Consider the following 72,089-nt stretch of genomic DNA (forward strand, 5'->3'; position numbering starts at 1 on the left):
AAACATCAACCCTGAAACTGGTTCAAAGCCCATTAAACAACATAAGATGTAACTTACTACGATGTGTTAATAAAGTTCCGTATGTTCCCTTTTGTATCCCTCTCGATGTCAACACATTTATAAATACAGTATTACAAAGTCCACATTATAAAATCTCGTCATCATAGCTGCACGAACCAACACAAAGAGAAACTGAGCACACAGTGAATTCTTCTTTGTGAGGGGGAGATGTGTCGCTTCCTGCTGCGGACTCAAGATACGACGCAGCTCCGTAGGTTTAATAAGGGTCAGTCTGGAAAGGGAAGCTGGAGAAAAGCTCCAAAATGTCAGACACTGCGGCATCATCACTCACAGTAAATGGGCTTCTGCTTTCCCAGCGTCTCCCTTTTGTCTTCCTTGTTGTGATCCTCCTGGGTCCGGCGCACGCCGGCGATGCTGTGAACCGATGTGCAATTATTTCAAAGCAGCTTGTAAAAACGCAAAAAACTTCCAGGTCATCTGACGTAACAACGATCCAAATGTGTGGCTGAATTTTTAATTTATGCAGAGTTCAAGTTATCCTAGTTAAGGCCGAATCGAAACCGTAGTCGACCACGTTGTCAAATACAGCCTGCCGCCATGTTCACACATAAACAAAGTTAATATCAAGCACAGCTCCACGTGGCAAAAGGCCCGGCACGGACAGAAAACAGACTGATGCCACTAGTGCTTTCCCTGCTCCCATACCCACACATGCCCTCAATTACCCTACGAGCGCCACATGTGCAACATCATTAATACGATCCACTAATAATGGCGGCAAGCTTCATTGGCCGTGAGTGAGATTTGACTAATTACTGTAATTGTATCGGAGTCATGCTCATTAAATATGAAAATTGTGTTCTGTGAAATGAATGGGTTTTCATGATCACTCTTGCATGGACGGGGAAGAAATAAATTAGAGAACAGTTTTTTCGTTGCGCAATTAATGACAGCACACACAGCTACCTGCCACACCCCGCGGTCTGGCACGTCTGTGTGTGTGTGTGTGTGTGTATTTTTGTGGGGGTTCGGCATTACTTGTTGCCTATGATTTTCTTTACACGTACAGTATGCATGACCTGCTTACCCGTTTAACGTGGAAATGTTAATATTGCACAGAGCATATAATTACGATTTTAATGATTTTTCTCTTTATCTTTTATACAAAAGTTGTTCAGCTACATTTTTTTTCTTTTTTTTTTCATTTGATTTTATATTATTCACAGCTTAGATTAAAATGTCATTTCTGTTTTTATTATTAATCCACTAAACCGTAATGTGCCATTATCATTGTCATATGTGAAGGAAAGTGACCATGTTTACAAACGTGAACATACAGACCACTAAAATCCATTTCATACCATACACTTCATTCATAATCTTTCTTTGCCACAAGCAATTAGCAGTGAAAAAAAAACTTCTGGTTCATACACAACAAGATGTGCCCGTGACTCTTTACTGTAACTTTTGTTCATACTTGTTTCCATCATCTCTGGGGATTTCAGCAGCTGTCAGGGCTCAGGAGCCTAGACGACAGCGTCTGGGAGCGGCTACGTCCCAAAGGAACAGCCCCCCCCCCCCCACACACTTGTTTCTGCATGCTCAAGTTGTTTGAGAGATCCTGTAATGCAAATGTGGTACTTACCTTTAACCGCCCAGCAACAAAACTGTGTCACTCCCACAGCCTTCTGTGAAAGCCCTGATTTTGCCGAAGGAGATATGGAGGTGAGGAGAGGCAGGTAAACAAAGCACAACGTGGAGGTCAAATGCTAATGAGAAGTCCATTTGTTACGTCTGGCTCCCTCCAAAGGCAAAGTAACAACGTCAGAGGCGCCCAGACTTAATAAATCATCCCAATAAATAATCAACTCTAAGACTCGGGAAAGACTTGATGGTATTCATTGTGTGCGCCGCCTCCAATTAATTTACATCCGAGTCCTGATTTCTCATCGCTTAAGAAAGCAAGCGGATTGCAAGTCCATTTTTTCAGGCCTAAAACGCCCCACCATATAATGTCCATCTGCTCACTGGGTAATAGGGTGATGCCCAAAAAGAACCTCACTTTGAACTGTACCGCAACTTTGCTTTGGTCGAGATACGAGACTCGAACAGATGCACAACCACGAGGGGTTTGCAGCTGTTGCAGAGGCCTCAGAAAACGGACCCGCAGCTGTCCCCCCCCCTCTATCCGTCTGGGTCCCCGAGTGAAAGGAGAGCGAAAGACAGACGTGACTGATGAGGTGATGACCAACCCAGAGAGACACGTGCATCGCAGGTAGCAACGCACGTCTGCTTCTTCCCTGCTCTCCCCCTGCATCAGAGGCGGCGACGCACTCCGCGGGCCGCCTACAGATGGCGCTCAATTCATTTTGGAGGAGACTTTTCTTTTACTCAGGGCTGTCCATCACAAAGAGCCACAGACCGCATGGTGGCTGCAGAGAAAAAGGCACCCTTACCCGTCCGTCCTTGAGCCAGGAGACAAGTGACGAGGAAAAAAAAAAAGAGTAGATTCAGCATGTATGTGTGCTGTAGCCGGGAGCCATAAATCATGACCTTCTTCAATTTACACAGGGAGCATATTGATGGTTTCCTATCTCCTCCACTCACTCTCACCTGGTTACATTGTCAGACACAACACCATGACTGACACTTTACAGCCTATTTTCAGTGGACTCTCACCTCCTGCCGCTGAATAATCCTCGCCCGAGGAAAGGGAAGAGGAGCGCGGCCGTACGGTGGTGGTGGTGGTGGTGAAGGTTGCACTAACGGCGTGATCATGGATTCCCTGAAAGAGGAAGCCGACAAGGTTGTTTGATTAACAGACCGCGGCGGGACAGTGTCAATGCCCCTTCTTAAGCACGGCCCCCCCACCCCCCGGCGGCTGGAGACGATTTAAGGAGAATGAAACACGGTTGACAAGATGGAAAGTCACTGTGGGGACAGCGGGCCGTGCCCTCATTCCTCCTGCATGACTGCAATCCTGCGAGCAGCACAGTGAGACACTCACGGGACAAGTGATTATGGGATTTTTATTTTATTTATTTTTCTTTCAGTTATTTATCAGTGGCCCTTGGGTGTCAGCAGGGGGGGGGGGGGGGCGGCTTTCCACCCACCACACTACTGCAGAACAATCCACAAGTTAATACGCAGTCGTTATTTCCAGCAATAATACGGAGTGGCGGGCGTAGCCGCGCCAAGAGAGTAAATAAAAAATGAAAAAAAGTGACAAGCCCATTTATTTCTTTTAATTCAATCTTCTGTTGAGAGATCTTTTCGCTGGACATCATAGTTGATTTTGTTTAAGGCAATGGTTTGTGGCAGGCTGATTAAACACAGACCCCCCCCCCTCCCCCCGTATTGGCTGAAGTTGAAAGCCCAGTAAATGAAATGACTTCCACAGGATTGCACCACAAAGGAAGGGAGTGTGTCAGATGTGCATTCAGCCAGTGTTGTAGCCAACGCAAGGTCAAACGGGACACCGTGTAGACAGCTAACCAACTGACAGTCGGGACAGGGGGATGCTGTTACACCCCAAGGCACCGCCTTGCTTAAGCACACAAGTGCACACGGACAGATGCACACATGCTAGCCGCCGTTGGACTGCACATTTCATTTGCCACGGCCGTGCCGGAATATAAGTGGATGGAAATTATTAACGTACGCTATTATTTGAAGACACCCATTGAATGTCAATCTCAAGTGGCAAAAAGAAACTGCAAAACATTTCTAGTTACTGTATTACATTTATTTATTATCAATGGGAAAGACAAGACCTTTTCATGTTTATTAAGCTTTTACAGTTTAGACCTTTTTAGGATTGTAAAACAAACTTGAGGAGGGTTTCTAACTTCAGAAATAATCTTTTTTTCTTTCATCCAATAAACATATTCTTCTTGTGAGAAATTCCGATAAAATGCGTAGTTTGCTACATTGTAAAGTGTCAGCATAATTGCAGAGGGAAAAGACTCCAATATGGAATTTAATTGACTTGTTTAAAGCTAAAACCAGCGGTCTAATTCCGTATCCTCGCGTTTATCAAAGAGGTTGTCAAACTGACACTCAAAACGTTTTATAAACCCAAAGATATGGTGTTGGTACGGTAATCCATGGAGGCAGAGCAAGCAACACCCCCAACTTCTCCTTCCGTTATGTTCAAGTGACGCTCGCTTGTTGTTTCCTGATTCCTTGTTGCTTCTCAGCAGCGCACTTGTCCTAGTGGTTAGGATACTTTAAACAGAGAGCCCAAATTGTATATGTACACATGCAAAGAATAAGGTTTATTAACGGAAGTAAAAGTAATATACACATACATAAAGCAACTTGTATAATCCCTCCAAAGAAAGAGTGATATATTGAGTTTGTCTGGTCAGTAAATATCAAGAAACCTTTTTGAAGATTGATTCCTTCCCTTGTTTGTAGATATAATTTGAAGAAATAATTTGCAGGGAATACATAAACCATGTGATTTTATTGTCACTGTACATTCAGTGCACTGTTAGATCGGACTCACTCCAAAAGAAAAAGCATATATTTACACATGGGTACATTAGGCATGAACACAACAAACAAAACACAAGAAGAAAACGCCACACAGTACTGCAGTGAAACCAAGCTGTTGGCTTTTTGCTTCTTCGTCCCAACATTGTCCTTCTCCAAGTTTATAATTCACACGAAGCAACGCGCCCTTTTACCTCGATTCGTACATCACAATTGCTACCACGTTGCTTTTGAGGGGGGTAAACCTCTCGGGTAATCACGTGTCTGCGGTACGTACACCTAGCGGGGTCCTCTGCGCAGGCCGCGGAGGTTCCTCCGTGTTTTATGTAAATCTCGTCATCTCAGAGTGCACGGAGATAACTCTGCAAATGGAACAGCGAATGAGCAGCTTTCTCCTCCGAGGAATGTGATCCCCCCCCATCCCTCCCTCCACTTTCCCCTCCCCCCATTTGCAGCAGGTTCATCTACATCTTTTTTTTTTTTTTTAATACCCAGTCAGTGATGTCACTTTATTTCTGTGCCACTGATTCCCAGGAGGTACCCATGGCCCGTTTCCAAACCCAGCGTGATTTTCAAAACGTGAATTGAGGTATAGGGTCTAGACTGCTTCGCTCGCTTTACGTCCGGCTGTGCTGACGACCAAATCGTTGAGAAAACAAGCGTGTGTGTGTGTTCCAGCCTTGAGGGACGCGGGGAAAAAAGAAAAAGACCAAATATAACAGACTCAAATGACTCAATACAGTGATTAATATTATACCGCTATTCAGGCGAGATGTGGGTTCAAATCATACGAGCTCAGTGGACATCAGCGACAGTATAAGTATGGTGAAAGATGCACAATACATTTGCGACGTACAGCGCTTTACAGCATGGCCGCGTTGGCAACAAAGCACAGCTAAATGTCGAGTCTGATGCTCCTCCACACGAGGAACATCGGTGGCCATATTTGCCTTGCATAGCCCAGTGATCACTCTGTGATGAAACCATTACAGACGCGCATGAAATCGCCTTTTAAAAGGTTTAGACGAACCCTCCCGACCGACAACCCAAATGAAACGTCTCTCGTCCCCAAGGCAGCGCCAAAGCAGAAATTTAATTGCTCCATTTCTATTGAGAATTTCAGCTTAGGAGACAATTAGAATTAATTGGATGTAGTAGAACAGTTTTAGAACTCTGAAAATGAATTAAGCATTTTTCTTTTATTTTCTTATATTAATTTGAGAAGAAGGGAAAGTTGGGACACAATTGGCCGCCACAGTCGTCAAAGGGCAAAGAGGAAGTATGCGAGGAAGAGGAGAGAAGGTCGGTTTCCCATGTTTTTGGTTTTGGGCCAGAACGTGTTGATCAACACTCAAAAGTCTCGCCCGTCCAACCGCGGAAAACAAAAGCATGACTTTCTTATGGGTTTTATCTCTTTAGGCTTCAGGGTAAGAGATCCTTAATCAACGATGGTGAAAATGAAAGAACGCACAGCTGGATGATTAGAAGAGTAAAAGTACAACCAGTGTAAATAACATCACTGGCTGACCCAAAAAATGCATTTTTATCAGTTTTTCATTTGGAAGTATTTCAGTTTTCTACTGTACAGCGGCCCGTCGCTTCAACCAGCTGGTTACACAATTGGAGAAGTGCATCATGGGAATTGTATTCTCTACCGTATTGGGTTATAATTATCTATGCATTACATTACGGGGAATCAATAGCTTCTGCTCCTGTGGGGATCTTTTCAAGTTAGAAACTGGCCTACATCTGTAGTTACTGGTTGCTCGGCTTGGATGGCACTTTAAAACACTCTGAAGACACTGATGTTTCAAAGTGTCCATGAGGGACAACGTCTGTCTCAATAAAATCCTAAGAGCAGCGGATTATTTCATTATTTTGATCTTATATGTTTATAGCTGTATCACATTATTCTGATTGCTTTCCTTGAATAATTTGGCAACTTGTTGAACAACGGAAATAGATTGCCTTAAAAAAAAGTTATATTATCGTTAATGTAATATAAAGATTTACTTAGTTTGCATCAGTATTTTCTGGAAACGAAAATACAGGGCACGTCTGTGATTGGCACCTGCATTAAACATGAGCAAAATAATTATCAAAGACACAGAATATCAGAAAGTTTCATCTATTAATTATCAGTCATTATTGTTGATTCAAATCAGAAAGGAAATCAAGTGAGGCTCAGAAACACAAGTGTCATTATACTGTTGCACCATTTAAACCGGCAGCCATCTGTTAAACGTCCGTCATTTGAGATTTTGACTCATCGAAGAGTTTTCTAGGTCTCAACAATCAAAGATAGAAAGTTTCAAAGTTGGCAAAGTCATAAAAGGGGTCAAATTCCGCCTGAAATACAGCTACAATATTTAATACCCTCAAAATATCACATCAGATTAAAGGATTTGACGCATGAGGCTAGCATGAAGAATTTTGAAACGCACAAGGCTTTGACCAAAAGAAAAAAGAAAGGCTCACATGGAACTATTGCAATGAATATAGTGACACTTGTTTGAACCTAAACAAAGAGGGATCAATACGGGGAAAAAGCAAATCCCATACAATATAATGCAATCTAATACCGCACCATCACAAACTGTGGACAAAAAAAAAAATGACCAGAGTTGAATCGGCACCTGTGTGACACAAACTGAACATTATAAACTTCACAAAGGTAGTATTTATTGCTGGGCTATCAGGTTGCACTACAGAACAGTTTTAGATTGCATTAAATTGCATAGATAGTTCTTGTACCTGTAATTAAATAAAAAAACACATAGCTGAAAATCTTCAGCACTGGATACTAGTCATGGGTATTATTCACAGTAAACTAAAATGCCGATATTTGCGTGTAACAGTGAAGACGCAGAGAAGTGAGGAGTGAGTTTTGTGGCTGTAAATAAAAATAAAAAAACACTTACTGAGACTTAATTTAATACCCATTATTGCCACGTTATTCATCGATGCTTAGTGCAAACACTTTGTCAACTACGATCCAACCCGAGTCCTTCTGTCAGCACCAAGTCGACCACAACCGCTGGGTTGATGAAGCTACTACGAGGTAAATATATTACGAGGAAATCGAGAATCTCACAGACCCCTGGTCGCGTTCTTTGATGACGAATATAAGAATATGTCTAACAACTCTCGCCCCTACCCGCCCAGTGCAATTTCACACAATATACAGTACACATATTATATGTAGACCAGTTAGAGACTATTGCTTTAACAGCTGAGAAACGGGAAAAATAAGAAAGAAAGAAACAAAAGCACATTATGTGGCTGCGTAGCCGTACAGTTCTTCAGGACATTTATATTAACATACCTCCAATTTGAGATGAAAATAAGAAACAAAAATCACAGAAGCTTCAGGTGATATAGAGCAATGGGTCTCTGGCTATAACAAGACCTCGGTTGCCTGATTTTTGTACACAGCATCTTTATACACATCACCATGATCCCATGTCAATCAGGTTGATATTCACCCTTTTTAAAAACCATTCCAAGTCCCTTTCTCTTTTATGTTTATAACCATTTTAAAGTGTTAAAATTAAATCAGTAGTCCAAGCGTCATCCTGTCACTGTGAGTTGGCACACCACCTTTTATTCTTTTCACGGGCTGTCCCTCTCCTCCCATTGAGTGACGCAGCTGTCTGTCAAACATCTGGCCCGGGGGTCAAGCCTTGGCCTCCAACATCTCGAGGAATAGTTTGTGCATGGGGACTTTCCCCTGCATCTTGATGCCGTAGAAGTGCTGGACGGCCTTGGTGGCGGTCTGCCGGAGCAGAGGCAGGGTCATTAGCAACTTGCCTGCCCGTCGAGGGTCCTCTGGGTGCTGGGAGCCCTCAAAGTCCTGCAGGGCCTCGTGGAGGGAATCCTGCAGCCTCTGGACCGCCTCGATGTTCTCTATATGCATGGAGTCTGCAGCAAGAAAGGTGGTGGGAAGGGATGAAGGGAAGAAGATTTTTTTTTTTCTATTAGTTATTTTGAAGCTTCATATTTAATGACAAATGTCTAAAAGAAAGCAAACATCTTCTTTTGATCTCCAGTAGGACAAAAAGATCCACGACAACGAGGTGGTGTTTTGCAGCTGGAATCGGCTGCCTTTAAATTCAGTCTCTGCAAACATGCAATTTTGGAGAGAGGTTTTCTCTTGGTAGTAGTTAATGACGGTCCTTAAATAAATGCCTATGCGTGGCCAGAGCTCTAGGGAGGGAAAAGGAGAGGTACTGTGGGTCTGTATAAATACACCGTGGGACAGGAGAAAAAAAAAAAAAGATTCATTTCTTTTGGTATCATGGACCACATACATCCGCCTGCTAATGAATTCAGATGGCTGCATTACCAGGATATCGTTCAGCTGAATGATGGCGGCAGATGGCCTTCATTTCCATAAGAAAGAGCAGTTGGCCCCCTTATGTATAGCCTCTAAAATAAAACCGGTCGAGACTTATTAAAAAACGCTCTCTATGTATAAGTCTTCAAGTCAGGGAATAAAAAAAACAAAACAGGCTTGTCCTCCAGAGGACAACCTGCCCGAGTTGTATCATCCTAAACACGCTGCGTTACTGACGTTAAACCGAACGCGGGCCGCTGATTGAAGGGAATTAGATCAGCGCCGCTATCTGTCATGAAAGTTGCGGAGTGGAGAAAGGCCGCGTATAAACATGTAAATGAGGCAGAAAAAAAAGGAAAGTACAAGGCTAATTATGTTCCTAACCGACTGATTAAGTCTCTTTTACCAGTCGCCTTCTGTGTAAATTGCGTTTCTATCTTGGGAAATTAACTAGGCTATGTGGACCGCACATGTGTTCCAGCGCTCTTCATTTGAAACCTTCATGTTAATTCTGATCTGATCCTCGTATGGCTGTGGGAGCATATGTGAGAGAAAAAATGTGTGTCAGTGTGTGTGGATGCACAGCGAGAGCGTTTTCATACGTGTGTGTGTGTGTGTGTGTGTTGAGGGATGTTAGGGGCGGAATGCAAAACTAACTTTGAAGCAACAATTTCCATGTAATCCGTCAGCAGCCTGGCTTCAATCCCATCGATACTCCGCTAATTACAAAATCAATGGCCATGAATTTCCACAGCTGTCACACCCGCAGGACCCCTGGAGCCGAAGCGCTCTCCCCGAGACTGCGTTCAAACGAGCCGAAGCTGCCCTTTCGCCCTCCCTGAGCCTCCCTCTCAACCCCCGGCCTTCCTCTCTCACACGTCTCCCTTACCTTTACATCCCTGTCTTTCCATCACCCCCCCACTCCATTTATCCTCCCCTCTCTCCCACGGAGAGTTTGTCATCAGAAGACTAAAGCTCCGGGCTCAGCATTTTTCATTTTCCAGTCAGGCAGGAGAAAAGACTCCTAACAGGCATTGATTAGCGGGGGGGGGAGACACAAGCCCCATGAAAAGCAAACTGTCGATACGGCCGCAGCATCTTCACATTGGAACAAACGAGGCCCGTCGCTCCCCAACGCTCATTCCACTCCACTTAACACATTTTATTGACAGCCCCTGTTTTCCTAATGAAATGCTAAATATATCTCCCTCGGCTGAGGCGCGCTGGCAGCCGCTGTTATGGAGATGGAGAGAAAGAGAGCGCACTGTGACAGTCTCACACACACACACACACGTATGTGTGTGAAGTTAAAATATAGATGTACACACGCTCTCCCACACACGAGCGTTGAATTAAACAACCATGCTCTTGACCCTTTTGTCCCCTCTTATCGGGGGCCCTTCAGCGTGGAGGTGATCGGCTCGCCAGATATAAACAACCACGTGCCGTTTTTTTGGTTCTTTTCTTTGTTTGCTTTAATTGAATGCCAACGAGATCTAGACTTATTTAAGATTTAATATAGAGATACAGCTTGCACTACCAAAATAGAGGATGTTCGGCGACTGTTGACGTTACCTTTTAAAGAATATACATTTAAAAGTCAGTTAGATCTTCCTCATGAACCTCGTATTCCAGGTTTCACCGACTTGATTATGTGCAATTCAGATCCATGACTCCATCAATATATTTTTTTTAATGACGGAGAGGGGGAGAGCGGGGGGTTGAAGTCAACTGTACCCGAGTTGGCGAGGGCGATGGCTTTGAGCGTGACGAACTCCTCCTTCTCTATGCGCAGCTTCTTGTAGCGTCGGACCAGCGGCAGGATGGCGACGTGCAGGTCCAGCAGGCCCGAGATCCGCGCCTGCTCCTCGTCCACCACGTAGTCCTCCGCGTACACGATCTCGTCCTCGCAGGGCAGCGAGCGAAACACGATGCTCAGCACCAGGATCTCCATCCAGGCGCTCTGCAGAAGGCTCATCTGGTCGGCCAGCGAGAGGGTGGAAAAACCTGTGGAAAAGTTGGAAAAAACTAAAATGTGAGAGTTCGGTTCCAGGCGTCGCTGCACTCGCACTGCACAACCGCGCCAGGAAAACACGAGTTCAACCCATTAACCCTCGCCTGCAATGTGACATCGTGGTCCTTCTGGACGTTTTATGGGCCGTGTGTACAACCCGGTGTAATCCCCGCAGAAGTCCAGCTTGAAACAGAGGCCGATGACTGCATGCGGCGGCTTAAGGGGAGAGTATAAATCAGTCGAGTATGGAGGCCTTTGAAACTTGAGCCGAGGGGGCTTCAACCACTGAGGGCTCTGTGCGAGCCACCGCATAAGCACACCGGACACGGCTGTAGGCGAGGGCAAAGCCAGTCCTAAAGCTCACCACATCTTGGAATATTCTTCTTCAAAGCAAGAATTATGGATTCTAAAATTGAACAAATGAAATGGGCTGATAAATGGGGCCTCTGTCGCGTGATTGTTATTTCTGTTGAATGCTGTCCTAATATGAAGCATAATATGAAGTCCTAATATGAAGCATACATCATTGGACTATAATGCCTTCATCACTTGTATAAAGTTAATCAATTAGTAGTGCAAATGAATACGGGGATTAAAGCTAGGTTCATAATACTCGTGAAACCAGAGAGGATTAAACGAGGCGTTTAGGGGATTACGTTTGTTTAATGATGATCTATTGTCCATTTGTTTTGTAAAGTCACAAGAGTAATTCATGACCTTTATAGAAAAAAACCACCGTAATTAAAGACAGATTGCAGAAATCTTTTTGGTAATAAAGCGCAGTTTATTTAAGAAGAGTTGTGTTTGGTCGACATTAATCTGCTCCTTATGTGTGCGTTTTACATCAAAACTTATGTCAAAAAATTGCGGGACTTCTCTTTCGATGTACTGCATTATTATTATTGTTATTATCATCAATACAGAGGAACATATTGTATTGTGATCCAGCAAACCGAAACATTTTGCCCCTGATAGACACCTTCTTGATCCTTTTGTCTCTCAGGTTCAACCTTCGGCACCGGAGGAAACAATCCATCCAAGATCTCGAGGTCGACCCGTCAACCCTCCGCCGCGACATTCACGCCGCCACGTCAAACAGACGGATATCTGAAAGGACCCTCAAGCGCCACAATGCCTTTCACTGCTCCACGGTGAATAGGTGGGTGATTGGGGGCTATTGACCCGCGGGCCTTGAACCCACCACGCTGCTTGCTTGAATCTCAGGGCGGAAACGAGGCGGGTCGACCTAAAGGAGGTCATCCCGACGGTTCTTATCAAGCAAATAGAGAGACGACGGCAGGAGGAAGAGACGGAGAGAGAAAGGAGTACTGGGGGTGTCATTGATTAGTAGATTGTAATCAGTCCACCAAATGCGAAAGGGGGATCGATCCGAGCCTCAGATCTGACAAACAGACAGTTGATGGAGGACATCCGGTACACGTATAGAGGGGGGGGGGGGGGGTGGAGGGACTACGGGATCGCTGAATGCAGATACTGTACGCTGCATCAGGGATTTACTCCCCAGAGGACAAGAAAAGTAATGGGTTCAATCCCGTAGGGTGTATTCAGAATAATGAGAGAGAAACCATGACTAAAAAATATTACGCGTGTGGACAATGTGAGAAATAAAAGAAATCAGAGCAATGATTCAGACAATTGAGGCACCATCCCTTTTTTCTTAAACATTTGATAAAATAAGCATCACCCTCTTTAGCTGTCTCCTCTTTCTACTCAATTTACTGGAGCAATGGAGTGACTTTCTGGCCCCCCGAGGGGGCAGGTGGGAGGTCGCCCCGGAGCGCCTTGCGTGTTGCATGCAAGTGGCTCAGTCAAGTGTCGCTGTGGAAGGCGACTGCCCCTGATGAAATATCAATATCTCACCCGTTTGACCAAACATGACACAATATTGAGCAAACTAGGAGATGTTCAAGTCTCCATCTCTGCAGTTGTGTCCCATCGTGATGAGAAAAGTATGAACTGAGGCTTCTACTGCACTGTGAACTGTGTTAGCATCTACTATGCTGCCCTAAAAACACAAGACCAGTAAAAGAGAAATTAAGGAAAAAACACGCTGGCGCAGAAATGAGACCATGCAAGATACTCAAAATTGCAGATACTGCACATTGTCGTTGGATGAAATCCAACTCTAAATCAATCTGGAGTTTACTGATCCATTTAAAGGCAACACAAACACACCACATTGTGTGGATTTACTGGAGTAAGAAGCTGAAATGAGAGTTTTGGAGACCGCCGAGCTACGCTGGTTACCTCGAGCTAGCTGGGATTATCTGTGGCGAATGCCTTATGTGGTTATGCAGTTTAACAAACTAATAATCCCAAAATTGGTTTCAAAAAAATTTAGAGGTAATAAATAAATGTACCTTCAGCAAAGGCTGCTGTAATTATTAATACTTTACATGCTGCTTTTAAAAAACAGAAATTTTAAATGGGATGAGTCTCTTACTTCTATGGAAGCAGATATTCAAGTAATTAGCTTATAATAAACAAACATAAAATATAGTTTTAAAGATGTTGATGCATTTTTACTATCACTAAAATAATATGTATTGTGGAAATGTTCCGATTATGATTTCTTATATAACTATTCTAATCCTAGTGTAGCACTCGGAGCTCTCGCGTTCATCCAAGAAAAAATCCTGGTAGCTGAAAAGTGAAAATGTCTAAATTAACTTGACTAATGTGCAAACATCAGACCTTAACCAAAGCGTTTTTTATTGCCGAACCCCGACCACAAGAGGCACTCGGTATTGCAAACACGCGTCTCGAGTGTCAAAGTCCATTTCGCCTTGCTAGCACTGAAACTAGCGACGCTGGATCAAGTCTGCTCACTCGGACCGCAGAGTCGCACTGAGCCGCCGCAGCAAAGGATCCAACAGCATGTTGTGCGCCTGTTTCTCTAAAGGGATCAGCTAACCGTGGGACGCTAGTGATCGTTTTCAGAAAAGAAGAGTGCTTTTGGCTCTGCAACATGCACAGTGGAGGTACAGATGCGATAAGTAATTGAATCCCTATTCCGCGCAATGAAGAGGCCGAGCGGTTGGCAGTGAAGCTTGAAGCTGTCATTGAGAGCTAGGTCTAAAACAGACAGCAGTTCACTCTCTATTCATTTAGTATCATTACAGGCCTCCTAAGAGCCCTAATGGGCCTAATAAAAAGACAGAGGTAATAATGAGACTAGAGGGCCCTGTGTGAGCCGGAGGAGCAGGAGGGAGGGGGCAAGGGAACAAGAGAACAAGGAAGCCAGCGAGTGCGCGTGAAAGATATGATAGTAGTGAGAGGGAGAGAATAAAGAGGAAGAAAGCGATCCCGAACCGTCTGAACATTAAATACCGGGGCGCCGAATGCCGTTGCCAGGGATATAAATCGACACATGTTGTGTGCACTTAGATGTGTGAGATTGTGTGTGTGTGTGTGCGTGTGTTAACAGCTGCACAAACGATTGGCCACCTCTGACCTCCTGACAACCGCGGCGCAATTCTGTTTCCATTTTCATGACAGTTTGTGCGACAGCCAATCAAACGCCGGCCTGGTTACGAGTTCAACTCAGAGGAAACCCACGTCTCTTGTGCTTCAAAAGCTTCTGATCTAAGTATTCGCTTTTATATTCCGAGTACTCGTTGCACTGTGAACTAAGTTGCCGTTGACGTCTGACTGTTTGCCACAAATAATTGATATCTACAAAACGACAACATGCACCGGAAAACATGCACATGAAAGGTTGCGTGTTTCCTCTCCACGTTTGGATGTTGAAGGACTTTTACATTAACGGGGCGATTTGCAGTAATGACTCTTATTACCTCGTCGTTAAGGCCATTTGCGCAGTGGGCTATGAGTGTAATGGCGGGAGTGGACTGTTAAACTGTGGGGACCCCTTTTGTCTTAATCGTTACTTGGTGACACTCTGACCCGGTGGCTGCGGGTAAAACGTCCCCAGAGTGTCACGTGCCCCTTTAAGAACTACGCCAGGTGTGGATTTGGATCTACGCGGCATCCAAGATCAATAATTCCGCATTAGAAAATGTAAATGAAAAATATGACGGCTGGATTCACTTCTGCACCTCGGCCGCTGATGTATGTTTAGAATTTGATTGTGAATCATCCTCTGGAGAATAATCGTAATAATTATTGGTTTGAACACATTGGTTCCAGATTCTTAAGAGTGTGAGGATTTTTGTTTATGCTTTTCAGTATAAATTAAAGAATTGGCATTTTTTTGCAACGGTACTACAATGCATTACAGTGTTTAATTGGTTGTTTCTAATTTGAGTGCAACCTGTGCTCGCAATAAACAACCTGGAGCACAAAGTGTCCGTTTCAACAGAGAGAGATAAACGGAAAAGAAGATCCTTCGGACATTTTGCATAACAAGACTTATTTAAGAATTTGTCAACACGGAAGCAGCTAAATCAATCACTATTTCCCTAAATAAATCAATTTTACTGTGTACCCTGCTTAAGTAAGTAAGAGGATTGCCTTCCTTAAGTCTGGGATTGAAATGGAATACATTGACACAGGGGCGGATCTCCCTCCCCCCCCCCCCAGACTCTCACACCCCACCCAGTCAAATCACAGGTTTCAGCTGCTCTTTATTGATTAGATTTTAGAATATGGGACCAACTTCTCCCTTAGGTGCACATGAGTAGCAGATGTTAATTATCTTCTGTTTGTGTGTGTGTGTGTGTGTGTGTGTGTGTGGGGGGGGGGGGGGCAGTCGGTGAACTACTTGAGCATTCGTTCCAGCAAATTAAAGTACAAATGTGTGTTTACTTTCTTACTTTACCAGCAACATATAATCTATGAATCACCATTTAGTGAACGAAAGCTCACTAATCACCACATTCTAAAAACACTTTTTAAGTTTACTTAAACAACTAGTACGATAATCCTCGTTCTACTTATTGTGTCATTCATTTATTTGTCTATAAAAATGAAACACTATTTTGTATTTCGCTTTCATCAATTGATGTTGTCGTCTTGGAGTGCCTGAAATGGTTGAATCGAGAAATGATTATGATCCGAGAAACCCCGTCATTCCTCTACCTGGGATGTGTTTTGCCCAGCCGATGATGACCACCAGCTCGCGGTCGGCCAGGTCGCACAGCGTGGTCAGGGCCTTGATGTCTCCGTCGGGCATGGTGGGGTCCGGCATGGCGTAGATCTTCTCCGGCTCCACCACCAGCAGATGGGAAACGATCTTCGTCACTGAAAAACGGACGCAGGGAGCGAGAGAGAGAGCGAGCGAGAGATGTAACGTTAAGTGCTGTGAGACGGTTTTAGGTGACAGCATATACAGTAAAAAAATAAAAAGGAAGGAATTATACTGGGGCAGAGACATAATAAAAATAGTATGAATAAATAATACATCTAGTGATAGTCTAGTATATCATAATAAACGGTGCAGCTTGGCCTGGTTATCAACACTAGCATGGATGACCACATATTCTGTCCCCATGACAACGAAAAATCAAAATGAATACATTTCTTATTACGGCCCTCAAAGTCCCAACATGTCTACAAACAAAATTGCTGCTTTGACATAAAAGGCAAAGTTTTTTCTGCATTGCTAAACTTCCGGCCAAATGGGCAACAATAAACTGTGTGAGATGTAAAAAAACAAAAAGCACAAACTGTGCGACTCACGTGGCTTTTTGGCCGGAGGGGGGATGCCGAGGCCGAGGTAGGCGCTGTTCTCCGCGTCCAACCTCCGTTTGTACTTCTGTCTCCCACCTCTCACCCGGTCCAGACGCACACCTGCAAAAAAACACACACACACGCACACACACACACAGGCGTGAAGAACATGGCAGCTAAACCAAACCAATTTTAGAGCCAATTTTCTTGCAGTTAAATAATCTACTTTAGCTACAACTACTTCTAATGAAGACACATCGCATATATTTTGCTGAGTCATACATCTCGAGCATCAGCTTCCCACAGCAGCCCACTGCTGCGAAAATCCCTGGAAGGCAGAGATCAGATTTGATCATTTTAACCATCAATACATTCATTATGAAACTGAGAACTACTTCTAGAGTAGCACATACAGCTGCAGCCAGAAATAGTTACAGCTTCAGAATGTATTGCTAACTGGAAAACCAAGCACGTCGAGGAGGACTTTTACTTTAAAATAATGCCGCTACTCCTGTATAACAACACGTTTTGTTCCTTTTTACTGGAATAGTTCAATACCTCCTTGTTGCGGATGAAAGTGCAGAAACCTAATTAATATACAAATGGACCATCTGGGATTATCTCTGCGGCCACCTCAGAGGACACATGTGATGCCTCGTGCGGGGGTTTACACCCTTGTATTAAAAGTTGTTTGGGCATCGAGGGAGAGCAAACACATTTTACGTGGTCAAGCGGAATTGAGTCGTGCGAGATCTCCCAGTGACTCGCAGAAATCCCTTTGACTCCCCTGGAAACAAAAGAATCCGATTAGGATGGTCTTTCAATTTCCTGACACCGACTATCCACTAACCTAATTACCCGCCGTGCCCAGAGGGAGCTCATTCTTCCCAGCAAACACAGTGAGATCATTTTATGCCTGGCAGATTGAAGCTAAATCGAGAGCCCCTCTCCTAACACAGCTTTCCATTTGTACGCCTTAAAGTAATCAATAAGGCTTGCAAATAGACTTCTCGTTCTTTGAACACATGCGGATGTGGTTTTAATTAGCCGGTTAGGATGCTTGGATCTCCGTTTGCGACAGATGGAGCTTCAGCAGTCGTTGCAACCATTACTCTTGGTTAAGGTAAATTTAAAATGATAGATTGTGCTTCAGGGAACAGTGTGCGTGCACTCCTGATATGAAATCAAGTCAATAGCTTCTCTCTATTTAATGACGCGCGCACACCAGGGAGCAGAGTCGCAGTCTTACACACTTCTCTGCGCTTCAATCTGAGCAGTCACTCAGCATAATGAACCCTATAGAGACCTTGTCTGCCCCACGGACACACTTATCTAAGTTAAAGGTAAACAACCGAGGAGTTGTAGTAAATAACTTAATTAAAGTTAAAACTAATAATGCAATAGTGCAACAAAATAGGAGAATTAAAGGGGGTCTTTTGAATATTAGATCTCTGTCATCTAAAGCTGTTTTGGTAAATGAACTAATATCAGATCACCATGTTGATGTATTTTGTCTTACTGAAACGTGGTTGTTGAATGGGGAATATTTCTGTTTAAATGAAGCGACTCCTCCGAGTCATGTTAATACTCATATTCCCCGAGGCACAGGCCGAGGGGGGGGAGTGGCAGCTATTTATGACTCCTGCCTTTTAATAAACTTTAAACCTAAGGTGGATTGTAACTCATTTGAAAGCCTGGTTTTCAGTCTTTCGCAACCGACCTGGAAAATAATCCAGCCGGTTCTCTTTGTAATAGTGTACAGGGCCCCAGGTCCTTATTCAGAATTTCTTTCTGAATTTTCACAGTTCTTAACGAGTTTGGTCCTTAAAACGGACAAGGTAATTATTGTGGGTGACTTTAACATTCATGTGGATGTCGACAACGACAGCCTTAGTACTGCATTTCTTTCATTGTTAGATTCAATTGGTTTCTGTCAGTGTGTAAATAAACCAACTCACTGTTTCAACCACACTCTCGACTTGGTTCTTGTGTATGGGATTGAGATTGAACATTTAACAATTTTTCCACAGAACCCTCTCCTGTCGGACCATTGTCTGATAACCTTTGAATTTCTACTATCAGAACCACCTCCTCCTGCCAAAGGTTTCTACAGTCGACGCTTATCGGATACCGCTGTAGCCTTATTTAAAGAAGCCATTCCTTCTGCTCTAAGTTCAGTGCCCTGCCTCAAGATACAAGAAGACTCCTGTGAAAACCTCAGTCCGTCTCAGATCGATAATTTTGTCGATACTGCTACAGGCTCTTTGAGAGTGGCGCTGGACGCTATTGCTCCTCTGGAAAGAAGAATAGCAACAAGAAGGAAGTCTGCTCCGTGGTATAACCCTCAAACACGGAACCTAAAGCAAACTGTGCGGAAGCTTGAACGATTATGGCGTTCCACCAAATCAGAAGGATCTAGGCTAGTTTGGCAAGACAGCCTTAAAACGTATAAGAAGGCTCTCCGTAACGCAAGAGCATCTTATTACTCATCATTAATAGAAAAAAATAAAAACAACTCCAGGTTTCTCTTCAGCACTGTAGCCCGACTGACAGAGAGTCACAGCTCTGTCGAGCCGTGTATTCCTTTGGACCTCACTAGTAACGACTTCATGAACTTCTTCAATGATAAGATTCTGACTATCAAAGAGAAAATTGATGGTCTCCTGCCTTCAACCAGTGCCGACCTGTCCTCCTTGGATGCAGCAGTGGGCCCTGATGCCTGTTTGGATGCCTTCTCTTCCATCAACCTTGATCAACTGACTTCTTTATTTTCAAAGTCTAAATCTTCTACTTGTCTCTTGGATCCGATTCCGACCAAACTGCTTAAGGAAGTTTTTCCTTTAGTTAGCACATCCTTATTAGATATTATGAATCTGTCTTTGTTAACAGGACATGTACCACAGTCCTTCAAGGTAGCTGTAATTAAACCTCTTCTTAAGAAACCTACTCTTGCTCCAGAGGTGTTGGCTAACTACAGACCTATCTCTAATCTTCCCTTCCTCTCTAAGATCCTTGAGAAATCCGTCGCAAATCAATTATGTGACTTTCTACAAAACAATGCTTTGTTCGAGGATTTCCAGTCAGGATTCCGAGTGCATCACAGTACAGAAACCGCACTGGTGAAAATTACAAATGATCTTCTACTTGCATCGGACCAAGGACTCATCTCTTTTCTTGTCTTGCTGGACCTCAGTGCCGCATTTGATACCATAGACCATTGTATCCTGTTGCAGAGACTAGAACATTTAATTGGTATCAAAGGAACTGCACTCAGCTGGTTTAAATCCTACCTATCGGACCGATCCCAGTTTGTGCTTGTAAACGGTGAATCCTCAAAGACCACCAATGTTGGTCACGGAGTCCCACAAGGTTCTGTACTTGGACCGATTTTATTTACCCTCTATATGCTTCCTTTGGGCGATCTTATCAGGAAACACCGCATAAACTTCCATTGTTATGCAGACGATACTCAACTGTATCTGTCGATCAAGCCAGAAGAGACGGACCAGTTAGTTAGACTCCAAGAATGTCTTGGAGACATCAAAACTTGGATGACTGGCAACTTCCTGATGCTAAACTCAGAAAAAACGGAAGTTATCCTGATAGGCCCAGAGCGCCTTCGAAGCCAGCTGTCGCGTGATACAGTTTTTATGGATGGAATTGCTCTGGTACCCAGCAGCACCGTCAGGAATCTGGGAGTTCTCTTCGACCAGGATATGACCTTCAACTCGCATATAAAGAAGACTTCAAGGACTGCCTATTTTCATCTACGTAACATATCAAAAATCAGGAACTTCCTGTCTCAAAGTGATGCAGAAAAATTAGTTCATGCGTTTGTCACTTCCAGACTGGACTACTGTAATTCTTTGTTATCAGGCTGCTCTTATAAATCTCTTAAGCCTCTCCAGCTGATTCAGAATGCTGCAGCACGTGTATTAACAAGAACTAAGAAAAGGGATCATATCACTCCTGTATTAACTTCTCTGCACTGGCTCCCTGTTAAATCAAGAATAGATTTTAAGGTACTTCTCCTCACCTACAAGGCACTTGCTGGTGAGGCACCGTTGTATCTTCAAGAGCTTGTAACACCGTATTGCCCTACAAGGCAACTGCGCTCCATAGATGCTGGGTTACTTGTTGTTCCTAGGGTTTTAAAAAGTAGGCTGGGGGCCAGAGCCTTCAGTTATCAAGCTCCTCTTTTGTGGAACCAGGTTCCACTTTCAGTCCGGGGGGCAGATTCGGTCAGCTCTTTTAAAGTAAAACTTAAAACGTTCCTCTTTGATTCTGCCTATAGTTAGGGCTGGCTCAGGTTAGTCCGGACCAGCCCTTAGTTAAGCTGCTATAGGCTTAGAATGCCGGGGGAATTCTTAGGACACACCGAGCTCCTCTCTCACGCTCTCGTTCTACCATAATTCAAGTTTTATTAATGCACATGACTAATTCAGCTTCTTTCCGGGAGTTTTTTTTTTGTGCTTTCGCCCCTATCAGGTCCATAGATCGTGGTTCCTTCGGGACCCTGGTCCTGACACCTACCGTGGCCATGCTGACGCCTGCTGCTGCCATCATCATCATCATCATCATCATCATTATTTTAGATATTAATAATATTACTTTACTCATAAACCGACATTACCCTCTCCTAAAATCTCTGTGCTCTCCCTCCCCACAGGATTCTGTGGATGGTGGTTCTATCTGATGGTGGTTGCCTCTGCAGTGGTCCTGCTGTGCGCCTGGCTTACTACTCACAATTACTTGAATCATTTCTGTCATAGGAATTGCATGTATTATACATTGTTCATTCTGTACACATGGCATCCATTGTAGTCTGTCCATCCCGGGAGTGGGATCCCTCCTCTGACGTTCTCCCTAAGGTTTCTTCCCTTTTTTTCCCTCTTGTAAGGGTTTTTTCATTTTTTGGGGAGTTTTTCCTGTGCCGATGGTGGGTTTCGGGGCAGAGGATGTCGTATGTGTACAGACTGTAAAGCCCTCTGAGGCAAATTTGTAATTTGCGATTCTGGGCTATACAAAATAAAATGACTTGACTTGACTTGACACACACACGCACACGCACACACACACACACACACACACACACACACACACACACACAGGCCTAATAAAAAGGGATACGAGTTTCACAACAATCAACTTGTGTGATGCAAAAATCTATTCAAACGGTTTAAACCTCAAATTCATAAACAATAGACTTGTCAGACTAAGTTGTTGCTGCTTTTTGTACTTGACATGTACTACCACCCTCACATGCATGCACACAGAACACACACACGCGGTTTTCCCCGCCGTAGCGTCATGTAGCTGCGACGAGTGACAAGCGACCAAACAGCCGGAGTTAGAATTCCAAAATCCGCGGGGGCCGTTTGAACTGGAACATCCAACCGGCCCATAATTAATAGACGCTGACAAGAATTAAGAGCTCAGCGCTAACCGGTTTCGGGCTACAGCTTAGCGGCGCTGCAGACCCGGGGCAGGAGGTGCAGAGAGGACGGCAGAAAGGAGGAAAAGGGCTGGTGAGGTGGTGTTGAGGAACGGGGGGGGAATAAGACGGAACAAGCGGCTGTTTTTGGCCGAATGTATCGGTTTTCTGCAAGATCACCGTTTTCCTTTCTCTCGCTTTTCCCTTCCGTCTCTTTTCGCCGTCAGGCATCGGGTGTACATCTCCCTCCCTGACATCTAGGCCCGTCCCAGGCCAGAGCCTGATCCAACCGGTGCGGGATTATCTCCTCCCCATGTGATACAGCACAGTACTGAGAATCTGACCACAACAAGACAGCTGGATGAGGCCCCTCGCGGTGGGGGGGGGTCGTCGGCACCACATTCCACACCTCGGGCCCAAAACCACAGCGGCCTCCACGCTCCAAGACAATCAGAAGAAGTCGTGTCTGTTGGAAAGCATCCAGATCTTTTCATTTTTACTTTTTACTCATGCCGGCCTTTAAAAAAATAAAAGAAAGTGTGGCAGCCAAAGTATGGATGCCGGGGCGAGGCTGGAGGGAACGGGAGGTGCTGCGTGCTGAATGTTACGACCTCGGTAAGATCACACGGTGCAGTACACCGCGTCCATAAGAGACGTGCTGAGACACAAAGACACTGGTTGGCAGTCCATCCTTGCTCAACATGTTCATGTGTGTGGAAAGACGCAGAGGCATGTTTGCAAACGAGCAATCTTTACGGCCACCTGACCGCGGCTTCCCTTTCACATTCAATATCTTTATTGACTGGTGCAACCGTAAAGCACGTTCCCGATTGAAGTGCCTGCGTTTTTCCTTTATGTGGCGACCGCCGGGCATGTGGATTTACTTCATTCTTTTAATGTTTTTATCACTCACACACTATTTGGATCTCTACTCTTTCCAACAACGTAGTAACCATGCCTCCATTTATTACCATATAAAAAGTAGAAAATAAATTGAAAAGCATACAAACAAAATTGTAGTGAGCATTTTTGGTATAATTAATTCCATACAAACGGCAAAAGAAAAGTCTAAATATTTTTAAACTGTTTATTTATTCAGTTAATTGTAATTACACTCCCTATAAATCTCATAAAAGTGCACCTTCTCCGCGGTACCAGCAACAAAGTGATTGAGGGCAAGTCATGAATCATTAAAACATTTCTCATGTTGAGATTAAATATACTTAAATTACAGTACAAAATACCCACCATGTGTATGTTTTTTTTTAAATTATAGCACTCCCAACTTCTGCCTTACTGACCAAGAGACGCTGTACAGCACGCTGTATGAAAACTAGAAAATCCAGAACAAATCAAACTAAATTATAAAGGTAATTAATAATAATAATTATGCATCAAATGATGAATGAATAATAAACAGTATAAAAAAATAATAGGGGTCCTGAACCAAATGATTCCTTCGTACTCTGCAGAAGAAGCTGTACGGCCAACAGATTTGTGTGCGTTGTGTACTACATTATACAATGGGAACACGTGCTCGCGCGTTTGTGTGTCTCACGCAACTATTCTCGGACGCTCACCTGTCAGCGGCGCTTCTTTCTAGAGAATGTGTCAGAATTGGCTGGCTGGCTAACGCTGCCAAAGAGAGATTAGGAGCTCCCTATTTTAGCTGGGAAAAATCAGAGGGACGCAGTGTGTGCACCCCCCCCACATGCCCCCGGCGGGGGGGGGGCCTTGCCCTTCCACGGCTACTTCTGAAGACGTCCGGCAGCTTTTGTGCAGCAGGAGAGGGAGGGCCGAGGTGGTAGTTGGTGGAGGGGGGGGGGGTTTGGAGATGGCGTCCCACCTGCTCTAGCCCCCAATGGGCTGACGAGACAAAGCAGGAGTAACCACACACGCACACACACACACACACACACACACACCCCGGCATGGCTCTCTTCATCATGTTTTACACTGTTCATTAATGTGAGCCGGCGCGTCGGCATTGACCACAGGTGGGGGCCCGGGGCCGACTCGGGACCCCGCGCGCTGCAGGTGTTTGCACAACTTGTTGCGTGTCGGAGCGGACAGAGCAGAGAAAAAATACACAGCGAGAGAACGTGGACCTTTAAGGTTCGATCCCGGGTGACATACATGTCGTACTTGACCGCAGGCACTCGGCTAAATCCCCTCCTTCAGAGGAACACGTGTTACCCTCCGTGTTTGATCTATCACCTGCCAGGCGGCGAGGACAGGCCGGCGTGGAGGCCCTGGGTGGGCGCTGACACTCAGCTGAAGCCCCCCCCACCCCCCCATCTGACATGTGTTGTTAGACAGACAAGTTTACGGTACAAGTAGGAAATCAAGGGGTCGGAGGGCCCTCCGTCTTTACAATGGAGCTGCCTTGTATACATGACGGTGAGCAATAAACCTGCAATTTCATCAGTTTTTTCCTCGTCTTGTGTTCAAATGCTCAAAAGGCCCCCACACAGTCTATATCTTTATTTTGATGATGTAATCTTAGTGTATAGATTGGTTTTTGATCCAAGCCTATTGATTGGAAAAGGGACCTGACAGTCCGTGTTATTGGATATGGCTCTACTAATCTTTTGTGTATGGGGCTGGAGGAAAATAAGGCTGTAACGTTATCCTGGTGGCCACGTTCGCTAAGGAAAGACTGCTGATCCCTATCTGTGGTCGGGCGAGGGCGAGACAGCGGTGTCGGTTGCCAAAATAGCCTGGCAGCTTGTATTTATTCACCACATTACAGCGGTGTCAGAAAATCCCCACAAGCAGAGAATACACCGAGCTATCATCACCGAGGCGGCCAAGCAGGGACTTCAGCAAAAATATTCATTCATGGCTGAAAACTCAGTGTCGTGCACTTCCTGTTCAACAGGAGATATATTTTTTTTAAACATGCCAATGGGATTTCTTGAAAAAAAAAGAAGATACCAGGACGGCCTCACACCGCAAAAAACAAAACGGGATTTCAGTCCAGAATATTCTTGCATCATTTAACGGCATACAGTAATGCCACTGGGTCATTAGCTCTGCTATTAGCCGCGGCCGCTGACTCCTGGCAGTAGCGACTGACACCATGCCTTCCGCGGGTTGTAATTATGTGAGAACTTTTTCCATTGGACGTGTGACCTTTTCTCAGCCGCAGCCGGACATTTGGGGGGGGTCAGTGAAATGGACGTTACCTTCCAGCGAGCCCATCCGAGCGCTCTGCTGAGGCGCAGACTTGTCTGTCAAAGCCTAACCGGCATAATGTCCACACACACACACACACACACAGACTTGTTTTGCTCAGTGTGTTGAGCTGCTAACTGCAGGACACTCGAGTTGTTCGGGGCTCCTGAAGCCACCAAACTGGGCTTCGTAGCTCAAGACGGCTGATTAGCGGCAGGTGTTTAGGCTCCCATTGGCCACCAACGGTGCTGGTCTATAACCGTAGCAGCTGGCCCTATAATTCAAGATGGCATGCTTAGAGCAGAGCTTACAGGGTCCTGGTGGAAATATTAAGACACTTTTAGAACGACTGATCTCATAAGTTCTCTCAACATCTTCCCGCGGAGAGAAGCATTTCTCGGGACACTGCATCACGGAGACAAGTACAACTTTGGGACGCCGCGAGGAAGGGAATTTTGTAACGTGAGCAGCAATCATTCACAAGGATACAACACTTGGTCAATATCTGTCTGCTGGTAGCGGCAGAATAGAATATCTCAAAATAGAATGAGAGGTTTACAATAAAACATGTGGTGGTAAGTTTCCTCCTCACATGATGCCTGCATTCATATTACACTGTGTGATTATTCCTTTTCCATGACCAGCCCCCTTGGCCACTTGTTACACGGTGATCTCATTACATGAAGTAGGGCAAGCCGCTGTCCCCCACTGATTCCACGATGAAAGCCCCCCCCCCAACCCCCCCGTCTGTGAGAGGCCACACCACGGCAGTATGCCACAATTAAATGCCCATTTTCCTTTTAATTGAACGCCATCACTTTCAGAGAATCGCCCACTGTGCCGACTTGTCGCGGCGGCTGTGATGCCGCGTCTCAAGAGCAGCAGGCGGCCGAGGCTACAGATTCCCCCGTCTCACGCTCACGCGCACACACACACACACACACACACACACACACACCGTCCACATCAACAGCTTAGCTTGGCCCGCCACAGACGACACCCCACCGTTTTTCACCTAAGCATGCGCTAATAGTTGCAGCTTTATTTCTGAAGCAACTTTGTTGCTTCTGGCTGAGAGTCAAAGCCTCGTGTGTGAGATATTTGGGCCGGGATGAAGACATCAAGAGCGGGGACATTTATAAATAGTGATGTAATGGCAATACAATGGTTGACCCTCCACTGCGAGATGAACGGGCACAGCCACCTCGGTTGTTTCAGTGGAAGTGAAGCGAGAGCCTGACAAATAATCTCCTGCTACCACCTCAGACTGGAGGTGGCTGCTGCCGGCAGAAGGCAACACAACTGTATGACCTGGGTTTATTTAAGGACATTTATGATTTGTTGTGTGTCCAAGTTCAGTCTATGAACAAATGATTAAATAAATACTTGTTAGAGACTTGGTACTTTGGAGGGATATATATGGTTGTATAACATATATATATATAGGTTATACAACCGGGGTGGATGGTCGAGGGATAAAATCAAAAACTTAACCTGGTTAAATCAGTCTTCAAATTGTATTTAATGGAGTCTAATGCTCATTTTCAACTGAATAAGTACTGAAAACAAAAAAAGGATTTAAGAAATAACCAAATATGCTTTGCTTGTATTCGGTTCCTTCATTAGTTTCACAGTTATATTGCCACAATAAAGAGTTCTGCATTGAAAAAGTTATGCAGTAAGCTTCTTTTTTAAGCACGAGTCCAACATTGCAAACGAAGAGTATTTGATCCGTGCTCTTCTTTTGTTTTGCGACTTGACCATCGTTGACGACGCACTGCGGACTAGTTTTTAACATATTCTACGCATCGGTGTGGAACATCTCTTCAAGCCAAACACATAGACGTAAAAAACAAAACAAAAAATTTCTTTAAAAGAAAAATCTATGGGCTAGATTTTCCATCTGTACTCCCGAAGGTCCCTCTCTGGAGGAGAAACAACACATGCAGGAAGTGGGGTGGGATGTTCGGAAAGCATTTAGCGGATCAATATAGTCTGAGCGAGAGACGGGAAGGGAGACAGACAACCAGAGAGGGGGAGAGAGAGGTTGAGAGACACCCCGACCCCAGGGGAGAAGGGAGTCTTTTGGGAACGGCCTGTGCTTTTCAGGAGTACTGTTACACTTCTCAGTCAGTCTTGGTAAGAACATCCAACTCAGCAGCTTTTCGCACCCGTCTGTTTAACAGCGAGAGGCTTGTCGGCGTGAGGGGAGGGGGGGGGGTAAAGGTTGTGTGGGTGATGTCACTGGTGTTTCCCGGAGACCACAGACATCTTTGATCGCGGACGCTTCCTCGAGCCCCAACGAGGGCCGCTTGGACAACATTAGAATCCGTGACAGGAGACGAGCTGCTTTTCTTTAAAATGTAAATTTGGATTTCTTCATTCATTTGTCGAAACCTTTTTAATGGCTCTTTGTAAGCTGAAAAACGCCAATGTTTTAGGTTGGTCACAAAATCAGCATTTCAAGAAGTTTAAAAAAAGATGGCTTTTTGGTCCATGTAGCTTGAATCTTTAAATTATAGCAAAACTTTAAGACAACGATTTTTCTCGTGCAATTATCACTTTTTTCTGAAATTGTTGAGACCAATGAGCAGTGTTTAAAATCTCACCAGTTTGCAGCAAAAATTAATTCAATATAAAGCTTCACAAAATTGGACAAACGCTGGTTTTCCAGGGTGAATTGTTGAAATAGATTAAAATCATTGGATTGATATAAGAGATATAGGAGAGAAAAGCAATGCTACTGTACACTTAAGCTGTGAACCGATATATTTTTTAATTTAATTTTATTCTTGATATTCTTAATAGCTGTCTGTCCCTTGTTAGTTTGTTTCTGTCGGTCTTGAATCATATCTGAAGTGTAAGAATAAATCAAACGGCCAAGAAAAAAAAAAAAAATCCGTACTCACCTTCTTTCAACATGCCGACTTTAAGACACTTCATGAAGCGGCAGGCCTGGCACGACTTGCGTCTCCTTTTGGTGATCTCACATTCATTCGTGGCCGGACAGCTGTACTCAATATTCCCTGCAGGCAATTAGAAAAGCGTGGCGTCATTAATTCAGTCGCTGATTAGGAGGAGTTTTAGAATTATTGGATGGGCAGGTAGAAATCAGACACAGCAACAAAAAGGCGTGTGTGCACACGGAAACATGCGCACACCTGTCCCAAGGTGACCCAGCGTGACACTCCTGAAGGGGAGGAGGGCTCATTGGCTCATTTTGATGGGACAAAAAAAAAAAAAGCACCTTCCCCGCCCTGCAGTCCCGCCCCCACTTTGATTCTCAAATAAATGAGCTTCATTAATGCAGAGCGACCACTTTTCAGCCCATCACTCTTCACGGAAAGCATGATGGGAAAAGACGTCCTCCCTCGAGCAACGCCAGGGCCGAGCGCTCTGCGCGATGCTCCCCGGGGAAAGAAAACAGATTGACAAGGATCCCATAGCATGTGGCAAAGCTCGATGTAGTATTCATGTCAGTCTTGACGTCACTATTAAAATATTTCCCATGCAATTGAATCACTCTGGTCCCCCCACAAAAAAAAGCCAGCGATGCACGCATATCAAATCTGCTGCTGCCTTTTCTTCTCGTTAGCTTCTTCAAAAGTGGACGTGACCCCAAGAATCTAATGATAAGTGATCTTTCTCGGGTGTCCGAGTCCCCCGATTGAGGGTTTGAAAGCACGCCGCACAAGTCCAGAGACGGTGCCTTAAAAACCGTGTAGACCGTGTAGAGCAGTTCTGCCGGAGCAGAACTGCTCTACACACAAACACACACTCACATGTACACAATCCCCTGTTGGTGAAGGAGAAGGTGCCCACATTTGTCAGGATCCTGGCATGGATGATGCCAGCGGGGTCACATGCACAGCGGGGGGCCGGGGCAGCGTGCCAGCGCTGGCAGAGGCCGCTGCCGGTTTCAGGGTTAGGGTTAAGTCCTCTGCACACTGAATACAGCGTAGAGCGCAGCGCTCATGTGCAGAGGCACAGAATGTGCAACGTGTCTACACTACAAACTCATTTCATCCAACGTGTTCTCTGTACCGTCGTATTCTGCAGTTTGCGCAGTTAAAACGGTTCCCAATGAATTACTGCGACTAATTCTAAACACGGTGGGAATAATGTTTGGAAAAAGTCCATTATTAAAGTAAACATTTTATACCAGAATGGTTTGAAAAATAACCTTCGCGTGGGCCAAAGATGATGTGTGTGTGTGTGAGAGGGGGACGGCTTGCATTAAGCTTCCACAATAGTCTGAAATTGCCTCCCTCTAAAAGCTCACTGTCGGCATACCCTCTTAGTTAATCAGGTCCTCTGTCCACCTTTATTTCTCAAAGGACATTTCAGCCACTCTAATATCCTTCCTTAACCTCTCTTATTTTCCCTCTAAATTTTGATATATTATTATGCCATGCTATTATCCACGCACTCATCTCCACTCAAGCCGGACCTCTCCTTGTCCTCCTCCTTTACCGAGGCCGGGACCCCCCCTTCCTGATTACCATTCCATTAAAGCGGCTTCTCCTTTCAGCGAGTCCACCATGTCCCCCCCGTCCCTTGTCCCTTGTGCATTTTATTTGGAGGACTCCTCGGCGTGAGCTCTCCTCTCTACCCGTCCTCTGTTATTGCCCCGCTTAACACGTGGCGGCTGTGTGGCTGGAGGACTCCGGGGGCAAAGAACAACAACTCCTCTCTCGACTTTCTCCCGGTGAAATACCTGGTTCTTAATTACAGTCACCCAACGCTGATTGTTATTGACTGAAAGTCCCGCGGCTCAGGACGAACGACGGACAGATTAGGTTCATTATGGGTCTGTCCTCCACGAAGGAGAGCGCGAGGAAGAAGAGGAAGAAGAAGAGGGGGGGGAGGGGGGTCCTTGCAGGACAACACAAAGTCAAGCATCAACGCTGAGAGTCCTTTACTGTGTTGCTGGCCAGATGGAGACGCACAAAATATTTTTATTTTATACAAACGTTTTAAATGGCACATATCAATTTGTCACTCTTCAAATTCTCTCCCTCTCACTTTAATGTTGCTACATCGAGTAGCTTAAATCATGCGGAATAAAAAGTGACAAAGGTTCACAAAGAGGCTTCAGGATGGATCTTCAGAAACGCGTTCAAATGGATCAAATTTCCCTCCACCTGCTGCCCGGCTCATTGACCAAAGAGTTACAACAAATCCTTCAAAGTAAAATGAAATCCTAAATTCGGGCCTCTCCGCACATTAACTTTGTCCAAGTGATTTTTTTTGAAAAAGCAGAATCGATGCCAGATGCACCGATTCATATGAAAAGGTTATAAAATAACTAAAAGAATCACAACCCAGTGCAGATTTACAGTGTGGGCCTCACGCCTGCTGTAGACGCTCGCTCGACAAAAGCATTTAGAGACTCCCCAGGTGTGACGAGCTCGAAAGAAGAAGTGGGGAAAATACCTTGTATCGTCCTTTTGAAGAAGGCCTTGCAGGCCTCGCAGGACGCCACCCCGTAGTGGTACCCCGAGGCAACGTCGCCACACACCAGGCACAGCCTCTTGGGGATGGCATTGAGCATGTACTCGCACTTGATCGGCGAGTCGTCCGCCACCACGCCGGCGCATTCCTCGTAGCGGCGCAGGCAGGCGGCGCCCCCTCCCAGCATGCCCGGGTTGAACATTGGCGGGGAGTCCAAGGCGTGCGAGTGTCTGCCGCCGCCGTTGACGTAGCCGCCGCTGGCGTCGGAGTTGCCGCTGGGACTGTGGTGACTGCCGGTGTCGACCAGCGAGGAGGACGGGCTGGAGGGCTCGGTTTTGACGTAAGAACCACAGCTGGAGGATAAGTGCCGGTCCTGAGAGGGCATTCTGGTTAGCAACCTGCATAAACACACAACATGGGAGGGCCGAGGTCAGTTTAGGTCTCAGATTCACAGGAAAGCCAAATCAGAAGTAGAAAAGAAACAACGCGTTTCATTTGCATGGACTCGGCCATGGATCAGCTAATCTTCCAATTAATGAAAACCAGGCTTCCGAACACCATCAACGATACGCAGAAAGGGGCCTTTTCAACTCACATGCACGTAAATATACGTCCGAAAACTGCAGCATCGGGGGAAATTATCAGCACTAACAAGTTTGACAAGATGCACATAGCGGTGCTTTCCTTCCATCATCTCCTGATCGCTCTGCCCGAGATTCGTCGGCTGTGATGGAGCACGCCGCTCCGTCTGAGTTTGATAGATTGTGTTACACGCGCAACCATTTATGTGCTGGAATGCCAAGTGATCTACTACAGCGGCTTCTTTCTCCCAGGCGAAACGGTAACTAACGACCATATCAACAGATGCCCCATACATCTTGAGAACAATGCCCGCAAATTGGTCGTCTGCCAGAGGTAAATGAATGAATGAAACTTCAGAAGGCTTTTAATGGACACAGAGAGGTGTTACACTCAGCATATGGAGAATCATGGGTAATACATGACCCAATCAATAGTCCCGGTTAGTTTGCCAAAGGACGGTGCCGGGTTACGGTGGACCCGAGTGAGAGGCTGGAGAGGCTGAGGAAGAGGCCCTGACCTGGGATTAGGTTCCCTGATCCGAAATTTCATTACAAAATTTGGAAAAAAAAGGCTTATTGACAAGAGGCAACGGTTTCAGTAGCAGGATTTCCACCAAATACAGTCGGATGATCTGAAACAAAAAGGTTTATGGAGGATCGCACTGATGCAGGTCTTGCTAAAGAACGTTGGATTTTATTTGTAGTGCTTATTGTTCAACAAGAGGAAATGACCTCAATTATTTTTCCTGACCACTACCCCGTATAGTTTTATTTTATTAAGATTTAGATTCCAATACCTGAATATTCTTAATATTTAAGATAAGATAATTGAACTATTATGCCATTAACATTGAGTCTGTGGCATTAAGGTGTCTCAAAATGACGATATATTGCTTATCACAATTATTTTCCAAGTGTGTCCAAAAACACTTTTGAGATGAGCATCCTGCTATTGTTGCACAATTTTTTATTTTCAAGCCCTCTGAGTGTTGATTAAATTGCTGTCGCTTCAGAAACCTCCTCTCAAACAAAGCATGAAATGAGGCCTGGATCCCAGTCAGGGCCGCTGGCTCAGTCTGTCACAGTCTGCTCTTACACAACTTGTGCCCTACAAGCTCGGGAGTTGTAAATACTGGGTGAGAAGCCACGTTAAGCACGTCTGAAACTAACAGGAAGTTAATGGGGACCAGATTCCGTTGAACTTGTTGCCTATTTGCTGCGAAGGACCTGCCCCGTTTTTCTAATTCGGTATTGTGGTTGGTAAAGTATTTTCCCTCCGTGCACAAGTGTATTATATATAAAGCCATGAAGTCATCCGGCACAGACAACATGAAACCTCTCTTTTAACGGGTGGAGGGAGGAGGAGGAGGAGGAGGAGATAGCCTCTTACCCCCGGGCTGAGATCAGATCTATTGATCCTCTGCTTCCTTCCTGTTGCAGATGAGGCATGAAAAAATAAACCCTCCTCTTTCGGGTCCCAGACGTTCCTTATGCATATTTAATCAGTCAAGACTGTTGACATAGTGAGAGATGGAGCGATACATAACGTTAGTCTTCACTGACGAGGCCGTTGTGGTTTATAAAAGATGCACGGTGCTCGTGTTAAATATCGTCGGCAAACAGCATGAATTCATACTCGGTAGGAAGGAATATTTTCTCCCATCTGAGGGAATTGTGGAAAGCGGCGTTGCAACAGTTAATACATCACCGCAGCCAGATAGGGGGATTCCCTGTGGAATGGTACATTGTGGCATATGTAAAAAGTAGTTCACTCCCCACTTAGCACACAGCAACGCTGGGGAGATGTTTTTTGTTAAGTTTAATGGAAATTTCTAATGGGCCCCTTCAGATCTGTCGAAATGAAATAATGGCACGAACCACCAATTCCTGCAGACAGAAATAGCTGCATAGTTTCGTAATTTGGTTTCTTCTCCTTATTATAAAAAGACAGACAGTTTCTAAGCGCAGCCTGACTCTCCTCAATCCACCCCGCTCCCTTTACAACACACACACACACAAGCGCACGCATTGTGCCTAATTTCTAATGGGGTAATGTTTGCTCCACCGCGCAGAAAAATGGTACAAACGGAGCAGACGAGCAGGACTCATCGGACGGACGTGAAGGTCACCTGGCTTCAGTGCGCTGCCGTTCGCTGAGGCCCAGACGGTCCCAGAGTGGACGCCTCGGAGCGGCGGAGACACGGTGTGTCCAGCGCGCTGAATGACACTCCACCAGAGAGCTGTCCACAGTTGTTTAACAGGACCAAGACGCTGCTCAAAAGGCTGCGAGCGCCCAGATCAGTGACCCGGTTTTCTGTCGTTTTTATTTTCATTTTGGAGCCGACGTGTGATGGGTGTGAACATGTCCCGCCAGAACAGACTAAAATCTCAAATGTGTGTATGTGTGTGTGTGTGTATTTTGGCACGTCTCCTCATATTGGCAGTGTTGCAGATCCCTTGCTTCCCTGCATGGATCCTGGATCCATCCACCTCTCCTCTAAACCCTGAGTTAGATTTGCTCGACATCTGAATTTCTGCACTAGAAATGTTTTATCAGCAGTCAAAAAAGGGAAAAAAAGAAAAAGAAGCGCATTCAAAGGGATTCTCCACGGTGACCTCATGCTATCCTTAGCTCGATGAGCGCAGGGGTTAAAAATGCCATTATTTGTCTACGTATTTTCCCACTGAGGGGAAATAATGTTATGAATCCTGTGGTTAAGCTCGTAGCGAGTAACACAACGTAAATCACGGCGCTGAACACACAGTGGAACACGGCAGCGCAGAAGGACAGAGGCAAGGAGCCATGCATGAAATTAGTTCATTAATCTTTCGATGATAGAGTTTGCCCCAAACAAGGACGGCCTATCAGCTTTAAACTGAGGGCCCCTTCCCGCCTGACACACGGATCGCACCGCTAGTCCGCCGTCGGGGTCTCTGGGAAATAAATGGTCACGCGAGCGGGTGTGGGGGGGGGAACGGTGGCGTGTGCCGCCCGAGCGTTAAGTGGCAACAACATCGTGTGCGTGACATCGCGTTGGCACAAAATGAAGGTCATCAAAAAATGTGTGCGCTCTAAAAATCGAAATGCATTCACGCGCTGCTACGGATAATGTAGTCGGTTTACGGGGATTAGTCAAAGTATCTTTAAAGCACATTTAAGGTTATTTGTCACAATAAGCCCCGTTTATTAAAATCCACAATGAAGCTGTACATCTTCTTCATCGTCTTTGGCTGTCGGCTCAAATCCAAATCACACAACCTGACATATTACTTCTCAACACTTTGAGGTAATCAGTCCTATGAAAAATGTTTACCTGATTTAGTTGATTTAATTAACACTAATCAAAAGAACCCTGAAATGATTTTCAAAAAGTTTTCAAAAAAGTTGTTTCAGCGCTACATTTAAAGCGACGGTTTGTTTCGTGCTCTATGAAGGCCACGAGATCCAAGCTGGAAACCTCTGAAAAGTAAACGGCCCTTTTTTCCCACAAATGGGTTTTTGGCTGAACAACATTTTTATTTTCTTACGCATCTTTACTTCAAAGTCCCGACTCCTGAACAAGTTGGTCAGTGCTACGTTTGTACTGCATGGCAGATACACTATGTTTCTGCTTCTATCTAACAACCCCCCCCCCCCCCCCCCCCACACACACACACACACACACACACACACTCACTCTGGTACACAGTACTTCCAGCATATGGCCTCTTCAATGTCACTGCCACGAGGAGCGATTGCATAGATTTCCCACATGGATGAAGTCTCCTTACCTGGAGTATCAACCCCCATCTACATACACGTTCACCACCTCCAGGAAATTGCTCTGCCTGCAAAGTCAAACACACCCCCTAACTGCCTTTTAAAGGGGAGACAGAAGAAAGGAGGCTGTGGGGGAGAAAGAATAAACGAGCGGAGACTTAAGCCGTCATTGGGAATCAGAGGGGGACTCATGAGGGACAGTTACGATATTGATTTCATAAATAAACAGAGATGGCCATCGATCCTAATGTTATTTTGCATTTCAATTACTGCCCGGTAACATAACCTTCAAACGTCTGCTTCTCCACAGTAATAACATCCACTGATAATCACAAGCAAGTCTTGTCCGCCGCAAATTGGCTTTTCTCTCTCTTACTCAGTCTCTTTTTCTTTTTTTTTCTCCGAATGTGTAAATGACACAACTTTGCATTTGCCTAATGGTATTAGGGCCTGGGCTGAATTTCAAGTGAGACTCAAGCTGATACAGTAAGCGCTCCGGCCAATTGACACAATGCAAATTAACGTGGTGAAGAGGAATTAAGTTCACAATGTGAGACCTCGTGAAGCAACGACGAGGCCCATTCAATTAAACACGCCGGCCGGCCCACACTCCCACTCCTTCTTGTGTGTATGTGTTAATTTAATTTGATCAATAAAAAAAAAAGAAAACTCATTCTTAGAAGTCCCCTCTGCTGCTTACATACAGCCTGAGCACAAGAAAGCCACGTTGCGTTATATGATTGAGCGGTGGCTGGAAAAATGAACGCGTCCTTTTACATCCTGATGAATTCAGAGTCCTTGACAGGTTGCCTAAAGGATGCATCTGTATCCCCCCATCACGAGGGGGGTCATGACATGTAATGAAGTTATTTCTCCTCTCACGCAGTCACGCAGAGCTGGGCAGTTCCCTCGTATGCAGCAGCCGTCGCCATTAATAAACACGCCCGGGCTGAACCCTTTTTGAATTGTTTTTATCATTTGTCATCGTCCTTTTTTTTTTTTTGTCCCGACAGCCTTCGTGAATACTGACGGCCGGCGGTAAAAGAGAAGTAGTGTTTTCTCCCACAGTGACAACCAAACTGACCCACCAGCTGCGCCCTCCATCCGGCAGGAGGCTCCGTTTTTAATAATTTTGTGTGAAAAAAGCAGAATGAGAGACACTACCACAAGTTACAGAACGGTATTCGGTTTTATAAAGAACACATAGAAGCAGAAATATGATTCAAAGTGACATTTTCTCTTAAATATCAGTTTCCAAATAATCTCTGTGGCGGACAGTTATTTATCAAGATATGTATATATATCTTTTATATCAAAGAGCTTCCATTTAAAAAATCTAAGCGTTATAATTATATATATATATATAATTATAACGCTATAGCTAGAACATAGTACATATACAATATTCTGATGTAATTTAATTGATTTTCAGTCTAACATAATAATTACCACTGTTTACAAGGCCTCATTTTTAAGATACAATATTAATAAGCTTTTTAATCTCTTGATAAAGGTGAATTATGCAGTCATGTTAAGAAAAAGAGACATTCGTTCAAATATATATGCCACCATAACCGATGTAAACGTTGGCCACGTGTATGTCCAGTGTGATAAATACAGATGCAAAGAATAATGTGTTTCTCTTAACAGACACCGTCAGGTGTTTGCATGATATGGCACCGCTAAAATTAGATCCCAGGTCAGTGTGCGAGCCTTTGGTCTCATCCGCACATGTATATGCGCGCGCACATATCCGCTTGTGCATTCATGTCGGTGTGTTTGTGAAGGGCACCTACAGCGAGCAGCAGGTAGAACCCGATAGAAATGGATGCAAATTTATTTGAGCGAACTGAATACCAACGAGATTTAAACTGTAGATGAATTGTGGTTAAACTAAACTTTAATCACAATGACACATTGAGGCTGACCGTTTGAACAACAATTACTTTAACATTTAAGGAATAAGAAAATAATTGTTTTTTGTTCCTTAGTGACGATATACAAAATACAATTCTACATGAAAAGAGGTTTTAACTACGGAAAAAAACAGTATATTATATATTGACTAAACTAAAAAGTTTGATGTTTGACGTTTTTTTTTTTTTTTTACCTAAAAGCCAGAACTTTGAAGTGAAAGAAGTATTTAAATTGATGCACAAAGTAACATCTCTGAACAAAAATGACTTTTAATCTATACAGATTCCGTATATGCATATTTAAATATTTAAATATTTTTATAATGTGACAACTGACGAGCTATAATATTAGTTTGCAGAGGAGACAGTTGGACACATCAGTCTTGGGAGCGCTCACCTCTGGCCAGAAGGTTGGTCGTCAGTCCTCAAGTGATTATTAATAGCCCGCCCAGAAGTCTGACCTTACACAGCTTTATGTGACACTAAAAGCACAGATTTACTGTATGAAGACACACGAGCAACTACAATCACATGCAGTATGCAAGTAAAGATGCTGTATAATACATATTTTAGTTTTTTATTAGTATAAACTGCCAGGTCCAACAGTTTATAGTGATAGCAGGCGGTTTCGTTTAAAAGCTCTATTATGATTGGCTCTCCTCAAATAAATTAAAATGCACATAGTAAATTAATCTAACCCCTTGGAACATGAACATGCATGCGCGTCCTTAAACAGAAAAGGCTTCAGAGTCGCCAAATCACACTTTTTGTTTGCCTTCATAAATGGAACTTAAACAACAAAACAAAAGGGTGCAAAAACAAACACACACACACACACACACACACACACACACACGTCACGGGGTCACTTTAGGTTTATATCATTACATTGTCCCTTTCCTTCAAATTCAACTTAAACAATTTTAACATAAAAACAAAAAAGTAACTTTTAATTGAATGGAAGTCAACTACGTTCAGTTTTATAGATTCTGGAAATTGATGATTGTGCAAGAAATGAGAGCTCAGGGGTTGTGTGTGTGTATGTGTGTCTTTTTTTTTTTTTTTTTTTAAATGCGCTGCAATCTGCAAAGGAATTACAATATCGAATGTCAAGGCTTATAGACAATACTGGAAACTGATATATTTAAAAACAGGAAAGCCGGATCGGTTACTCTTATGTGAGGTATCAAAACAACGGATACATTCTCAAAACAAAGGTGGTTGAGCATTACACTCACAAAAGTGTTTTCGCTGATGAATTACTGTCATGAGTGATTGTAGTGGTTCAATTAAATGTATGGACTTTATACAATGCACCTTAGCTGAAGAACCCATGAAGCAGTTTGAATTGTCAATATTGTGACTCTTTATATTTTACTCTATTTTTCCCTTGAGTGTTATTGTGGGTGCCATTGAACATCTAAAATACAGTAAAAATGAATGTAAAAATCAACGAGATGCACATTGAAAATGTAAATATTATCACTTTATAATAACAGTCACCAACGCTTTTGATAAATCTGTCATTTTTGAATGCAAAACTGTTTAATAATGTACATTGCTAGTCAAACACAGACATGCCATTTGACATTTGTCACTTTTGTGAGTGTTTGCATGACAGAACATCTCATTTGTAGAGAGTTGTGTAGAGTTTGAATTATCCGTAATCGCAGCCCTATAGAAAGTGCTAAGCAGGTTGAATCTCTCCAATCCCATCTACAGATTAACATTAAGAGGATTCCAGTAAAGGGCTCCTGTCCAGTCATATTTGGTCAAGATGAGGGCGTCTTTCCAGGCATGCAAGGAGTGAAGAGAGGCACAAAAAGGCAGGTGCTCCATCTGAGATATGGGAGTTTCTTTGACTACTAAAACTCAAACAAGCTGCACGTACAACCTGAATGCAAAATGACTTTAATCTTATTTGAACATAATGCACTGCATAGCCTCTAAGATAATCTGCCACTTTGGAGCTGATCAATCCCGGGGCCTATAAATCTTAAAATCTACCAACAACAGAAAAAGTGATCGGCGCTTTAACGGAACAAAAACGGGCAGTTATCTGCCCCCTCGAACGTGTTCTCCCCTCAAGAACTCAAGACCGGGCAACCGCGCAGTCACACGGGTCCTCTTTCCCCGGGACGCCGGCGGCTGCCAGAGGACGTCGGCCCGGATGCGGCCCGCGTTAATCTGCGTCTGGCCGTCCCCCTCTCCCTCCCCCCGTTATTGAGTGGTTAAACCCCCGGATCCTGATGCAGAGACAGCTGTGGGGGCAACTGTCCCACCCGGACTCCCCGCGGGCTTCGCTTACCGCAGCCTCACCGACACGCTGCTGAGCGCTGCTGTCCCGTGCGCGGGGAGCAGAGGTGAAGCGAGGACCTCCATGGCTTTTTACAGTTTACATTAAAACACAATTTTTTTTTCCAAATGTCCCAAGTTAATGAAATCACCTCGGCTGAGTTTAAAGAAAGAAAGAAGATACACAGAGAAGAGAAAAAAGATGCACCTACTGGTTGTGGTAGCAGAGCGGGTCGGGGATGCACAGCTCGGAAACATCCATCAGTCCAGGTTAAGCATTCCAGGTGTTGCAACAAAAAAAAACAAAAAAAACAACTGACAAACAAACAGCTGGAGGCGGAGATCAGTTCCTAAACCTCCACATATCTTGATGAAATGTTGGTCAGGTGTTCCTGGGTGTTGCCTCCCCTCCCTTCCCCGTTCAACACACACACATACGCACAAGATAAAATAAAAAAACAAAAAAACGCCTTCCGCCTCGGCCCGACAAACTCCAGTCTGCACAGGTGCTGCGCACTGAGGCTCAGCAGGGTGCGTGGAGAGACGGACAGTGGTTTTGATGCACAGAGAGAGCGAGAGACCGAGAGAGAGAGAGGAGGAGGAAAACCTGAAGTGCAGGAGAAGAGAGGAAACAGGGAGCAAGTGTGCAGGACAGGAGAAAGAGTGATGGATGGAGAACGAGACGAGACGCAGATGGGTGGAGAGCAGCAGCGGTGAGAGCAAACTCGAGTCTGAGCAAGCCGGTGAGGGGGGATTGGGTCTCCATTGAAGTCACGGGGGCTCTTTAAGAGCCGGGGGGGGGGGGGGGGTCCGGTGCGGCTTGGAGATGCTGCCATTGGTCGGTTTTGGAGGAAGGCTGTTCTGTGAGCCACCAATGGGGGCGAGGGATTAACCGGGGTGGGACGGGCTAATCAACGGCCAGTCGGGGTCGAGTCATTCACAAGGGAGCGCTGCAAAACAAGGGACACAGGCAGACCCCACCCCCCACCATACATATATATATGTACATAGATACATGCATACTATACTGTATACATGCATTTATCTATCAATAAACATAGGGAGATGTATGAGGGGTTGTTTACATGCACAAGCAAACTGAAGTGGGCTGTAGTCATTTACAAGCAGCACCAGTAGCGTTGAGGTGATTTGAACAGGCTTGTTTATTGTGCTTTTAAAAAAAGGCTCAGTTCCAGCTTTATAGAGCTAAACTGTTCTCTTGACTCTTTCATCCCCTCCACTGCGGATCACCACCGAGGGCTTTTCCACGGCGTGCCCGTCCTTTGAAGTGAGGGGCAGCTGCTTCCCACAGCATTTCGCCGCACCACGCCGGAGAGCCGGGGGTCCGCCAAGAACCAAAAGGAGTACCGGATGCAGGAAGCCGAGAGCGATAATGACCTCGGCAGGAACGATGATAACGATGACAGACAAGTTCGAGTGGATCTTTACCGCGTCTGTGTAGTGTGGCAGCCATCAGGGGAAACTCAACCCCCCCCCAACACTCCTCCTCCCCCCCCACACTCCCCTTCCAACCCACTTCATCAACCCACATTTTCCCTGATCGATACAAAACCCATCACACGCTCATATTGATCACAGCGTTGCTGTGTCGCCAGAAGCTTCGCCACAGACTCCGTTTCCCAACCTCAAAAAAAACAGGAATCATAAATTTGAATGTCTCCTTTTCATGTCAGTCCACATCAGAGTCACGGGAGCGAGCGCTGATTGCTTTAATAAAAAGGAGCTGTGCTTTCTCAGTTAAATTTTTGATCAATATTTGGGCATTTAATGTACTTTCCTGCAGCGGAAAACCGGGATATTCCTCCTGATCGGATTAAGACATCCAGACATAATCAATAGAGGAGATAGGTTTATGTTTTTAATGAGGCAGAGAGAGAAGGCCGATGTTAAGATGACATGTATGAGGATTTCACATTACGGTTGAACACAATGAAAATGAAATATGGAAATCTTTAAAAAGAAAATCTAGAGTGCATGTGAAAAAGAATCTCTTCAAGCTGCTGGTTGGGTTAAACAGACACACTTTAACCAACGATTACCATCCATCAGAGTACTTTCATATCGGCCTATTAATTAAAAGAAGCACTGCGCTCTCGTATGTGCGTTTTCTGAGGTGATCCATGGAGTCCAAGGCTCATCTGCCTCCTCCTCACACACAGAGAGAGAGGACAGCGGGCTTCATGGCATCTGACAGGAAATCTATTGAGCGCACATTCGGTAATCCCACTATCACGCTATCGGCAAACGAAGGATCAGTAATCCAATCATTAGGTCCGTATTTAAGCAAAACTGATTTTCGGCTCTACGACCAAAAGTGTTTCTCTTCTTGAAGGAAAACGCTCTGCAGTAGTTCGGCTTTTCAGAATAGTTTTGCTCCCATTTGCCGTTTGTCACTCAGTGATCTATTGCCCAAGGTCCTCTGAATGCTGGCGGAGGGATTCAGGGGATTTTTTTGTGAGGAGACATTGCGGCCTGTGACAAAACGCTTCCAGGGGCAGATCAGAAACTGTAATTTAACCGTCTGTGGGAAGCCAACGTGAAAAAGAATCAATCCTGATCTGTCAATAAATTGTAATTACATATTGTGGTGAGTTGAGGGACACAATCTCCCCGTCACACTCACTGAATGGAATTAATTTCAGGATTCATGACAAAAACCGCTCGACCTTCTGACCTCTCCAAACACTCTGTGTGCAGGAGGCCCACGTGTACTCCGATCCAACTATTGTCGAGGATTTCACTTTGGAGCTATAGAAGTACATTTTAAAAGGTAGAAAGTTGATTTCGCTTGATTATTTAAATGTTCTGCAGAATTAAGACGAAGAATTAGGAAAAAACAAACAGGAGATTGCAATTCGTCTGTCATCGAATGAGAGCCCACGAACAGAAATGTGACATGAACATCATCATTGGCTTCACACAGTCGTGTGTATTTCTGTTATCTTACTACAATCTTTTCATACTGGAGGAAACGCACAACTCCATTTCCATCAGAAATAAGGAACATCAAACTATGGTTCAATCCCCCCAAAAAGAGTGATAATGTGTCCGAGTTACACCTTTCTGGAAGTAATTTCATTATTAATTCTGTGAAGCACAATAGTGACGCTATAAATGAATGCGACAAAAATAAGAGTGACTACCAGAAGTCAAGGTGACACATTACTAATGAAATTTTACCTATCATTCGGTTTCGCTGTGATTGAAGAGGATTCATTTTCTTGGATTACTTTGCGCTGATGTCATTTTGGCTTTACGGCGCTTTGTTACATCTCCTGTATCTGTCGGACAGAAGTAAATAAAACGTAAAACATATTTCAAAAGATACAAATTACGATCATCTCCTAAAACAAATAAGGAACCGTCCACATAAAAAGCAAACATATTTTTCACAGATATTGTAAACTTTTAAAAATCAACGTGTTTAAAGCTTCAACGCCACCTCCAGAGTGGTCAAATCAACAAATGTGTCTCCATCCAACGACTGACTCCAAACCCAACCCGAATCCCTCCGATGCATCACTTGCACACTTCCCTTCCTCTCTCGCCGCCACACACACACACACACACACACACACACACACACACACACACACACACACACACACACACACACACACACACACACACACACACACACACACACACACACACACACACACACACACACACACACACACACACACACTCGCTTGGCTCGACCGCTGGAGGAGTGTGGAGCGGGATAATTACCATCGCCACAGGGCTGCATTAATCAGCTGGGTGCATTTGTTGGTTTTTATGGGAGGTTCCCGTCCCCCTCTCTGAGCCACCGGGACTAGACGGTGCAGGTGGAGGAGCCGCGGTCGCCCCCGCAGGCCGGTTCACGCTGGGTTAATAAATGCTATTAGCCGCCATCTCTTCCCTCTTAATTTCTCATTTAACCGCGGACGGTTAAAACAAAACTACACGAGCCGCGTTGTTAATCAGGGACTCGTCGCAGGGCTCGCATGTCTTGATTGAGAGAGCTGGACCCGCGCGGTGGGGGACAGAAGTGTATGCTGATCTCTATTATTGGACACCAGACACAAAAACATGGATTTCTAGGAAATTCATACTCATGGCATAAGTATGTGTGGCATTATGTGTTGATACGTGCTTATCCAAAATTTTAAATCATTTGTATTTTCCCATTTAAGATTAGTATTTAAATTAACGGCCTTCTTGCATTTACACTGTAGGTGTTTATATTGTGGGTATATTGTAGGATTATATTAAATTGAGGAGTCCTTTTGATTCAGTTTAGATACTTAACTTTAAAAAAAAAAATCTGTTTTACAAATGATACATATATATATATTTTTTTTTTATTGTGTACTTCATGCATTCATGCCGTCTTGAATCGTGGCATCAACAATACCACACTTGTTCTCACTGCTCCATTCATTATCACAATGTCCTCAATCACGACGAGACACTTTGGTTAAATGCAATCGCCAAATGGCATACATTATCTGGAGGACATCTTTCTAACCTGCGTCGCAGCCGCGCTGCAAAACGAAAGCCGCGATTGTGAGTCCAGCAACAGCAAATGGTCTCCGCCGCGTTTAATCACATTAGATATAAACAAAATCAATTGCGCCAGCGTGCTCTAATTTTAAACGGCTCCTTGACACCAGCCGAATCCTCGGCGACTCGCCCTACGTCACCTGCATAACACAATGGGGTGGTGGGTGGGATGGAGTCTGGATGGAGTCACCTCTAAAAGCAGAGCCGGCTTGTGTCATTGCCATCCAGAAACAGGATCAATACATTCCTCTCAAGTTCATTCCAATAAGGCAGCTGGCAAAAAAAAAAAAAAAAAACGGCCCACGTGGCGTCAGCTTTTTGCAGCGTTACGGCGCTCGTGCACACGAAGCAGGCCTGCTGCGTTCGGCCGCTGCAGGTGAAACAGCTGGCGCCGAGAGAAGCGTGTAACTTTACACTGCGGCTTTGAGTGTCTGCTGGAGAACAAGTCTACGAAACATGGTGAGACTTTGTTATCCATCATATTGAGATTTCTTTTAGCATGTTTTTGGCTCAAAAAACACGCGACGGCTAGCTGGCGGTTAAAAGCCGCACAGGGGGACAACGCGCTGGCATCTCTGCCAGTAGGTCCGGTTACTGTGGAGGAACAGCGGGGAGAACTTCTGCAGTCAGCGATACCAAAAACGTCTCAGAGAAGAAGAAGAAGAAGAAAAGAGGACAAGATCGTATGCTCATTGAATTTGTGTCACGGAGCACTCGTACCTCGTCGGTTAGCAGCTCAGCTCTGAGGAGCAGTTAACTTAAGAACAAAACTTTCAGTCTCAAACGACTTATCGCGTGTTTTGATAAGGAAATTATCCTCTTTGCTCGTCTCGCTCCCACAGCGCTTCAGTATGAATCACCTCCAAAAGACGGGAGGATTGTCAAAAACACTTAAGAGTCAGTGGTGTATCCTGTGAAACAAAAATCCTCTGAGCATTGATTTCAGCTGCTGATAAAATGATCAAATTAGTTCAATGCATAATTTAAACAGCTGCTGAACGACTTGCACTTGAAAGCATCGTGCATTGGCCTTATAGTAAAATTGAGGGAGGGAAAAAAAACAAAAATCTCTGGTGTCTTTTTAAACCGCAGGACTTTTACACATTGTTGATGAACATAGCACAAAAAGAAACGAGCATTTATGTAAAGCAGCCTCCGTTGGCATTAAATCTCATTTTTTTTAAAAGAGACGGCTTGGTATTCAAGACTTGGCTCCGCTAAGATCCAGGGATGACTTTCATTTAGTCTCACCTCTCCGTCCAACCGGGGTCACCCCTGTTGGTATAGCAAGCACAGCAGTCACATTGCTCCACCATGCGCGCAGATTGCTTACTAGAACCGCCTGGAACCTTTCATATTTCCCTGTCAGCATTTTTACAGGATAATTTTGGCAGCCTTTAAGGATATCGCTGCCTTAATAGAGGATAAAAATAAACGGGCGGTGGAAGGGCTATATCAGGCCGGTTTAATCTTGTATTCTATACTGTGTAGAGCTAAACATCTGGCTTTGGCTCCATTCAACGAGATTAAACGCCTCCCCGGTTGATTCCGGAGACCACTTGTCCTATTTTTAAAAACTAGAAGGAGCCTTTTGAGCCAAGTGAATCTCAACCGGCCAGTTAAACTGATTAAAACACTGTGGTGTAAATGGCATTACGGAGCGGCTTCTCAGAATGTCTTTGCCTCTGTATCCCATTGAGCTGCTCTAGTCAGCAGATTTCTATAGATAGTTCGGGAGATTCGGTTTGTATTTGCACACGTGTGCACGCCTGGATGTGTGCTGCGTGTGCGCGAGCACGCAGAGCCTGTCGGTGTGTGTAGTTACAGCAGTGAGTGACTTCTGTGTAAGAAAGCTTGTCAAAATGACTCAAAGAAGGAAACAGCTTAATTCAATCGGCGCTGCCGCTTTCAAGACCACGAGGGAGCCGGCTAATGGTGTTAGGAACTTGAAAAGTTGGAGAAAGAAAAAAAAAAAAGGAAACATAAGCTCGAGGAGTTCTCACTACCTGGGAAAGGAGTGTGTTCCTTGAGGCTTTCCTACACTGTATGATAGTAAAAGCTCCACTCTTCCGAGCCTTGTTGCTTCTCTGTGAGCTCAAATGCTGGATTTTAGTTTGTGCTCCTCCCATGAGGGACAAAGCTTTGCAGAAGTTAGAGGAGGGTTATATGAAGTTCAGTGAAAATGTTTTTTTTTCTTCTTCTTTCCAGCACTTGGGCAACTTTTTTTAAAATAAAAGACAAGAATATGGATCGAGATGTTCTGCGGAAGCATGTTTGGATGCGAGTGGATGGGGAGTTGCAGAATATACATATTTAGGTAAAAGTTAAAAAAAGGGACCTCTCTTCTAAATAGGCATCCTGTGGGCATTTCCATGCAAAACTATGAAAAAGAATCTGGAGAGAACATAAGTGTGTGTGTGTGTGTGTCTGTGCGGGTCTACGAGGCGTGCACCTCGTTTGTTTTATGCGCCCTTCCCCCTTCTCCGACATTCACCCCCATTAATTCCATGATTGTGTCTTCCTCTCATTTTCTCCCTCGTTATGCATTTAATGTTTCCAATTTGCCGTCATCACAGAAAAACGCCACAAGAAGCTATAAATTCTTTTCTAATTCCAAATAATTAGGATTACACGGACCAGTGGTTTTCAATCAGTGAGATCATCTCGCTGATAGATGGTGGGATAACTGGTCATTGCCGAGACATAAATATCGTGTCGTTCAATTAATCTGGTCTAATGAGGTGTCAAAGCTGCCACTCATCCATCAAATACAATTAGGAATAAACACATATGCATGGAGATGGGTAATTAATAATTAGCAAAGCAAAGAAAACAATATTGGTTTCAGCAGCCGGATTCGAGGAGCAATTTACACACAGCGCGCTCGCTCTCCATTCGATCTTCCTAGTGACTGAGACAATGACACATCGAAGGAATTTCAATCGATTTCTTCCCGTCGTTCGTGCGTGTGATCTTTGATACGCTCGCAGATTCTGCCGAGACATGTGTCACTTTGGAATACCGTTACCAACGTTAAAGCGGCAACTCAGAGTCCCGTCAATAGCTTGACCTTAAAAAAACAAAAACAAGAGAAACCTAAAAACTCTATTTGCATTTTACCCAGATGAACTTCAGCAAGACCTGCTGAAATGTGATGGATAGAGTTCTCTTCTGGACCAAGAAAGAGGAAAACATTTATTCTAGATCTTGGGGACGTGGAGACTGCCATCAACACTTTATCTCCATCTCGCTCTAAAGCCCACAAGGTTCATTGTCCTAAAAAAAAAAAAAAGACATTTCATACCGAGTGTTCGTCTTCCATTTTCAGAGGGCAGTCGAGCATCCTGACAGAGTTAAAGCGCAGTGTCGGGATGAGACCTGTGGTATGAGAACAACCATTTATCCTGCTGAGCTGCAAACACAATGTTTCAGCTGTCAAAAGAACCCGTCACACAAAGAGGTGGATGTATTTGAGAGCCCGCTCGTATTAACCCTCAGCCTCAACCACTCGCTTATTGAAGCTCTCCGCTGCACCCGGTTGACACCCGTCAAACAGGAGCGGTGAAACAATTACGATTCTGCATCTCATGTTTGTACAAACCTATGAAGTAACAATTGTTCTCGCTCTGCAACAACAATTCATTTGGAGTAGCAACAGTAAAACTTTTGGAATAATTTAATACTAATGTAGCCACATAATATTGGCTATTGAAAATGAGCAGACGACGTGTGGATACCTTGTGTTCTCGTACACAGCAATAAACAAACGTCCGAGTCGAGCGAGGCCCTGCGGCGTCTGACGGCAGAGACACGTGACGCACCAGAGGCCGACACAACGGGCCTGAGACGCCGAGACACCCCGATGGTTCAGCTCAGCAGCAGCGAGGAGGCAATTACCCCGGAGGCATCGGGGCGAAAGACGGGAGGAAAATCAATACATCATTGCAGCATTTCAGAGGGTGTTTCCTTCAACAGTCGACGTCTCAATTCGCCAGTGTGACGTGGTGGTTTTTGGAGCTAATCTCACCTTTCGCAATTCACGTGAAGATGACAAATAAGGATTTACCTGTGGCTGCCCGCGTGTCATGGGTCGTTTTAGACTCGAATACAAATGCATTTCAATCCACTGAAAACGTGAAGTCTGGCATTAATAAGCACCGCCACAAATTTTGAGTCTGAAAAAGTCAATTGCAAACACACCCCCCCTCAAAAAAAAGGTTTTGCAGACACCTCTGTGTATGGCATATTTAGGAGAGATTGGACTTCACCTGACCCCCCGGGTTAAGCACCGTCATCCGGTCCTGGTGGCACATCAAGTTCACACAAAGTTGACCTTTGCGCAGCCTGTCCGGGCCTGTAGGCGGGCAGCAGATGGGCAGAGCTCCTGCCTACCGAGCGCCACAAAAAACAAAATGAAACAAATCAATAACGGCGTCTCTTATGGACACGATAATGACCACAAATCCACTCAAGCGTTGAGGCGACCCCCCCCGAGAGAGGCTCCTCTAAATGAGTGTGGGTTAGTGTGATTGACTAATCGCCTACTAAATTAGAAAAGACAATATCATACGGCTTTGTGCCGCTCCTGAGAGCTTTGTGCGCGCTCTCTCACGGGAGCACCTATTGCCCGTGATGATTGTTAAACATAATGGCACACCTTCTTCCATAACCTGGCAATTATACCGCCGGCAAGAAAAAAAAAAAAAACTTCAGGCATTTTCTCCTTACAAAATAGTAAAAGAACCCATTTTTTAGGATTAGATACGACTGGCTTTTATGTCGTGGATTTGAATATGAAAAAGGAGACTGGTGGGAAGCGCAGGCGGCCCAAGGGACCCAAACACAGACTTCCTCTAAAATGTTAATCGTTTAGCTAATTGAAGGTATGTTCTTTGTGGGCTCCGCGTTTTGGAGGGTCCCTTGTATGGGCCGAGCGAGCACAAGGTAGCGGCGCTTTCAGATGTGATTGTATTTGACTGCTGCTGCAACCGGGGCGCCGGTGGATTTAGGCGCTTTTAAGATAAGTTACGGGGGACACACGCACACCCACAGACGTGCATGGAGACACACACACCTGCATGTACACCCACCCACACACACATACACAAACATGTACATGGCAAACTATTTGCATTTCAAAAGAGCATAATTGCCCCGGGCGGTGGCAGGGGGGGAGCGTGGCCTCAGGATTCCCCGAGAGCACCTGTGAAGTCGGCGAATCACGAGTCTGGATTCAACCGGAGCTCCTCTTTCATGCGAGCATATTCACATCCTCCCGAGGAATCGGCAGGTAGAGCAGTCACACAAGCTCATACAGACAAGCCATTAACTCAACGCTGCAGTTCAGGGGATGAAATCTCAAATGATCGTTTCTGTCAAGAAAATATATTTTCCCTTTTTCGCCCCCCCACCTTGTTCAAGGATAGTTTTTTACTTTGTTTGAAATGTTTTGCTTAGTTATTCCACACTTATTCCACATTGCTAATCACTTTCAGGAGATTTCATGTACTGCACGCGGCTGGTCAGTGATCAGATATCACATTCATTCTCACAATGCATCTCCAAAACAAAGCAAATGATTAGAAAGTCGACTGCAGCCCGACCGAAAGGTACGAAAAAGGTCAGATGCGTTCTCCGTCTCGCATTGCTGCGCGAGCCCTCGCGTCCACTCGGGAGGAGATGAAAGGGGGACGGACGGCGACGCGGTCGGAGGACAATCCGTCAGCGGCAGTCATCACTTAGCCGAGCACCACTCACTCGATGAGCGCCTCGGCAGACTTAAAAATGGGAGCGCCGGGCAGAGCCAGAGAGAGATGATTAAAAATATGCATGAAAGGAAATGCAAATACTTTAATACTGAGCTAAAAAAAAAAAGAAAAAATCACAGCGGGGACAAAAGACACAATCTGAGAGAAAAAAAAACTAATATTCGAGATAATACACTACATTCGAGACCCATTTTATCCTTTTCACCGATGGTTCAAGAGTTTAGCTCCATGTTTACACCACAAAAACCTCACTTCAGCATCTAATAGGAGCTGGCACTGCGCGTGGGGGTGAAGGACGTCTAGATGTGCCGCCCCCGTTTCATGGCACAATAAATGACTGTGGTCCGGGTTCCAGCGAAAACAAGGAGCGCTTTTCAATTCCACCTCTTTTAGCGGGATGAGTGATGAACCCTGGGTACGAGGTGCAGTGTTGTGGTATTAACATACATCAGGGGCCACAGCGCCACACTAAATCACGAGCCGCAGCCCATTTGTTATTCTAATGACAAGCAACAGCCGCGTTCGGGCTGCTCGGAGTCCGAAGATCCCCGAGACTAAAAGTAAAAAACAAGGCCTTAAAGACGGACGACTTTTTTCACACTGGCAGAAATGATGACAGATACGGGGCCCGTATACCATCCCGCAGTTACACTAATCTACACAAATGTGACAAAAGCAATCTCTTTGAGTGCTGAAATTAAAAGTACAACCCAGGTAAAAGCCAGATTTCAATCAATGGGAGAGACTTCTTAAAATCACATTAAAGGCTCTCTACTTCAAATCACTTGCACTCATCTCCGAGGTGTTTCGACCAACAGCCGCTCATCTGACCCAGCGGATCATAAATCAGCTTTCAGGAGGAGATCGGGCAAAAAAAAAAAAAAAAAAAAAGGGAGAAGAAAAGACGGACGGATTCCGGCGAACTCTTCGGATTGAATAATCAATACTGACAAAAATGAATTGCTCGACTGTTTATCAATGTCTGTGGTCGGCGCTAAAGCGCCACTCCTGTAATGTGTATTTCATACACTTTTATACTCATTGATTACCTGCTCTGTAGTTTGTAAATCACGTGTATATCGATCTGCTCATCATACGGTTTGGGCTTTTACAGTCGGCCATTTGTGCCACTGATAAAGAGATCATGATTGAACTCTGTATAATAAATCTAAAACATGTTATTAATACACTATTTATAAAGTAACAATGCAGTGTCTTGCGTTTAATATTATTATTTCATGTGTTGTCCAGCAGTGTTTAGGCACCACAACCACTTTATTAGCTTTAGGAATTAGGATATAGGTTTATTTCTTCCATATGAAATAAGAATGCTAGTTAATTAGGGACGTAAGTTATTAAGTAAAGTGAAATAAGTCAATGTTGACTTTTGGTGTCTCGTGGGACATAAACAGCTGTCTCCTGGGTGCAAGTGATTGTTTCATCAATTGACTGCAGACTTTGATGCCCTTTATAACGCGTGATCAGACTTGCTCGCGGTCAGGAGGGCTTTAAACAACAAACAGTGAATAAAAACTGTTGGTGTCATTAGATTAATAAATTAGGAGTCACTAAAATCACTTTCAAAGGGACAACGCTTTTCTGCAGCATCACAGGGCGGTTCTTCGTCCTGAGGCCAAAAATATTGATCGATGATAAATGATAAATTGGAAATACAGAATAGAAATGCCAGTCAGAAACTACCATTTATTCTCATTAGTGGAGTTCATGGGTTCATTCCAAAAGGGACACGGAAGTCCAAAAATGAGCAGGAGTGTCCCCGTGAGTCCTGATTGCACTCGTCGAGGGCTCGAGTGCGGGTGGGAGGGAAAGAGGCACCGTTCGGATCGATGGCGCCGGATCGATGATCAATAGGCCGCTCTCACAGATACACTTCCTGCTGACGCTCACAGCTCTTGTTACGCAGATGAAAATGGGTGGGCGGGGCCCGAGCGTGATGATGATTTATGTAAGCCGAGCAGACGTTTCATTTTGGAGAGGGAGAGAGAGAGAGACTGTCTGATAGAGACGCCTGAATGTCACCGCCTGGACAGCGAGGGAGTGTTTGAACGTCCACGCCGACGGACTCCTGCTGGTCACCAGGCGAAGATATGATCTACTAAACTAATCACGAAAAGAGCTGCGTAATTAAAACCGCTGTCAACATTAAACTGGAAGCCCGAAACAAACATCCAAAAAAAACAATTCATAATGTTAATGGAAACGCTTAGTTTTAACTAGTAATGGCAACGTGTTTTGTTTGCAAGCCAAAAAAGAGGATACAATGGGAAGATGGCAAAAATGTTTAAATCAAATTTGTAAAACGCACCAAGAACGAGGCAATAAATCCTTTTCCTGCAGTACTTTGGACGATATTTTATCATTACAGAAAAGAAATACACACCGTTCATGTTACAAAATCTCTCCACTTTAGAGCTTTTATCTTCAGTGAGTTTTATTTCATCATCTGTCAAACGTTCAACCTCACTAGCCGACACTAGACTTAATTGGAGGCTGACATTTTACAGGACTATATTAAAGAGGCGGATTTAGCAGCGTCCACATATGTCCAACATCTCCTACGTCAACACACGTCGGTTCCCGCTTCGCCGGGTGACAGTGACCCAACGACCGAAGCAGCAGGCGGCAAAACCCCCAAAGCGCCTCCCGTTCTCGTCACGCCTCCGTCACGCCAGCGCTCACTTGTGTGCGCGTGCACAAAAGGTGAACACACACGAAAAGACACACACACACACACACACACACACACCCACACACCTGGGCCTGGTTTCGACCCGTCAGTCACCCATGCCTCTCACAGCCAAGGTCTAGTGACAAGTGTTAAATCGGAGCGCGCCTTCCGTCCCCGCCGTGGCTAATGCTGTTAACTGTAGAGCAGCATCTCGGCTAGCACGTCCTGCGCACCTCTAATTAGCCCCAAATGAGTCCCGCTCCTCCTCGTCCTCCACCTCCACCTCCTCCTCCACCTGGTGCCCGACTCAACGTGCAGGACTGCACGCCGTCGCAGGACAGCTTCCGCTTGTCGTTTTTCACAATAAGGTGCTGAACTGAGCGCTAGCCGCCATTTCTACCCTCTGCAGGGATGGAGCTCCCCCCCCCCAAACACCCTCCCTGACCCTCCTCTTCAGAATCCAACCTCAAGTTACCCCTTGCAACTCCGTCCACCCGGCTCTTAGCCGAGGTAAATTGGGTTAACGCACACTAAGTGTCCCATCGTTGGCGTTGTTAATTGACTACTGCGTGGGATAATTAACAGGGAGCGGACTGCCTACCTCGCTAATCTTATTTAGGTCATTTGCATTTAAAATGGTTTTGGTCTCTCTGGCAAAGAAAAAAAAGGCTCATGGAAATGATGCTCCGCGGGTCGAGCCGGTCCGAGCGGCCACTTAACATGGAAACCTGTGAAATTGGGGTTGAAGCGTTTGAAATGCCGTAGTTCAAAACCGTACTTTCTTGCCGGGAAGAGGCAACGTGTGGCTTTGGAACAACCAGGAAGACGCGAGCAGTGGAGGCCCGCCGTCCCCACGAAAGTGCACCTCCAGACAAATGTTTCCTTTGGTGGACGCACCTTCTGTCCCGTTCTGGCAATGACACGAGCGCTCGGTAGCTACAGGGGAGAAGACGCGCGGCCGAGCGCTCCTCCCGATTCACGGAAGCATTAACACAGCACATTAGCTGCGTGGAGTACGGGGGTGGCGGTGGTGGCGGTGGTGGTGGGGGGGGGGGGATGAAAGATGAGCTCACGCCGCCGCCCCGGGCAAAGTGAAGACGTACACTAAAGCCAGCTGCCATCTATTATGGATCGCCCGCGCCGACCCCCACTGTTGGGTGTTACGGGGGGGTGACAGTGGCGTCCTTGCTGAGGCGTTGACCTTCCTTGGTGGGGAGAGGGCGCCGGGCAGATTAAAAGTGGACTGGCTCACCGTGCAGTCCAGGCGTGCCCCTGATGTTCTGCCCAGATGGTAACCACACACACACACACACACACACACAAGCAAATTCACACACAGACGCACACGTCCTGCATGCATCCTGGGACGGCAGATGTGGGGTTCGAACACGGCCGCTCCTCAGGGCGCTCAGCCTTCAGAGTCTATACGCTCTACGTCTACAGTTCCCCCCCCCCATAGAGCAACATGTGCACACACGCACACGGACCCCACATGCAGTTCTCAGAGGTCTAACCAACCCTCACCTCCTCCACCCTCCTTCTGAGTGTTTCTCCATTACTTAATTCTGGCTGCATGTATGTGAATCATCCATCACTCACTCAATCAGTCCATTGAATTTCATTTAGTGCGGTGTTACACAGGGCATGTGATTGATTCACTGGTACCTTTTCACTGAAGCTTGAATGACACACAATGCTGGTTCGCAGGCGCTGGCGCACACACACACACACACACACACACACACACACACACTTATATGCTGCTGCACTGGGTCTGCCAGGAGGAAGAGGGGAGGGGGGGGGGGGCGCGTGCCCATGATGCCAAAGAAGACCCCTTTGAGATTCACTCAAGGTCGCCGTGTCCAGCTGGCCGTGCCAACATCTGTTCAGAATGGCCTCAAGACTGGCATGAGAGAGGCTGGTCCGCGCTGCTTGACCTTGGATCAACGGGCCACACTCGGGAAAAAATAAAATGTTATCCCAGTTACTGCTGGAATGACGAATAAAGTCCATACACGGCACGCGTCGATTTTTTTCTACCAATGTTAGCGGAGAGGTTGATTTATACAAAACTAGCGAGCAGCGTGTCGGCTAATAGTTGATATTGAAAGTGAGAATCTTTACATTTTACGTGCATCCAAGTAACAGCAGGTTTCTGAGAGGGGAACAGCATTTGTTCGTGGCTTCGTCAGAAGGTGTCGCGCTGGTGGACAGAAAGATGATTGACCGCTACCAACGCTTTCCGTGTTTTAATTCTTCATGGAGGTTGTTCTCAGCCGGCAAGGCTATCGATTTTCCTATCAAATACGAAAACAGGCATTGTGGCGAGGCCGCAGAGGTCAGTGTAAATTAGAGCAGAGGTGTGTGTGTGTGTGTTTGTGCGGTGTGTGTGTGAGGGTGTCCCTTCCTCCCCTCCCCTACATCCTCATTGTCACTCCCCAAAGGCCTCTCTGTTAAATTGGCTGACAGATAATAAGATCATACAGGAGAGTACAGACACAGAGACCTTTGTCCCGCAATAAGACACTTTACTTACTTCTGGTTAAACTGCTTCATATTTTGTATGAAACCTTTTGGAGTGGTTTTATTTGGAGCTGGCAAAAGACAGCTATAATATATTACACAAATATTTGATTGTGATATTAATTATCAAGCCACGTTTCACGTCCCAGATGCAAACTCCTTATTATTTATTTATTTTTTCAGTGACTAAAAAAAGGCTTTGTCACAGGAAGTTTAGGCATTTCTAATATATTGAAAACAGTTAAAAGAATATTCAACAATTTATATGACAACGAACAAATACCCGTTTTCTACGGTTTCAGCAGTTTTCGCATTTCGTAAATTTAATGTGGAAATGCCGGTTCAAACTAGGCAGGTCATCCGTTTGTCTTCCCTCCACACTACCTGCTCATTGTCTCCAAGTCGCTTGGCTACAATCCCAAACAAGCCACTATTCTACCACCTGCTTTGCATGTATCTGTAGTATTCATAGTGAGATGTGCAGCTCTCCTGCACAACACCCCTCAATGGATCCCTACAGCGTGTCCTCGGGCCTTCTGCCCCAAGGGCTCATGGGATACGAATACTCCCTGGGGCGGCTGTTTTCACAGCCTGCGAGAGAATGACTCGAGGGATAGAGAGGAGGGGAGAGAGAGGGAGAGAGAGAGAACAGGCGAGGAGCGGCGGCAGCATTTCTTTGCTTGATGTCACTGTAATGGAAATATGCATAAGTGAGAAAAGGCATCGTGGGCCTTTGGGGCCCGAGAAGTACAAATATTTTAATAACAAACACTTTCGGTGTTTGCCTCCTGTGACGGCACCTGGGTATTATTTCGCGTGGAATGCAGTCAGTCGGCGCCGAGCTCCGTATGCATAACGGCATAGATGTTTTTTAGCTTTTACTGGAACCGATTTCTATGCTGGGGAAAGTTTTTGCTGGTGTCCTTTGGAGAACTGTCATTAATCAAAAGTCAAAGTCACCTCAGATCTCACATTAGAATAGACCGGTTTAGCTACGGCTGAAATTGCAGCTGACCCCTCGTGCCCTGAGCACTTATTCAAAATCAGCAACACGGCCATAGGGGGCTAAAACAACCAAATTGAGTGAGGTGGCAAGAAGCTAGTAGGACTACTGAGGGAAAATACCAAATAAAGCAAACGGGCAATCTCCAGGGTTTCCTTGAGCCTGATAATGTGTTGATAGTGACTTATAGCTTTGTATACGCTATAAATGTTAATGACAAAGGAGTAAGAAGACACAAAAGTGGTGTTCATGCAGAAGTAGGAACATATCTCCACTGCAAAAGAGCCTTTTAAAAATATTGGTAAATATTAAATGGCACCTGACAAAAGGTGGTAAACTCCAGTTTGAGCAAATTACTAAACAGCACCCTGTGCAATAATTGCCTGAAACTTCAATCTACCTTCTACTAAAATGATGTGAGCGGTCCATAAAACCAACGAACAATTATTTTACTATTATATTTAGTACATTAGAGGACAAGTCCAGCCAAAAGCTCCCAAGGAGATTCTAGTCTCTCTGCTTTGTGAATAGCAGATAATATAGAAAACATACATGGGGGGAAAACAGCTTTACCCGTTTCATTTGTTATTCGTACCATAGAAATTCGCTCACCTCTCGAGATCTAAACGCAACACTCAGATAATTAAAGACCTCAACATTTTGGGACAATTGCGACCAAACGTCCTGTATATAAGAATTTAGCAAACGACTCGGCTGAGAAAGTTGGACTCGCTTCTCGGATTTTCCCAATGAGCCGTCATTCACATCTCAGGGCCCAACAACTTTCATCTGCCCTGATTCCTGCCGACCTCCCCCATTCATCACTCCTTTCTCTCTCTCCCGCGACGCACACTCCTCCCGACGCCCCGCCGTCGTTCATCACGTCCGGTGGAATGGAGTTTCTCCAGCTGTCAATTTAGGAAATGGAGTGACGAGCGGGACCCCCGGGACCCCGCACTGATCTCAGACTTGCAATGTTACGGGGAAAAAAAAAATGATGCACATCTCCAGGAACCGGTCACACGGCGGTTCCACGCGCGAACATCAAGCACCAACCGCTGCAGACGGAGTCATCTCCTTTACTGTTGTGGCCCCTGAGGTCACGCGTGGTTGCACTGTTACCACCTGTATGGAGCCCTTAACATTTACCCTAAAACGATACCGTGACCAGTAAGATGCTGCTCTGCTTTACTCTGCACTTTCACCTCAGCGGCGTTCGATAAACTGCTGCCTGCCATATTTTTTTTTTTTCCTCAACGGCTGCTGATGCTGTCAAGAAGCCTGCTGTGAAAAATGCTGGTGTCCCACAGTCATGGGTCCCCGGGGGGGGGGGGCAGATACGATTGCCGCTTACATGACAGGTGTGGCGAGCGGCAAGTGAGACCCTTGCTCATCACTCTGCTGAACAGTCCTCCGGCCCGCTGATATTACGGCAATTGGAGCAGGAGGTCTAAGGGTTGTGAACAAGTTTGTCTTTCCGTTATCTTCAAACTGTTTGATCATTAGGAATTATTTCGCCTTCTCTGGTTGATACTCCTACGAAACAAATAATTCAACAGGAAGGACTCACTGGCTCCATCGCAGAGAAACGTTATTCCTTCGGCCGGGCCGCTTGTGATCACCCTTGTGGTTTAAAAGGTCGAGGGGGGTCAGGGGTCACGGGAGATAAGGACCCAAGGGGCCGTCATAAAACACTTGCGACACCTCAGCCCTCGTTTGTCATGCCGGAGCTCGATATCGCTCATTCATCTTGGTTAGGCAAGTCTTTTCCTTTAATAGACAAATGGCGTCACAGTCCGGCTCCCGAGACCGTTTTAGAGTTTATTTTTACAGTTACGTTCAGAGCATCATGATGCGGAATCCTGGTGCCACCGCGTCGGACAACTGTTTGTGTGTCGAGAGAATATCCTGTATAAAAATACACGGCAACAGAAGTTTGAGGTTTTCAAAGTCAAAACCCTCGGGTGGCGACGGAGGCTGCTCGCCCTCTTCTGCATCCGCGTCTTTCAGAAATTCGCCAGCGCAGAAAGCAACAATCAAACGGCCGACAAAACAAATGAGATTCCCTTACATTAGGCAACCGTGTAATCACATTTCCAATGTTGTCTCTTTCCCCATATGCCACGTCCTGTCAAAATTGGAGCCCGGGCCTCCCTCCGTTAGCTCTGCATACAGAGACGCCCCCCCGCTGGGACGTCTCATTTAGTGAGTCTGCAAACGACGTTACAGGTGGAAACGCTCTCGGAGACGTCTTGCAAGCATTAATCCCATTTGTGTCCTAAACCATTTCAAAACGCACATGCCGCTGCACTCATGAAATGAGAGAGATGCTGCGGTGATCAAATGGATGCAAACTCAAAAAACATTTCCAAGGACTTCAGTGCACGCACACGCACACGCACACGCACACACACACACACACACACAGGAATCGTCATCGCTAAGAGGATCCGCATTCGGCGACGGAAAAGAAACTGGTGCTTTTAAATGTTGAGCAACGAGTGCTTGATGTAATAAACTAAACACGGTGACATTTAAAAAATAAAATGTAATTCAAAAAGGGCTATGAAAGGAGATGGAAAAAGTATTTATCAAATCATACTATAGGTTACTTAGTGCAAAATAGTAAGAGAAACATGGAGCTTGTAACATTTACAGACAAGATTTATACTGTAAATATTAAACGCCGCCTATAGTTAAATACTACCCTCTAGTGGGCGTTACAATGCTGCTGGTCATTAAACCAAGAGGAAACTGCAGTTTATTACCTGAAAGAGACAACAATTTTCTTTAGATTCTTCTAATCTTCACGCCAGATAAAAGGATTTGATAAGACGTTTGATCGTTGACACGGTTCATTTAATCTGAATGCACTCAAACCTCCAGGAGGAAAAGATGCTCAGCTATGTTTTTTTTGTTTTTTTTTATTCATACCGCGCCAATCAGACAAAGGGAGAATGTGCAGGAACACCCGCTCAAACGAGAGCATCTGGAAAATGTGTCCACACACTATTAGAGCTTTTTGACTAGAAGTATTTTCTTTCATACAAATAAGAAACTTCACTGTTCGCCTCTGGGTCATTTTGTAAACTGCAATTAACCAGCAGTTATCCAGTAGTACAATAAATCCCGCCGCCCTGCACACCTGCAATCCTCCCACCCACTGCTCCCTTCACTCCTTCACTCTCCACAGTCCGGGTTGAACAACTGTCGGCTGAATGACACGCGTCACCCTCTCACCCGTCTGCTCTTAGCATTCTCCTCCTTGGTCACGTCCAATTAGCTATCCCCTAAGCGCTCGCTCATCAGGCTAGCCATAATCCACTCATCGGGCCTTGATTTGGCAAATAAATCACACAAGTTTTTTTCTTTTTCTTTCCCCCCCCCCCCCCCCCCAGACTATTTTCTCTCCCTCGCTCCGCCAGCACAGCCGCTGCTGTCTTTCTAAGCCCCGTCTCTCCCTCAGCCTCGTTAACCCGGTCCAGCGTTTCTACGGTGACAGTTTCTGCCAGGCCTCCTCATTGGACATGGCAGCCGGCAATTTGCATGCCAGACTATTTCTCTTCATCATTGGGCCTCTCTCTCTCTCTCTCTCTCTCTCTCTCTCTCTCGCTCTCTCGCTCTCTCTCTCTCTCGCTCTCCATGCTAGAAGAATTGAGAATAACTCAGCAGCGGACGGCAGACGGCATGCACGTCCTTGTCCTACAAGGTTACGAATCCATTTCATCTGTACGAGGGGGGAGTGAATTAAAATAAATGATGGCCCGGGACGTTTATTGCATTCAGGGGGTGAAGGAGGGATTGGGGAGGAGAGGCAAAAAAAAGTTGCGCAAGTGAGACTCGTGTCTGATGCCGAGCCAGACCGGCCAGACAGTTTGATATTGACTGGCGTAGCGCGCTGGCACAAAGACAGCAGCAGACATCACGGGAAGGAAGGAAGGAGGTGAAGGGAGAGTTTGTCTCCGGGTCACACGGCTCTTAAGAGTTTGTGTCAACGCATTCAGCGCCGCACGTCGATGCCGACGGTCGGTGCTCGTCATGGTGCGTCCAAGTCGACCTGTGCGGCCTGTGCACGCGTACAATACATATTTGACACCATGTTTGTTTCCGTTCTTCATATATTCATTCCGGAAAGTACAATTACTTTTGTGTGTTGACAGTGATGGAGTACATGATTGCCTCTTTGAGAGCATTTTACAGCATTTAACAAACACTTTTAGTTGTTTGCAGAGGGTAGAATATATAGTTAAAAGTCGCAATTTTCTATTGGAATATGTTTTGTTTATTTGTAACAGGGGACATTGGATTGCTTCGATCTACAAAAAGGAGTTGATTTGAGATGAAACCATGTCAACTTCTGGGTTCAAAATGTTATTTTGATTCAAACGGGGGAAAAAAAATACTTTGCAGGATATCTTCACCATGAGGCCTGCTTGAATTAAAGTTTAATATTGTGTCAGCGGCCATAACGCTCGTGCAGACAGTGACTTTTGTCTACACAGTCTCCCAAACCCTTCGGCAGCTTTTATCCTGCTTCTTTTTCTTTGTTTGACGTCCACATGGTGACGACCGCTGCGTTTAAATCTTTGGATGGTTTGTTCTTCCTTTAAGCCACTTTTCTTGGCTGTATAACGGACACGAGGATGTCGAGATGCTTGTTCCTTCCACATTGGAGTTCATTATATTTCTAACCTTGGAAATCGCTGCTGTGATTTTAAAAAACTCAGCCCTGATGTTGCTCCAAACTGCTCCTTGTTTCCGTCTGCGTATTGCAGAAATACCTCCCTGGACACAAAGGACCCCTCGCTAAGTGACTTTTTTTTTTTTGCTGTTGACCACAAAGCTATCAATACGTCTGCCTCTTGACACGGCCCCATCTCTCCCTGGACGCGCAGGCCGGACGGTGAATGCTGACTACACTGCTCGCTGCACAACCCTCCTGGACCTCTTCCAGGACACTCCATTGTAATACAGTTATTTTTAGACAAGCCGACGCAAATAAATATTTATAGTTGTTCGCGGGTCAGGGGTCCCAATGAACCGCAGGTTGGATGTCAGTGAATAAACTGCAATATGTAACTATGTAAGCAGGAATACGGGTTCAATACAGCAGGGCATGAATAAACTGATGGGAGCTATTTAAAGGACTGGCACTTGCTTGTACATGAAAAACTGAAAAGAAATGCAGCAGAATTGTAATGTATGGAGCCTAATCTATCAATCTATCGATATTAATACTGGTTGAGCTTCCTGAGGTTTTAGGGCGTTGCTCATTGCAACGTGGCGTTAGATTTTCATGCACGCTTTGCCTGTGATACGAGTCCTGGCCCTGATCGCTTTTACATTAAACTTTGGTGCGAATGGAGAATGTGTCTCACCGGAAATTATTACACTTCACGTCACTTCACTTTCAAAATGTATACTTGAGTAGGATACATCTACGCAAAGAGACGGCCATGAACGCCACAAAGCCTCGGCTTCGTTGAAGGAGTAGCGAGTAGGGAAAATATAAGATCTAAGGAGAGCGCAGGGAACTGTGATTGAATAGTAACAATTTCAGTCATTGTGTGCTTTTACTTTGTAATCCTTCCACCTTTAAAAATACATGATATTTTAAGTAGATCAACTTTAAATGCTCTTAAAATAGATACCAAGTACAGTGACATAACTATGGTCTCATTATTCTGGTTCAAAGTTTACATAACATATATAATGATAAATTATATCCGAAATACTGTTCAATGCCTGTATGAAGACTGTAAGGCACATTAAGATGACTCCTAATTAATATGAATAAATCTTAAAGTCTAACATGAACATAATTAAAAAGACACAAATCATCTTCTGCAAAAGAACGACCAAAAGTGGAGTTGTTTCTTTCCCAGTTATTCATCATACGAGAGACTGTCGTCAGGGTGCGGCCAGGCAACACAGAGAATACTAAGAAGTCCATTTTAATTTCAGAAAGTGATGGCGTACACCTCCGTCTCGGGGACCACATGTACCCATAACGAATCCGATTTGGCCAGAACATTTTGTTCTTGTCATTTCTCGACTGTCTCAATAAAAGAAAAAAACAAATGCATAACAGTATGTTTTTTTGAACAGCAGACTGGGCAGCCTAACATATTGTTTGTATATTATGTGTGCGTATACACATGCCACGTCATGTATTCTGTAAGACCAGATGTAAATATATTATGCAGGCACATATATATATGTATATATGAAAATCACTAATTTGCCCAAACAGAGGCGCATTTTGACCTTCCAACCCACAAGGCGTCTGTAAGTTAAGGCCGCACGAGTAACCAAGCTACTCAAACGCTTGTCATCATCCCTCATCAGCATCTGGATTGTTAACAGGAGGACCGATTAGGGGGAATGTCCACATACATCCAGCGGCCTCTGATGTGACAGCAAGGGTTTATGGGAAAGCGACGCGGGGGGCTCGGCCCGCTCCACCTTGACCCCGCTGCTCCCGTCTCAGGCTCTCCGGTCTGACCTCGTCATCCCGAGGCCTCCGGCCTCGCCTCCCGACGGCTGAGTTATTACCATAATTACCCAGGAGGCATTGCAGGCATTGCAGGGAGCATCCGCGTGGCAGAGGCCGCCCGTGTTTAACAGAATATTTGGGTGTTTTATCGTCTTTAACTCGGCCCCCGGGGCAGACGAGAGGGGTCCTGGATGATAAGAAAACCACTCATGTGGGAAATGAAGAGGATCATTTCACAGACGGAACAAGAAGGGGGTGAAATATACTGTTAATGCAGCAATGGCCGGTGCATATATGTCGTATATTCTCTCAGACAGGGTGTAAATATGCTCATATATTCAGGCAATGTCAAACAGAAGGACTTGGGTGAGATCACTACTTTAAAAAAAAAGAAGAACTTTGAACCTTATAGATGAAAAAGTATTTGGATTGCTTTGTGACAACATAAATATTTCTTGTCCTGAGGTGGAATGAAGGTGGATTACATAGTATATATTATTCATTTTTTCACAGCAGGGATGCAAGTTGACAGAAAGCAGGGGTTCACTTTGAGAAAATGTACTGTTTTTTCCCGTTTAGTTGTTATTTATTTGGCATTAGAGGAACTCGTAGACACATTTTCTTCTCATTTGAATTCATCAGAAGTCTAAACGCAGTAGTTCAACAGGCATTCAAATTGAGCCCAAGGTCATAAAAAAGGCATCTCGGAAAAACAGTAAAGTACAACTGAAATGTTCCTAAAAGAAAAGCGATTGCCTTCTTCTGACGATGGTGGCAAATTCTGCAGAACCTGTATGTTCCTCTGCACAACGAGAGCGGGAGAGTTTTGAGCGTGGTTCTGTTGAGTATTTTGAAAGAAATCTCTTTATAATCTACGTCTATCGTGCCATGTCCAATAAGCCAGGAGGCCATGCATATTCATACAGTTGGAGTGAAAAGTACAGCACTGCCTGCCACACACGGGGCACCGGGGCCACTGGCCCCACGCCAACAACGCACACGGAGACCAAGATTCTGTGAGCACACCACTTCTATGAGTACCTGTATTTATGCATAAAAGCTGAGTCAAACCCACGGAAATGAAGACACACACACACACACACACGCACACACTCGCCCTCATCTGCTCATTAAGGTCGACCCGTTATTATTCCAATACATACCGTATTCAGAGCTTCCTGGTACTATATAGCTACCGATCAAACATGTCCAAGGTGGCACTTAGCTGTGTGTGTGCCCGTGTCTTATTATGCAGACCCATCTGTGTGGGTTCAAAGGTCGTGCCCGGGCCTGGCAGGGGCTACAGGTGAGCAGATGAGAACAGTAGGGGCTCGGTTTAATTTAGCTAAGCACTACAGGATGTAGTGCGCCCCCCCCTCCGTACCCGGGAAGGACGAGTTGAACTTTTCACACTGCGCCTCAGACTCATTTCATTTCGACGCGTGGAAAGTTCAGGAAAAATGAGTAATAGAGGCTTAAAAAAAATGCTTTAGACACTGGCTCGGTTTCTTTGTGGTTGAGTTTTGTTTTTTTGAGACTTGTACAAACGACAGAAAAAGACAGACAAGCACATACAAATACAAATCTACATACACGCTGTGCTATGTCACCGAGTCTCTGTTTTTACTTCCCTTTGTCTCCTTTGGTCTCTGACACACACACACAACACATATTGAAAGAAGATGATTGTCAGCAGTAACTCTGTGTGTGTGTGTGTGTGTGTGTGTGTGGAGAAAATCCCTAATCTGGCGTGGACCAGCTTCCTGTCTAGACTCTGCATGAGGAGGCCAGAACTAACCTGGCCGGTGCCGTCGGGGTGTGTATCTCTGCGCGCACACTACCACGGTGTTTGTGCGCGTGATACTAATAAATGTGTGAGCACAAAGCTGCATTATGTCAGTGATGCAGAAAGAGAGCGAGGGGTTGCACATGTTTCATTGTACTCATCCCAACCAGAAAATAGCCACTGACCTCTGGCCTTTAATATCTTCTGTCCGATGCTTTAGTCTGGATTCACCGTGTTTCCGGGAACGCTCCCTTTTAGTTTTCGGTTTCTTTGACACTTTCTCTGCCACGTGTGCCAACGCCGCCGAGATTCCAAAGGCCAATTTCCTCATTATCCAACAGCGCTTACGGGAAGAGAGGCGGAGGGGGGGGGGGGGTTTAAAGTTGGGGGGAAATGGAAAAAGGGTCTGATTTGAGTTTCTTTGAAATTCCATAGAAAGAACGAGGATAAACTAGAGAAGTACTGAAATGTGCTGGTTTTTCCTTCCCTATTCTCTGTCCACCCTGTAAATACAGCTGTTCAGCGTAACACGAGTACACATGGTAGTGAAGGCGCTTTACTTCAGCCCTCTAGAAGTTAAGTCACCCAAAAAGAATCCCTGGCGGTACGGCAATGACACTTAACCGAGCTGAAACATAACTGGAATTGCTGTCAGGCTCTCGCCATCAATCACTTGCACAAACCCTGCATGTAGTAATCCCAACAAACACCACTGAGCACAGCAACTTTCTGGCACCTTACCGCGCGCCACGGGTGCTGATCGGAAAATGCTAAGTGCGTTTAGCCTCAGCGCCGACGGCATTTGTCCGGAGTGTGAATCAACATCACGAGCGTCGCCGTTTCATATTCATGCAGGGGCCCAATGACACCTCGTCCTCTGCTCCGCCTTCCAAAAAGGCCTGAACTCAGCAGATCGCCGCCCCTGCAGACCCAGATGTAAAGTGACCAGTCTTCACCTTTGTGACATCAGACTGCCGCGACGTGCCGTCTTGTGGGAGCAAGCCGTCACGGACGCATGCCAAAGACCACGGCAGCCGCAACGGTGCAAATGACGGGGATTGTTTGGGACGTAAACGTAATCAATGTTTTATATAATCCAATGAATAAAGATAACGTGAATAGGGTCTCAGGGCGCTTTTTTTTTTGCGGCTTATATTGTTATTTGTGTGCAGCCAGCAGATTAAAAGTACAGTTCTGCGTTTCCCGCAAAATGACACGGCCGACGAACAAAGTCAGCAACCGGCCGGAGAAGACGGTCAAACAACTAAAGTGCCTCAGAGTTGAAATGTAAATATTGAACTTGAGTTCATCAAGTGTTTAACAGACGTCGATGTGAGATGTCACTTTCGTTACAGAGCAACAATATGTAGCTTAGGTTTGCCAACTTTGGCTATTGGTAATACGAGACAGTATGACGCAAATAAAGAAATGAAAGCCATTTTCAAATGTCTTGAGACATGTTTGAATGTTTTTGAAAGAAAAGGGTCAGTAGGTGATGCATCTGAAGTAACACATTGGTTGGTTTTCATCATGCCGCAGATGAGAATTGCTTTGACTGAGTCCACAGACAGAAGGGAAAGGTAACGGTGCGGCGGCAGAGGGGTTCAGTGGTAACGCTGACCACGGCTCGGAGGCCCGTCTTCACCAATCGCGTCCCGAAGCACACCCTGAACACACCTGTGAGCGGACAGTTAATCAAACAGCTGCCCGCCTACAACATGACGACATTCCTTCAAAAAGAACAATGGAATCAACTAGGTCATTGTACTCATTTTTTATTTATGGTATTTTTAAAGTCATAATGGTCGGCCCCGACGGGGACACGTCGAGAGACGGGCTTTTTGCCGACTCCACGTGATCTCACCTTAAGTCACCGTCTAGCCGGCGTGGCGTTGCTTTCCTCCGTACATGTCTCAAGAAAAAAAAAAAAAAAAAAAAAACGATGACTGCCACAGATGGTGGACGAATCACATGAGTCATTCGCGTTGTACGGCTGCGATAAATACACATCGTTGTCTCCGCTGGTTTGGGTTTAAGGGGTCTCCCGTTGGCATTCCTCTCCAACCGACTCCCCAAGTATGACTCACGGGCTTGTTACCCCCAGACGGGGGCTGACGTTAGCGGGCCCGGATGGTCGGCGTGCCGTGGCCGCTTGGTATTTTGGGGTTTGTCTGGATTTGTGTGGCCAGCGCTGCGCGGTCTGGACTGCGGGCGAGCGGTCCGGTGCTGAACTCCGTCTGCTCCGTCAGAACCACGTTCAGATCTTCCTTGGATGTTACATTGGGTAGCACCGCGGTCGCAGTTACCTTTAGGACAAGTACAGTCAGCAAGAATGTAACCTTACAGAGGGAGGTAAAGGGGGGAGTGTATTGCTACCAGCATGTGTTTTTTGTTTTCATCCTCCGTGCATTCCTTTCCTGTGTGTCGTGCGAGACGGGGAGATTGCCGGAGAGTGACTCACTAAAACCTGAACCAGCAGTGAGGTAATCACCGGCGGACGCTTGGAGTAAGAATGAACTTTGATGGAGGATCATGTCTAGGAATCCCCAGACAGGTTGGAATAGTAGAATAAGTGTGCGTGGGTGGGTGATGTAATTTCTGAGCACCATTCCAGGCCACGTGCGGGGGTGTGTGCGCTCGGCCTCCCGACGAAGGCCAGCGACCCCATTACAGGAAAATTGATAAAACAAATGGAAATAGACTCTCAACCCAAAGTACAGCTGGTAGGAGGTTTAGAAATCTTCCTCAATTGTATTCAGGAAGTTTTATTCATCAGACGTCGTCATCCAGTTCAATGCTACTGCGAGCTACAACCTCAGTTAAATGCAAACCTTTCGAACATTGTCGATCATAAGTGAACACAGGGGTCTTTGTGAAGGTAGAATTTACGGCTGTGCTGTTGTATTCGTGTGTAACGGGATCCTCTGAAAATGTCCAGGATGATGTTGAGTGTGTCGCTGGACAGACGATAGACGGCAGATATTGTTTGTTATGCAGCATCACCTGCTGGCTTAATGGAGAACTGCCAACACGACAGTAACTGCCAAAGGATGAGACCGAAGGGGGAAACCTCCGAAAAAATGAACGTTCAATTCACGTGTGCATTGAAACACGCCACGTGATGTTAAAAGGTATATTCACTGAAGTGCATCACCCAAACATGGAAATGATTCGTTCAAAGATGATTCGCCAGAGAACAATGAGACAAACACACACACACGAGAGAATACAATCACAAATGACTGTGTGTGTGTGTGTCACAGTTTCTTTTTTCTCTTTTGGGATGAGCTGTTCGATGCACAGAGGACTGTGGGAAGGTGGCAGACTGAAACATAACTCCAGGGTGCTTGTCCTAAAATAGTCTCACAGTGGCTACGGAGACATCTCCCTCCGTCCTCCGTCTTCAATCATGTGTAAAAAAAAAAAAAAAATAAGACCCCAGGCATTTGAGGATGGAAGCGCTCAAAGGTCACAGAGCCAAAGTTGTGAATAAAGACATTTCAGGCAGAGTAAAAAAAAGTACAATGAATAAAATGGCGACTCTGTTTCTATGAGTGAAGTATTCGATATTGTATTGATAGTTCTGCTGATTAAACAGCTTAATTGAGTGGCGTTTACAGTATTGGTCAACTTATTTCTGAGGCCCATCTCCGTGCCAGAAGTAAAAAATTACTCTTAACATTATCCAATGTTCACAGGTAATGCAAATGAGTCACACTTGTATGCTTTTTGGCTTCAATAAGAAAATACTAGTTAGCAACATGGTGTCAGATGGTGCCTTCATAGTGAGTTGAGGAGCAAACGCCCTTGTTCTAGCTGAATAAGTCTGTGTAGCATACAGGCACCTGGGCACATGATTCAAGGCCAAATATTTACCAAGTTTGGACATTCTATGAAATCATTCTTGCGATGCAAACTGGTGGGCAAAAAGAATAATAGTGAAATACCAAACCCCATGTTTGGTTAAGGGGCCTCTAGCGGTTGAGTGAGCTGTGACCTAAAATAGGTCTGAGAATGTGGATATGCTTTATGAATAGAGATAAAGCGGACCGTGGAAGGAGAAAAAATCTAATGGATTAAATGAAAGTATTCCCCCTCCACGTGCAGAGGGCATGGGAAACTCTGCACTGACAAAATACACCTCTTTTGAACAGTGACGCAATCATGATGCCAAAATGTCCAGTGATTGATACCCGCCATTTGAGAACATGTGCTGAAGTGTTTTGGATGTTTTTGAGAGGGCAAAAGGAAAGCCGACAACCCAACTGTGGATTATCAGAAAACAACTCAAATATATTTATTATTGGATTTTTTTAAAATGTTTGCTAGCAGTCAAATATTACATTGTTAAATGCTGAAAATACACTACAAACAGGATACTTTTATGATTCAGAAGAGAATGAACATCTTAACATTCTGACGTCCCAAAAAACAAAGTGTAGATTTGACATTTCTTGATTTGACTGAGTGGAAATATCAGCGAATGCTAGTGCCACAATTGGCCACTAGAGGGAGCCCGACTCAGGCCGCAGCACCAGAAAAACATCAGCCTGTAAAATGCCCGTTAATATTAAAACACATTAAAACCCAATAACAGAGGAAACAGACTGGCTATTTTCTCCAATTCAGATGCGTTCATTAAGAAAGAACTGGCAAGAATATTAACTTTCCGACTTTCCACCGCTCCAAACATTTGTTGAGGTCTGAAAATAAAACACGAGACTATTTCACATGTTTATTAGTTGACGCGCGAGGCATCGCAGTGGAGTTGCGGTTACGATTCGGGCCCCGCCGCGTTGATGCGGTCCCTCCTCCACCAAACGTCAGAAACCAGTGGTATAAAAACACGCGAGGCCGCCCGGGCCGCTCAGAGTCGCGGACGCGGACAATAAAGAGGATCGCCGAGCGGCGCGATCGATTTCATTCAAATCGACCGGATTGAAAAAGTTGGGTTTGTGCAGATGCGTTTGTGCCGGACGCATGCGCGCGTGTGCGGGACCGCTTCCATCGTTCGGGACTTTGAGTTAATGTCTAATGGGAGCGCGCGCACTGGGATTTCTGCTGGGAAAAAAAACCCAAAAACGGAACAGCCACAAGAAAAACTAATTGCTAAGTGAGGTGTTTTTTCTTTTTCTTCCCCCGAATTAGTTTATTGGTAAGTCAAAAGCGCGGTTTGACGAGTTGACTGTCTGCACATTTCGACCACGGAGCGAACCAGATGCGGAGAGAAAGATGCATCTGGGCAAGGCTTTACTGTTCGTCCTCCTCCTCAACTGCGCGACTTTGAGCTCATCCCTCTCGACTTGTGCCACCGTGGACATCGACCATGTGAAAAGGAAGAGGGTCGAGGCGATACGAGGTCAGATTTTGAGCAAACTCCGACTGACAAGTCCTCCGCACTCCCTCGGACCCAGTAAAATCCCCTATCAGATCCAAGCGTTGTACAACAGTACCAAGGAGCTACTGGAGGAGCTCAGGAGGGATCGGCAGCAGACTTGCGGTCAGGACAACACAGAGACAGAGTACTACGCCAAAGAGATATACAAATTCAACATGGTCTACGGACCACCGGAAAGCAGTAAGTATTGCAGTTCTTTCGGGGGGGAAAAAAAGTCTCTACTGCGGTCTTGTCTGAGCGCCAGTGGCAATCCGCACCCGCGGTGCGTAATTACGCACCTAAAATGAATTGCGATTTTAATAAAATAAAGTTGTGTCAGGTAATGTGATTTAATTTTTTTTTTTTTTAAACAAACTGGACAAGATGTTTCCGACTTCAATGCAAAGTTCATTCTGAGTGGAAGTGCGCTGGAGGCATCAACGTGCCACATCACTGTTGTGAGCTGCACACTGGACCAGGTGGACTTCGATGTTTTTATATCAGCATTTAAACACTCAGTTTTGGATGTATGTACAAAAATATGCAAATAACGCTTAAATATGTTCTGCACAGTGAAGCTGAAACACCAAAGTGGACACACAATAGGCAAAATATGTTTTTCAGTGGGAGGGGGACTGTAATATAAAATATTATCCCCATAATGAGGAACAAAACAAAGTAATGGTCCAAAGCGCTTTGATGTTTTGTGGCGGTGGACTGGCTGCACACTTGGACAATGTGTTTTGTGACTGCAGTGCTCACCAACCTGTTTCAACTCTGCACCAGTCGCTCTCCTCCTCCTGACTTCCTCCTCCAGGTTTTTTTTGTTTTTTTTCTTCCGTGGATTCTGTTCTTCTCCCCAGATGTTCCCACTTCCTTTCCCGTCAGGCTCAAATGAGGGGGACATCTGCCCGTGCGAAGGGGGATGCCTTCAGGAGAAGAAGTAGGGAAAGTAAACATGAGGTGGGCAAGAAAAGTGAGCTGATGGAGGCCTCCCACTCCCCCCTCCCCGGAGTCTATCCGAACATTGGCGTCCCGTGAAGCCCTCGCATTCACTAACGCATCATTTAGATGGAGCTTAAAGTGACCCCACTTCCTGTCTTGGCCCGTGAGCATGAGATCACTTACTGCGCTGCTCAGGTTTAACTTTGGAGTGCGAAACTGAGCCGGCAGCCGTGAATGATTCCGCTGTGTCGTCATTTTATTGCCTCTACTGTATGTAACATTTAACTGCTCGGCTAATAATGAGCTTTGTTTCGTTGGTGGAATATTTGTTCAAATAGTCAGTAAAGCCCCCGTTGTTTATACTTCAAGTGATTCTCCGCTAACCCAGTGTTTTCGCCGGAGCCGCTGCCTTTATAGAAACAAAAGCCACGAGTGGAAAACTTGAGCTGAGAGGGACATGTGTCGGCACTTGAGGGAGATTCATACAGCATGTGGTCCGGCTGAGTTTGGATTACCGCGCGGGTAGAATAGAATAAATGCTGTGCGTGTGTAGGAGCCAAAGAGGGCCTCATTGTCTCGAGCAAAGCCAAGAGCATTGCATCACAGCCGCCTTTGAAATCAACAGGTGTTTCTCAAAAGGCCTATTCTCCCTCGGCAGTGTTCTGTTTTGAATCTCGCTAAACGCTTTTGACAAAAAAACGGCAGTGGGCGCCACGCGTTTGTGTGCCGGTTTGATTGATGAACTCGGGAGACCGCAGATGAACTTCATAATGCGAGCAGCAATAACAAACACGTAGAGCTGGGTCAGGATCCGAGTTTCTTTTGACGTAACGCTGCGGCCTTCATGCCCGACTGATGTGATTAGCTGAAAAACTAGTTCAGAAGGTCATTATAGCGGCGCAAGTGCTGAACGGGCAGAAGTACAGAAGCTTTATGCCTGTGCAAAATCTCTTCTCAGATACTTAAAATGTCCAAAAGCTAATAATATTCCTTTTTCTTTTTAATGTGTCCAAGATGACGTCACACATGCATTTTTGTCAATAGCCTCCACATCCATACAGTGAGCCCACTCTGAGCTGGTTAAAGGGATTTTCAGATGGGCGAGTTGAGTAGAGTCACTATTCTACTCGGCGAGGGACAACGCTCTTCAGTTAAATGACGACATTAAACTCAATATATCCTGGAGGCACAGAAACGTCACGTACACACTCTGGATCTTTGTCATGTTTTCCCTTTGTGATTAATGAATGGGACGCTCTGTTCGCACTGTAGCCCCACTTACACAGTTTGTCTCCTTTGTTCCTCTCACATAAATGATGAAGTTCATAAACAATTACTTCCCGTTTTGTCAAAACCAGTCACACACACACAGAGCTTTGTTAAGGTTGTGGGGGTGTTTGGTTGTGCTGGCGACAATAACAGACACCTTGTTAAGATTAGAGAACGATCCGAGTCGTGCTTCAAAAGAAACAAAATCGACTTCCCCCCCCTTTTTCATCATACAGATTGATGCTTCAATAACAGTCTCCACTTGGGATGATTCCACTTGAGGATTTACTAGACAATTTGCCAAATACAACGATTTGATTGATAAAGTCTTGCTTGCTACAGAACTTGTGCTTCCAGTCTTCAGACCAAGTTAAGCTCACTTGCTGACGGATGTGGCTTCAGATTTAGACACACAAGATTGGAATCAATGTTCTCGTTCAACTCTCAGAAAGCGAGCGAGTGGACTTCCTGAGACGTTAAAGTTCTCCTTTCAGATCAGGTAGAAACAGAACATTGGCTGAAGCCAG

The 72,089-nt window shown here is 45.2% G+C and overlaps 2 protein-coding genes across 2 annotated transcripts in view; one reads left to right on the forward strand and one right to left on the reverse strand.

The window, feature by feature from the left end:
- Nucleotides 1–4,470: 4,470 nt before the first annotated feature.
- Nucleotides 4,471–40,130, reverse strand: LOC120808356 (steroid hormone receptor ERR2). Its single transcript, XM_040161236.2, has 7 exons — nucleotides 39,350–40,130; nucleotides 30,568–30,983; nucleotides 28,041–28,157; nucleotides 16,530–16,640; nucleotides 15,930–16,091; nucleotides 10,592–10,861; nucleotides 4,471–8,439 (listed from the first exon to the last, which is right to left on the reverse strand). Exons 1-7 carry the CDS (start codon nucleotides 39,397–39,399, stop codon nucleotides 8,195–8,197), a joined length of 1,371 nt encoding a protein of 456 aa, XP_040017170.1. The 5' UTR covers nucleotides 39,400–40,130; the 3' UTR covers nucleotides 4,471–8,194.
- Nucleotides 40,131–68,711: 28,581 nt separating this feature from the next.
- Nucleotides 68,712–72,089, forward strand: part of LOC120807995 (transforming growth factor beta-3 proprotein) — an 8,392-nt gene continuing 5,014 nt past the window's right edge. The window contains exon 1 of the mRNA XM_040160545.2: nucleotides 68,712–69,549. Within this exon, the coding sequence (XP_040016479.2) occupies nucleotides 69,204–69,549 (346 nt within the window). The 5' untranslated portion in view covers nucleotides 68,712–69,203. The remainder of the gene's footprint in view (nucleotides 69,550–72,089) is intronic.

The sequence above is a fragment of the Gasterosteus aculeatus genome, chromosome 18 (assembly GCF_964276395.1).
Source record: "Gasterosteus aculeatus chromosome 18, fGasAcu3.hap1.1, whole genome shotgun sequence".
Classification (NCBI taxonomy): Eukaryota; Metazoa; Chordata; class Actinopteri; order Perciformes; family Gasterosteidae; genus Gasterosteus; species Gasterosteus aculeatus.

Bases quoted from the DNA above. Each gene is read 5' to 3' on its own strand.
- LOC120808356 (XM_040161236.2), bottom strand. From the start codon at position 39,399: ATGGATGTTTCCGAGCTGTGCATCCCCGACCCGCTCTGCTACCACAAC. The intron at 16,641-28,040 runs GTGAGTACGGAT...GTTTTTTTGCAG, and splicing joins AGTCGGCATGTTGAAAGAAG to GTGTGCGTCTGGACCGGGTG. The intron at 8,440-10,591 runs GTACAGTTGACT...TTCTTGCTGCAG, and splicing joins CATCGCCCTCGCCAACTCGG to ACTCCATGCATATAGAGAAC.